This window comes from Paramormyrops kingsleyae, chromosome 1 (assembly GCF_048594095.1).
Source record: "Paramormyrops kingsleyae isolate MSU_618 chromosome 1, PKINGS_0.4, whole genome shotgun sequence".
Taxonomy (NCBI): domain Eukaryota; kingdom Metazoa; phylum Chordata; class Actinopteri; order Osteoglossiformes; family Mormyridae; genus Paramormyrops; species Paramormyrops kingsleyae.
In genome coordinates, this window is record NC_132797.1 from 42,472,886 (window position 1) to 42,544,974 (window position 72,089).

The following is a 72,089-nucleotide window of genomic DNA, read 5'->3' on the forward strand; positions in this document are numbered from 1 at the left end:
TTCCGTTTGGCCTGCCGGTACTCATCAGCTGCTTCCGGAGTCCCACAGGCCAAAAAGGCCCGATAGGACTCCTTCTTCAGCTTGACGGCATCCCTCACCAGCGGGTTCGGGGATTGTCGCCACAACAAGCACCGACCACCTTACGGCCATAGCTCCACAATGGAGGTGCTGAACATGGCTCATTCGGACTCATTGTCCCCCGCCTCCCACGGGACATGGGCGAAGTTCTGCCAGAGGTAGGAGTTGAAACTCCCTCTGACAGGGGATTCCGCCAGACGTTCCCAGCAGACCTGCACTATACGCTTGGGTCTGCCAAGTCTGATCAGCTTCCTCCTCCATCAGCAGAGCCAACCCACCACCAGGTAGTGGTCGGTTGACAGCTCCGCCCCTCTCCTCACCCGAGTGTCCAATACATGCGGCCGCAAGTACGATGACACGACCACAAAGTCGATCATCGAACTGTGACGTAGGGTGTCCTGGTGCCAAGTGCACATATGGACACCCTTATGCTTGAACATGGTGTTCATTATGGACAATCCGTGACAAGCACAGAAGTCCAACATTATTGGGTTCAGATCGGGGGGGGCGTTCCTCCCAAACACGCCTCTCCAGGTCTCACTGTCATTGCCCACGTGAGCATTGAAATCCCCCAGCAGAACAAGAGAATCCCCCAACACCCCTTCCAAGGACTCCAAAAAGGGTGGGTATTCTGAACTGCTGTTTGGCGCATAAGCACAAACAACCCATTCCCCCACTCGAAGGTGAAGGGAGGCTACCCTCTTGTCCACCGCGGTAAACCCCAATGTACAAGCGCCCAGCGAGGGGGCAATAAGTATGCCCAACCCAGCTCGGCGCCTCTCCCCGTGAGCAACTCACGGGGATGTGAGTGGAAGAGGGTCTAACCCCCTTCGAGGAGATTGGTTCCAGAGCCCAAGCCGTGCGTCGAGGTGAGCCCGACTATATCTAGTTGGATAGCAGCCTTGCGCACCACAGCCTTGCGCACCAGCTCAGGCTCCTTCCCCACCAGAGAGGTGACATTCCATGTCCCTAGAGCTAGCTTCTGCAGCCGAGGATCGAACCGCCAAGGTCCCCGTCTTCGGCCACTGCCCAACTCACACTGCACCCAACCCCTATGGCCCCTCCTACAGGTGGTGAGCCCATTGGAGGGGAGACCCACGTGCCTTGTTCGGATTGTGCCCAACCAGGCCCCATGGGTGCAGGCCTGGCCACCAGGCACTCGCCATCGAGCCCCACCCCCAGGCCTGGCGGGCGGTGACCCACGTCCAGGCAAGGGAAATCGTGGATCCAATATTTTGTTCATCATTTGGGGTCTTGTGAGCCGCACTTCGTCTAGTTCCTCACCCAGGACATGTTTGCCTTGGGTGACCCTACCAGGGGCATAAAGCCCCAGGCAACTTAGCTCCTGGGATCATTGGAACACGCAAACCACTGCACCATGATAAGGTGTCGGCTCCAGGAGAGGGTCCAAGGTGCAATATGAAAGAAATCAATCCTTAGGTTCCTCACTTTAATATATTAGAATTTACATGCAAAAATAAAAGGTGTCTTTCTGTATTATTGGAATGTGATTAGATGTACCTGCTGTCTGGATCAGGGTTTGCCAGTCATGGTGCTGGTGATGCAGGGTGTAAGCTGGCTTTTCTGCCAGCTAATTGTTAATTAATTATTCTTGATTGAAACTGTGTGTTTAACCCCCTGGGCCCTGAGGCCTTTTTTCCACTTTCGAGGTAGTCTGACATGCCTTCACATTTTAAAATATTTCACCTATCTAAAAAACATTTATCCCAAAGTGATACATTTGCTTTTATTCAGCACAAACTCAGCACCAATAATCTGAGACCTCTTAGAATGTTATTATTCTATTTTTTGTTAAAATCAACTTTAAACATATACTTTTCAAAAACCTATTTTCAGACATGCTGAGAAATTGTAAAAAATCACATTATAGACATTTCTAGGTAAGACTTTTGAGCTCTGAAGCTTATAGACACAGGGGTTGGCTACACATAGGTGAAAGTGACATTCAGAAATTTTATATGGTTTGATTACTAAAGTGTTAGAACTTTGGAGTGACACTCTTTTTCTCAAAGTCAGTGGTCTTCACAATGAATATTGATGAGATAGGTGTCCTCACACCTGTAGTAGTTTGCATACTGTCAATGGCCCATCAGTCTGGAATGTCACTGCACCCCACACCCATCACTTTGGAAAGGCAGTTTGAAACGCAAGAAAAGTAGCAACAATAAAATCCCTTTCACAGTTTATTGATAGATGGAATGAAAAATGAAAAACTGTGACTATATAAATATAGAAAGCGATAAATATGATGCAGTGACTATTATTGACGCTCTGGGGACGAGGGCATCATCGACTGCGTATCTTTCTCGTGTATTTCAGTTTATATCTCGCTGAAATCATTATGTAGAATCCTGAAAAAAACACTGACTAAATCCGTTATCTGTCTTCTTTTCAAAACTTCCATTGTCAGAAGTATTAAAGTTTTTAAAATTAGGTTAAATAGGCAAAAAAGCAAATCGTGTCACCTTTCTTGGTTTTACTTGCGTCGGGAGCGTTTAGGACCGCTCTCAGCGTAAGATCGCTATTCACGTTCTAAATACGCTGCGTTTGAATCGGCGACCACGTGATTGCAGGCACACAGGCTTAGCCCACTGAGCTATGAACACAGGTATGAGCTTCGCTGCTGAAAGTGGCAACACTGGCGCAAAGCTTCAGCGGCAGAGACGTATCCGTGTGCTATATTGTAGCCGATCAGTGTAAACACTACCCAGACATGTGCTCTTGTTTATTTCGGTCACAATGGGCGTATTCACATATTTCTTTACCCAATACTAACTGTCGGATTATCATGTTATTATCATGCGAATAGCGCGATTTGCAAGTGGGTGGGCGATCAGAGCCGCTTCGAGACGCAGACGCTTAAGTCAGTCACTCTTGTTCTTTCAATTCGTATCACGAAGCTGTAAAAATATATTTAGTTTCTACCTATATATATTTGAAAAGTAGACCGTCCAAGGTTTCTGAGAGTATTTTTAAAATGTGTATATGACAAAAACTCGCGGAGTTATTTAAACGGTTTTGCGAAATTTCTGTCAGATCCCGCCGGCGGGATCGCCGGTCCCAAGGGGTTAATAAATCGAGCAGTTCTCATGGGATTAAATGGAACTCAATGAAGGATATGGTATAATTTTCTATTTTTTCCAGTTCTGTTGATATTAATTTAACTTAAGACTTCATTAATTTAAGTTATATTAATTGATGGGGATCAATTTCCTGGTCCCCATAATTTTCTAAAAATCCATGAAAAAACTAAAAATGTAAAAACTCTTGTATTCTGCTTGGTTACTTATGGTTATGGTTAGGGTTGGGAAGGGGTTAATGTTGTCACAGTTAGCATTAACATTTTTCTGATAGAAATGAATGAGTGGTCCTTACAAAAATTTGATCTGTGTGGTCTGCTTGTGTGTGTGTGTGTGGTTTTTATCACCGAGGTATCTTCTTGCTCGCTCACCATTAACATCTGCCATTAAATGCCACAGTGTTTCAGATTATATTGGCTCGAAGACATATCTGCAATTCCCACAGGGAAATGTCATCCTAGATTATCTTGTCTCTGAAGCTGTGTAGTCATTTACAGTGGGAGAAAGAATCAAAGGACTACAAAACAGCTTTGTAAACATCAGGAATTATATAGTACATGACAGATTATCTGGAATATTAAGGATTTTAATTGTTCTTCGCAGTGTATTTTTATTATTTTTAATAGATTTTTTGGCATTTCAAATTGTGAACAATGAGTGACCTCCCTTCAAAACTGACAACAGTATTTTGATTATTATCATCCATCAAACATTATTATTATGTTATTACTATATATAATAATAATAATAATATGTATTTATTATTATTGTTGTTATTACTATTAGTATTGTCGTTATTATTATTATTTTATCATTGTTATATTTTTGTTATTGCTAGTTCAGGTTAATGCTGCTATAAATATTATAAAATTAGTTAAGAAAGGTCAAAAATAAAATTCAAAAAGAAGGTACATTTGCAGTACAAGCTAAAGAAAACTGAGCAAAGTCTGTTGTTTCTAAATGATAGGTTAGTTTGAAACTTTTTCCAGGAAGTGGAAACAACTGTCCAACACTGCACTGTTAATTATTTCCCTGTTAAATAACAGGAAATTACTGGCAGCAGGGTTACCATTATTTTCCTGTTATTTTAACAGTTAATTACTGTTAATGTTTTTTTACAGTGCACTCCCCGTAATTTTTTCAACAGGAATTTACTGTGAATCACAGAATAAAACAGGAAATAACTGGCAGCAGTGTTACCATTATTTTCCTGTTAAATCACCATTTATTTTGTTTCCATTAATTATGTTTAGCATAGTAACGTGTACCACTGATTGTTATAGACATATTCTAGCTTGAGTTAATACAAAAATAGGCATAATCCATCAGATAACACTTAAGTGAAAGAAAACAAATAGTTCCGTGTTGAAATTAACTTTTTTTTATTGTAATACAAACACTGAAAGGTAAATACATACAAATGTAGGCACACATGGATCAGACCAATCACAGATATCATGTTCATTGCTGACATCTGTGGTCGCTGGACGGAAAATAACAACTGTGTCTGTCTTAAACTAGCAAAGACACTTGCGTTTGGCTCTGCGCTGCGTCGGTGCAAGATAGGGCCCTAAACCTCAACATTTAATGTTCCCTGAACTGCTGCTAAAATTCAGCTAAAAAGACTCAAACCAAGGATATACACTGTGACTCCTGGTCACATAAAAATGTTACACATAGGCTCAGATTAATCACAAACAAATCTCATTTTCTTATGTTCATGGCTTAACAAGTAGCAAATACATTTTTAAACCCAAATACATTGTTCATTATAACAAAATACTGAACCTCAACACTTAGTGTTACCTAAACCACTAAAATTCAACATGTGTGAATACATTCAAACCAATATTTAACACTTAATGGAACTCTACATCAATAAAGAGCAATAAACAATAAAAACACTGTTACTGCTTAGAACACTAACCATTTTCTCAAAGCACACAATGAGGATCCTTTGCAAAGTCTTGGGGGTCTGTATACAGTATGAGAGAGAGAGCGAGAGAGAGATGAGTTCCATAATTTCAAATTTTTAATTCAAAATTATATCACATGACTTGACCTAACAAAAGCTAATTTTAGAAACAGAACACAAAACAGACAGAATAACATAAAATAATAGAAAGTGTGATGAGTACAATTCAAGAGAATAAAAGAACAAAAAAAGAATGGCAAAAGAGCATGAAAGAGGAGTTCAGCATTCTAACTTTGAAAGGCAGTTGAGAATGAACATTAGAATGAATTTCCCCAGCCTCCTGAGTCATTGCTGTTTGAAGATGTGTGTAATGTATACATCTTACTCACCATTTTCAAATGAAATCCCACTGAAAGTCCATGAGCTTGCGCAAGAGGCTGGCGACGTGTGAATTGACGGTTCTTCTTTTCTTCCCCTTTGCAGCCTTTGTTCCTTTTTCTGGGTTTATACCCACAAAGCATCTGAAAAATTATACACTGGTTAAAAATCTAGTAATTCACATAGACTAACAGCACAACAAAGACAACAAATGTACATGAACTATCCTCAACATGCACTATCTTCTTGCCTCTGTGAATATTGTAAGTTGCACTAAAACTTTCTAACTTTCTTTTTCGGGACGATTTCAACTTTCTAAATCAAAGTTAATTGCTGTGATGTATTTGGGAATGATGAGACAGTCGAGTTGCTTGGAATCGCCGTTTACTAGGGAACAGTAGCATCCATCAGGCAGACACGTTTCGCTTCAACTACACACCAGGGCATGCGCAGTGTACACCCACTTGAAATACGGCAAGCCCATTAGGACATCACATTACCTCCCTTTTTAGATTAAGAGTCACTAAGTACATTGTCCCCAAATAAGTACAGCAGTGCATCATTACTGAAAAATAACAACTATAAATATCATCTTAACATGATGAACTTAAACTTTGATGCCTTATTTCAATTGTAAACACCTTTCACCTGTAAACATTTGTTGAACTAAAGTTACCAATTAACCTCTTAGAGCAATAACTAATATGAGCAATTAGCCTTTATGAACTCCTTAATGTCACACTTAGTCTAGATAACGCTGCGGCGTTTTTTTGATCCGCAGTGAGCGTCTCAAAGGCACTGGGACCGGATCAGGTGGATCAGGTGGATTTGCCTGGTCTGGTGCCGTTGGCTCTGCCCTAGAAAAGTCCTCTACTTGTTCTGCTGGTGGAGTCGGTGGAGCCGCGTTATCAGGTGGTAGATCTAGAGGCTCTGGTGAGCTGCGTGGTCTGAGCTGGTCCCCGTGACGGCGGTATTCTTGGTCCGTTGCTTCATCTTGCACCCTGTATGACACAGGTCCCGTCTGCAGCTTGACCACTCCTGGAATCCATCTCGGCGTCCCCCCAGCAGTATTACGCAGATATACTTTGTCGGCCACGCCAAACTGTCACTCAGTGGCATGCCGGTCATGTTCTTCCTTTTGCCGGTACTGCTTTCTCCTCACTGTCTCTCCAATGCTTGGTTTTAAAAAGTCCAGTCTGGTTCTAACATGCCTCTTTAAGAACAAATCAGCAGGTGACTCACCAGTCGTGCTGTTAGGGGTCGTGCGATACCACAGCAAAAAGTGGGAAATCTTGTCTTCCATGCTGAGGTCCTCTCTCATGAGCTTCTTCATTCCGGTTTTAAAGGTGGAGACATACCTTTCTGCTAAGCCATTTGTGGCTGGGTGCCTCGGAGCACCTGTTGTGTGCAGGATTCCATTCCTCCTTACGAACTGCTGAAATTCATCCGACATAAAAGTTGTAGCATTGTCTGTGACAATTTGCTCTGGTACTCCATACGCTGCAAATAATCTCTTTAATCTTGTGATGGTGGCTGTGGAAGTCGCGTGTGCCATTCTGTACACCTCCAACCACTTTGAGAACGCATCAACCACCACCATAAACATGCCGCCCAAGAACGGTCCTGCAAAATCAATATGAAGCCTTTTCCAGACATCCCCTGGGAACTCCCAGGGGTGTAGCGGAGCTGAGCGTGGCATGTGTTGTTCAAGCTGGCACGTTTCACATTCTTTGCAGACTTTTTCAATGTGCGAATCAATGCTAGGCCACCAAACATATTGTCTAGCATTGGACTTCATTCTTACTATGCCGGGGTGCCCACCATGGATCTCTCTAAGTACTGCTGTTCTAAGTCGCATAGGTGTGACCACTCTAGTGCCCCATAGGACACAACCTTGCTCCACTGACAGTTCATCTCTCTTTCTGTGATACACTTTCATCTCATCAGGAATTTCCCTTGGCCATCCTTCCATGATGTACCTGTACAATCTTGAAAGTTCTTTGTCTTTTCTTGTTGCTCTAGCAATCTGTTTAGCGGTCAGTGGTACCCCCTCTAGATGTTCACAAATTAGCGCATCGATGTAAGCTGACATTGTCTCGGTTCCTGCATCTGTGGTCTCTGACAAAGGGACCCGTGACAACCCGTCGGCATTTCCATGTTTGCCTGACTGCTGGTAGACTATATGGTAGTCATATGCAGACAATATGATAGCCCATCTCTGTATCCGTGCTGCTGCCATTGTCGGAAGTCCCTTATTTTCCCCAAACAGTGTCAATAGGGGCCTATGGTCTGTGACCAAATTAAACTGCCGCCCCCACAGGTACTGGTGAAACTTTTTCACACCATACACTAGACTCAGTGCTTCCTTCTCTATTTGGGAGTATTTTTTTTCTGCGGGAGACAGTGTTCGAGAAGCATAAGCTATTGGGCGTTCTTCCCCATTAGGAGCTGTGTGTTGAATCACTGCTCCAATCCCGTAAGCAGACGCATCACATGCAAGGGTGAGTGGTAAGTTTGGGTCGTAGTGTACTAACACTTTATCACTAGTCAAAAGTTCTTTACATTTGTTGAATGAGTCCTGTTCAGGTTTACCCCATTTCCAGGTGGTTTGCTCTTTCAGGAGCCTGTAGAGAGGTGAGAGCACAGTGCTCTGCCGTGGCACAAAACGGCCGTAGTAGTTCACCAGCCCCAGGAAAGCACGTAATTCCTTGACATCAGTAGGTGCTGGTGCCTCATGTATGGCTCTCACTTTGTCCTTAGATGGGTACACTCCTTTTCCGTCCAGCACATGACCTAGATATTCAACCTGGGTCTTGCCAAACTCACATTTAGACTTTTTAACCCTCAGTCCATGTTTTTGTAATCGACGTAAGACGTTGTCCAGGTTCTTTAGATGCTGGGCCTCATCTTTCCCCATCACCAGGAGATCATCTAGGTAAACCACGACATTGAGGTTCTTCATCAAGTTTTCCATAATCCTCTGGAATATACTGACAGCAGAGTTGACCCCAAAACAAAGGCGATTGTAAACAAATAAACCTTTCTGGGTATTGATAGTTGTGTATTTCTTTGAATCTTCATCAAGTAGCACTTGCTGGTATGCTGAGGCTAAATCTATTTTTGAAAACAACTTTCCCCCACTGAGTGTTGCCAACACCTCTTCTATACGCGGTAGGGGATATACGTCAGCGTTAGTAGCCTGGTTCACAGTTACTTTGTAGTCGCCGCACAAACGGATTGTGCCATCTCGTTTAACCACAGGCACTACTGGAGCAGCCCACTCACTGTGCTTTATTGGGGAGATGATATTCTCCTTCTCCAGCCTTTCTAGCTCTCTTTCCACTCTTGCTTTCATCGCAAACGGCAGGGGGCGGGCCTTATGAAATTTTGGAATTGCATTGGGCTTCACCGAAATCACTGCCCTGATGTCCTTTAATGTTCCAAGTTCGTCCTGAAACACATGACTATATCGCTCCAGCACCTCAGAAAGTGCTTTAGGTGCCGGCATTTTTGCATTTTGACTGACCCTTTTGATTGTTTTCCAGTCCAATTTAATTTTTTTTAGCCAATTCCTGCCACAAAGTGAAGGTCCATTCCCTTGTACTACAACTAGGGGCAGGTCAGCAGATTGATCTCCATAAGTAACTCTGACAGTAAACTGCCCTTTTACTGGAATAGCTTGGCCCGTGTAAGTCTTCAGCGTGACATTACTGCCCTCTAGCGGTACATGTGCAAAAGTCTTTTTGTATACAGCCTCTGAGATTATGCTGATAGCCGCCCCCGTGTCTATTTCCATCGGAAGATATTCTTTATTTACTTCAAAATTTACTTTGAATGCCTGCCCATCCCTTTCATTTACGCTAAGCACTGCTCCGGCTTCCACTTCCTCTTCTGCATGCACATAGCTCGTGACTTGTCGTTTGCTTTGCCTCTGCGCCCCCTTTTTGTTATACACCGATTCACTGGCCCTACACGCCTTTCGGATATGTCCCAGCTTCCCACATGAATGGCAAGGACTGTTCTTAAAATAACAGTCCCTGGCATTATGGTTTTTGCCTTTACACCTGTGGCATTCCACGTGTGTTAAACGCTTAGCCCTTTGTTCTACCTTGTGAACAGAGACGGATGCATCATCGCTGTGTCTCAGCTGTTGCGCATCCCGCTGGGCTGTTTCCATGTTGAGCGCGACTTCAAGGGCCCTAGAAAAAGTGAGACCATCCATGGAGAGCAATTTCCGCTGGCACGCCTCGGCACGGACACCGCTGACAAACTCGTCGCGCAGAGCTTCATCCAGACGGTCTCCGAAATCACAACTCAGCAGAGAACTGACTGACCGTTTCCTTTGTCTTCTGAACACATTTCCGGAACCTGAAACGCTCAGCGACGACCAGCGGTTTGGGTTCATAATATCCTTGAAGGATTGCCACAACCTCCGGAAAAGTTTTATCCTTTGGCTTCAGGGTTGAACTAAATTCCGCAAAAGGCTGTATGTCGAAGCACCAATCGCGCTTAGCAAGGTCGGCACCTTCTTATCCTCTTCAATATCATGTGCGTCGAAAAAAAGTTCCACGCGCTCTGCATACGCTGACCATTGCTCAATTTCAGGTTTAAACTCGTCCGGTCTTGCGAAGCTCGCCATCTTTCTGTTGCTTACGCGCTCAAAATCCGCTTTACCTCGTCGCCAATTATGTGGTGTATTTGGGAATGATGAGACAGTTGAGTTGCTTGGAATCGCCGTTTACTAGGGAACAGTAGCATCCATCAGGCAGACACCTTTCGCTTCAACTACACACCAGGGCATGCGCAGTGTACACCCACTTGAAATACGGCAAGCCCATTAGGACATCACAATTGCTAAATCCCATCACCAGACCTGTTGAAACCATGCTTGAGCCACAGCTAGGCCAGAAAAAATGCAGGTGTTAACAGACAATATCTTACCTCTGGATGAATTCAAGCGTGCAGGCTGTCTCCTCCTGGTACTGTAGGTTAAAGATGTAAAAACAGGAAAAAAAAGACGCCAGCCCTGTCACAAAGGTGGACTGGATCCCTTCGCAAACGATTTGGCCCTCAAGGCTGAGCATCCAGCGCTGGAAGCGGCTTCCCGTTTCTCCTGAAACAGAAACGTTTTAACTGTCAAATTTCTGTTTTAGTTTTCACTTTGAATACAGTTTAGTTTGATACCATTGAATTCACTACATACAACACTAAAGCCAACTGTCTTATCTAAAACCAACTTACCAAGAAGTATCAGACGAGGAGTTGCAGGTATAAAGTGAACTCTCAAGGTCAGCTGCAGTGGCATACATCTAGGACATAGAACAAATTAAACACAATATTAATGACATAAGACTACCACTGAGTGAGATAGGTAGATATATAGATAGAATGAGAGATGGAGAGACAGGAAGAGATAGATTGTATTTATACAGTCTTAGACCAACTATCTAGCATCATAAACAGCTATCAGTAAATAGATTTATGTTAGCCGTTTGATTTTCAGGATGAATCTGCTTTAACCAGACGTGCACATGGCAAGAATGCCACACAAACTTGACAACGGGAATGCTACTTAAACGTTATAGGCCTAACGTTAGCCTATTGTTTATATATTTAGATCGTATACATAAATGGACATTAAAATAAGCGCATTGTTTCTAAAATTAATGGACAAACTATCGAAATGTTGCTAGCTTGAATCACCTTGGCTCATTAGCAGTTATTCATGTGGTGTAACGTTTAGTATAACGTTACATCAACATCACTGATAGATGTTAAAACTATGCATGACTTTCAAAAAACTCTTTAATCTCACCGGATTATTGTGATTTTGGTCGATGTAACCACCGCGATCTTCCGACATGGATCTCCGTGTTCGTTGCTTGCAGGTTCAAATGCCGCCTTCTACGCTCCTTCCCAGAATGCAAAAAAAATACTGTATGAACATGTTATTTCAGATAGTGGCGCCAAATAAAGTGCCGCCTACCAGCGTGCTGCGTGTCATACGGAAATTTACACGGTGTTCAGAAATAACAGGGGAGACACACAGACACAGAGACACACACACACACACACACACATTGGGAGCGCAGTTCCTCAACTAAATGTATAGGCCGTCTCGCGTAAAATCCAGAGTGTATGGTATGGTTGCATTAATAAAAGGGTATTACACCCACGATAACAAAACACATTTGCGTATGCGCAGAAAACACCGCAAACTTTCTTATTTCTGTCTTATTTCTGACTATGCAAGATTATTCTTGATAACATTTGCAGTAGAGAAATTAGGTGTTTAATTTGTCTAATCTTCATTCAGTAAATGCATACAATATTTAGTTTGTTAGTAATGGATTGCACCGTCGACTATTGATTGAATCAGTCGTTGTTTAGCAACCTAAAAAAAAAAACTAAATGAAATTCCTAACTTCTCCACTGATAAATAATAACTTTTTTATAATAAGCATAAAATTGCATATCAGCATTTATCTCCATAACGTTACATACCAGACCATCTAACTCTATCCGACATCTTGAATTTTCGATTTTGCGGTTAAATAACAAAAATGAGGTGTTATTTAACATATATTTACTAAAATTAACAGTAAGGCGCAGTTATTAAGAATAACAGGTTAATCATGTTGAAATTTGGGTGTAAATTAACAGAAACATTTAACAGTGTGCTGCTAACCCACTGCTGTTTTCTTATCCTGTTTGCGCCACAGAATGCAAAATGCTGTGTGTGTGTGTGTGTGGTCCATGTATATAATACATTGTGGGGACTAAACGGGAAATACAATTTCATAAAAATCTGTGACTGCAATCAAAAAATAAAAAAATATATATATTTGTCCCCACATATATGAGTACATGCATCGGGGGCGTGTAGTATCGCTGTCACCCGAAGATCGCTATTCACATTATAAATAGCCGCATTAGCGCGTATTGAAATCGCATTCGCATGGTAATTTGATGAACAGCTCAACCAGGGCCGGATTTAGCCAGCCCCAGTAGGGGGTGCATGTAGAATATTGGGGGGGGCGAGTGTGGGTGAGCTTCTCTAATCATCTATGCAAAGAAAACTATACTAACTATGCTGTCGTCATATCAGTCCCCCTATCCATATCTCTATCTTCTCATTTGATCCATTTGATTTGCCTTACAGGTTTTATGTTTGATGCTCTACCCTCTGCATTTACCCAGGCTTGGGACCGGCACAAATAGGACACTGGATTGCAAAAAAACAAACAAAAAAAAAAACATAAATGCAGCCTCAAAAGGGTGCAATCATTGCACCCGTTTGAGGCTGCATTTATGTTTTCTTTTTTTTTTTTTTTACTTTTTAAATGTGTCTGTCTGTCTGCTTTTGTCTGATTGTCTGTCTGTCTATCTATGTACCCTTTCATTTTTTTGTCTTTTATTTAATTTATATATTTTTTTATTTCTTTTTTTGTGTATTTTTTGTCGTTTTTATTTCTTAGTTCTGTACACAGCATGGCTTATAACAATCATTAAAGCATCAGTCGTCTGCTTTTCTGTGCAAAAAGACTAACAAATGCATCCATATCTAGGCCTATGGTTATGGCCTTCTCGTGAGCCAGAATAACTAAATTTCTTTTTCTTTCATGTAGCATAGTGCGGCGGAAGGGAGTAAGAACACGAGACAAAGTGGAGAAAGAGCTCTCGCATGATGCAGATGATATTCCAATCACAAGGGAGGTCACATACATGCGATGGAGCTGAGGAAAGGCATTCTTATAACCGTGTAGATATTTGCAAACGGTGGAGAGGTCTACAAACTCTACATTGCCATAATGATCAGTCTTTTAAAATTCTTTTTCCAACATTATTTTTGCTACAAGAATCTCATTGGAAAGTTTGTCACTGTCACTTCCCGCCATTTTTTGCAGAGGACTTAACATGGCAACATCCAGAAAAGAGGGAGATTGAGGTTGAAGGCAATTAACTGCTTTCATGAGATCAAGATTACTTTTGGAGAATCTTGTCTCCATCCATGTTGAGAAGAGCTCTCTTCAGAGCCTGGCAAGGAGTCATGGAGTCGTCTGCATGGCCTACAGTGGACATAGTGACACTATCTGTGAGCAGTGAGCTCATTGTTCTCTTTCTTTTAGCACCTGGTGCAGGCATGCTGGTTAATGCCTCGCTCTCCTCATCTCTCATCTGCTTCAAAGCCCGCAGAGATGCACTGACTACTTCTGAAGCACAGCACAGGTCAACAGAATGAGCCTGCAGCATAACATTTGCAGACGTCAACGAACCCAGAACTTTTAGGAGAAATTTTCCTATTTCAAAGAAATTATGCCTCCTTAACATTATCAATAACCCTGATGCCTCTGTACAGATATCAATAGCAGCGGCTCTGTCCTCTGCAACTTCTGACAGGATACTCATAATAGCATCCTGATTCTCCACAAGGCACTTGGTCACATCATGATGGCTTGTCCACCTGATCTCCAACAGTCGTTTAAGGGAGGGAACATTATAGTTCTGTGACACATAATGACGGTGAAAAAAAAAAGGGCCAGGCGCCCTTTTGCACATGGCTCTGCTTGCATTGCATGGACCACTGCCAAGTGCAGCTGGTGGTTATAGCAGTGGATATACTGTAAGGAATATCCTTTCCTACCTTCTTTTGCAATAAGGCCTGAACCCCACCCCTGACTCCACTCATGACAGCAGCTCCATCATGGCACTGACTGATAATTTCAGCTGCTCTATAGCCTGAGTCAGAAAGATGCTCAAGAATTTGGGTGGTAATAAATTCAGCATTTAACTGACTGAGGTCAAGCAGACCAATCAGGTGTTCCTCTGGAATGCCTTTAGAGACAAATCTAACCATGACGGACAGATTCTCCACATTGCATCTGTCCCTAGTTCCATCACTTTTAATGCAAAACCCAGCGTAATCTGCTTTGTCATAATTATCTTTGATCTTTTTTAATACCATTTTGGCCAGAGTATCAATAATTTCGTTTTGTATGTTGTGAGAGGTGTATTTTGCATTTAGTGGGATGTGTTTGTTTATTTCATTAAATTTGGGGTCCTTTGCTAGTGTGTAGTCAACCATTTTTAAGAACAGTCCTGCAGAGAAATCATCTTCATTTGAGCTCTCCATACTGCCACGAAGTGGAAGTTCATTTACTGCTAGGAACTGAACTACTTCTCCAATTGTTTTTATATAATATCTATTTTTTTCCATTTGTGCTGGCCCTAATAAATTACCAATAGTTTCCCCTGTGGCCTCTCTTTGGGACATTTCAGACCAGGCTTTTGCATTTTTTATGTGGCATTGACTTGATGCGTGCTTTGTGAGTCCCTTGTCCTTTTCCAATGCCGTTTTCCAATTATTAAATCCTTGTTTTGTAAAAACCAAATCCCTGTCATTGTTCCCGCCAAATTTACGACATGGGAAACAAAAGCACGCATCAAGCTTTGCTGAATATTCGAGCCATGGTCTCCCGCAATACCAGCCTGGGCAGAATGAGCGTGCGTTTTTACCAAAATTACACTTGGGGAAAACAAGAGCTATGGGTTGTGAGGGTGCTATGGTGTTCAAGCCTATGTCTACATCATCCGCAGCGGCCACTGGACTGCAAACGGTGGGGGCAGCGGGGGCTGTGGTGCTTGTGCAGCTAGAAAAACTTGTACTGGTACTGGACCGGGCACAATGGTTTGTGGCGAGTCCACAAGCAGTACCACCCGATGAGCCGGGACCGGGTAATGATTCTGTCTCCACTGCTGCTAAATCCGTAGCACTGCTGCTGGCAGCTCCGCTGCTACTGCTAGGTTTAGCTTTAGCAACCAGAAATCTGTGCATTGTCGACTCGTTACTTGATTCACTTCAACAAATTGTAAATGAGTGAGGAGAAAGAGAAAGAAGATAGAGAAGAAGAACAGAGTTATAGTAATTAAATAATTCCGGTGAGAGACCGCGAAAGAAAAGTTATTTAGAACGATGTCTTTTTTTTTTTTTGAGTTTTGAGCTCTGTCGTGCCGTGACTGTGAGCAAGTGAGACGAGCAAGCAAATGAAGTGAGTAGCCACACCCTCCCTACATCTACCAATCAGTAGCTAGTTTGAAAGCGAGCAGAGAGCGCTCTGACCATTTTACTTAAAGTTTTTATGAAATTCGGAATTTTGCATGCCTTCACGTTTGGGGGGGCAGTCACAGCATTTAGGGGGGCATTGACCCACCTTGCCCATGCCTATGTCCGGGCCCGCTGTCCATAAATATTATAAACAGGATCGATGACAAAGGGCAGTCCTGGCGGAGCCCAACCCGCACTGGGAACATGTCCCTGACCTCCATGCACTGTTGAGAAGGCGTGTCAGCCACGACAACCCCACAACATTCATAATCCCAGCCCGATTCTCCACCCAGCGGTGTTCGCGGGTGACATCACCGCCACTTCGTTTAAGCGGATGCCCGAAGACCGTTCGCCCACCGCTTCGCTGCCCAAGCCTGAGTCAGCCACATGCCCCTTCACCGGGACGCGCCTGGCCCTTAAAGGGGCCAGGGCCATTAAGGACGCTATCCCGCGGGTTCCGTGGTTTCGGAAGCGGGCAGCGCCCCCCGTGGCTCCTGAGACTGCAGCGCCCCCCGAGGTTCCTGTGCCGCCTGCTCCAGCTGCACTACCCCCTGCTGGCCTGGAGTGGGTGCCCCCTGCCCAGTCCCCTGTGCAGACTCCAGTGCTCCCCGTGACTCCCGCGCCTGCAGAGGCACCCGTGTCGTCTCCTGCTCCTGCGGCACCCCCAGAGGCGCCTGTGTGTGCTCCTGAGGCGCCTGCTGCGACCCCCAAGGTCCCCGTCGCCCCTGTGTTGCCTGCTCAGCTCCTCGAGGCCCCTGCTCTGTTCCCCAAGGTACCTGTGATGCCTGCAGCGCCCACTGAGGCTCCTGAGCCAGCGGCTGCTGCACCTCCCAAGGCCCCGGTCCAGGTGGCTCCTGAGCTCCCCGCAGCCCCTGAGCTCCCAGCTCAACCCCCTGTGGCGCCCCCTGCTGGCCATGTGTCGGTAGTGCCCGCTGTGGCGCCCCCAGTGACTCCCGTGCTCCCTGTGACTCCCGTGCTCCCCGTAACTCCGATGCCTGAGCTACCAGCTCAGTCCCCTGCTGCTGCTGCAGCTGCACCCCCAGTGACTCCCATGCCTGCAACTGCGCCCCCAGTGACTCCCTTGCCTGCAGCTGGCCGCACGCCGGAGGCCGCCGCTCTGCCCGCGGCCCCACCTGAGGCCGCCGCTCCGCGTGTCCAGCCCGGCTCGCCCGCGGCCTCACAGGCTGTGGCCCCTGAGCTCCCCGCGGCCCCTGAGCTCTCAGCTCAGCTCCCCACGCCTCCCGAGGCCCCTGTCCCCGAGGAGGTCCCGGACTGCTGCACTGATGCTCCTCCCTCCATAGTGGAGTCGGAGGGGGAGCTTGAGTGGGACCCCTTGGGGATTGCCTTGTTTCTCCCGTGGCTTCCCCTGTGACTGCCCCCGTGACTTCCCCTGTGACTCCACCCCCGTCACCCCAGTGTGACAGACCCCGGCCGGGTCCCCGCCTCTCAGTCTCCTGGAAAGGGCGGGGACACCTGCGTCGGGCCCGGGTCCCGCCCGCCCTGCCCCCTGGCTCGCCCGTTCGGCCCCTGGCTGTCGCTCGGTGGCTGCCTGCGGGTCCTCCGGCTCTGGGTCGGCGGTCTCCTCCGGGCTCCCCCCCCGGTGCCTCGGTGCCGGTCCTCGGCGTCGCCTCCGTGTCGGTCGCCTCCGGGCCCCCCTGCTTCGGCGGGGCGTCGGACGGCGCCTTCGCCGGCCCCGGCTGCGCCGTCGCCTGCCGCGGCTTCCCCCTCCTGCCTGCCTTCGCCGCTGTTCCCTCCTGCTCCCTCCGTGTCCCCTCCGTCTCTCCCTCGTCCCGTTCCCTCGACCCCTGTGTGGTTCCCTCCTGCTCCCTTCTCTCTCTCTCGCCTGCGGCCCCTCCGGCCGCTGCCCGTCGCCCGCCTGGGTTCTTTCGGGCTCCCTTGGTTCCTCCTCCCTTTCCTTCCGTCCCGCCTGTTTCTGCTCCTCGTCCCTCTGTGTCTCCTCCATTCCCTTCTGGTCCCTTTGTCCCTCCTGTCTTTGCTCCTCGTCCCTCGGTGTCTCCTGTGTTCACTCCTCGCCCTGTTGTTCCTCCGTTTTCTGTCCCCTCTGTGTCTCCCTTCTTGGTCTGCCTGTCTGCGTTCCCTGTTTTGTGTCAGGTCTTGTCGTTCTTCTTGTCTTTGTTCCTGTTCTGTGTCTCTGTCCTGTTTCCCTGGTCTCGTCGATGTTTTTGATTTTTGTCTTCCAGGTCCTGTTCCCCGGTTTCGTCTCGTCCGTCGCCTCCTCCCGGGCACGCCCGGTGTGCGTGCCTTTGGGGGGGAGTTCTGTCATGCCCCGCTCCGTCCGATCCTGATGTGTGCCACGCCCCCTCGTTAACCGCATGTGGATTCCCCGTGTTTACCAGCTGTTCCTGATTGTTGTCATTAGTCCATTGTATTTAGAATAGAATAGAATAGAATGCCTTTTATTGTCATTATACATTTTTTACATATACAATGAGATGAAAAGCATCTCCTTGGGTCAGTGCTCAACATATACATATAAAATATAAAAAGAGAAGTAGTTAACGCAGCAGTGTTACGGATTTAGCAGCAGTGGAGACAGAATCATTACCCGGTCCCGGCTCATCGGGTGGTACTGCTTGTGGACTCGCCACAAACCATTGTGCCCGGTCCAGTACCAGTACAAGTTTTTCTAGCTGCACAAGCACCACAGCCCCCGCTTCCCCCACCGTTTGCAGTCCAGTGGCCGCTGCGGATGATGTAGACATAGGCTTGAACACCATAGCACCGTCACAACCCATAGCTCTTGTTTTCCCCAAGCGTAATTTTGGTAAAAACGCACGCTCATTCTGCCCAGGCTGGTATCGCGGGAGACCATGGCTCGAATATTCAGCAAAGCTTGATGCGTTAAAACTAGGTTAAATTAGGTATAAAATATGTATAAAAATAAGCAATGTAAACAAATAGAAAGTATTAAAGTGACAGTGTAATATATCTTATTGCACTAGCATATGTATATAAAGTGAACGAATGCACAATTTCACATTGACCGGATTGTTACACAGTGATAATATATAATAAATAGATGTGGTTTTTTTTTTTTTTTTTTAGTGTGTAGTAGGGGGAGTGATTGTTTTCTGTGTGTATTCAGTGTGTGTACAGTGTGTGTTCAGTGTGTGTTCAGTGTGAGTATGGCTCTAGGGAAAAAACTGTTCCGGAGTCTGTCTGTCCTAGTCCTGATGCACCTGTAGCGTCTTCCTGAGGGCAACAGGTTGAACAGATCAGAGCCAGGGTGGGATGTGTCCTTGATAATGTTCCTTGCTCTGCTGAGGCAGCGGGAGGTGTATATATCCATAAGAGAGGGGAGAGGGCAGACGATGATCTTCTGGGCAGCTTTGACAACTTTATGAAGCCTCTCCTTATCTGCCATGGTGCAGCTGCCGTACCACACTGTGATGCAGTACGTCAGGAGGCTCTCAATGGACGAGCGATAGAAGGTCAGAAGCAGATCCTGGTTGAGATTCAGCTTCCTGAGAACTCTCAGGAAGTGGAGCCGCTGCTGTGCCTTCTTGACGACCTCTGTGATGTTCTCGGTCCATGAGATATTGTCCGAGATGAGGACCCCTAGGTACCGGAAAGTATGGACCCTCTCCACGTGTTCACCGTTGATGTATAGGGGGGTTAGGTCGATGCCGTGCCTCCTGAGGTCAACAACGATCTCTTTAGTTTTCTTGGTGTTCAAAGTCAGATTATTCTCTGAACACCAGGCCTCCAGCTTCAGGACCTCATCCCTATAGGCTGCCTCGTCTCCCTTAGAGATGAATCCGACCACCGTAGTGTCGTCGGCAAACTTGACGATGAGATTGTTGTTGTGGGTCGGACTACAGTCGTGGGTGTAGAGGCAGTATAGGAGGGGACTCAGCACACAGCCCTGTGGGGATCCGGTGCTCAGTGTTTGGGTGGAGGAGAGGTGAGGGCCGAGTCTCACAATCTGGGGCCGGTTTGTAAGGAAGTCCATAATCCAGGCGCATGTGGAGGGGGGGAGGCCAAGAGTGACCAATTTGGTAGTGAGAATATCCGGGATGATCGTGTTAAATGCAGAGCTATAGTCCACAAAAAGCATCCGAACGTAGCTATGCCTCTGTTCCAGGTGGGTCAATACAGAGTGAAGGGCTACAGCAATGGTGTCTTCTGTGGACCTGTTTGAGCGATATGCAAATTGGTAGGTGTCGAAGCCTGGGGGGACCAAGTCTCTGATGTGTTGAAGGACCAGTCTCTCGAAACACTTCATGATTACTGGCGTGAGAGCCACGGGACGGTAATCATTAAGGCTGATGATGGGGGACTTCTTCGGGACTGGTATGATGGTGGCTGATTTTAAGCATGATGGAACGACTGCCTGGGCCAGGGAGAGGTTGAAGATCCTGGTGCAGATGGGTGCAAGCTGATGGGCGCACGCACGGAGCACCTTCCCAGGGACACCATCCGGGCCAGCAGCCTTTTTGGGGTTTACTGCCAGAAGTACCCTACTGACATCATGCTCACTCAAGGTAAGCGATGTGGTGTAGGAGCTGGGTGAAAATGGGGGTGAAGATGGGGGTATGGCTGGAGCTGATGATTGTTGCTGTCTTGGTGTATCGAATCGAGCAAAGAAGCTATTTAGCTCCTCTGCTAGCAGCACATTCAGGTCTCCAGTAGTCACATGACATCCTCTGTAGTTGGTGATATCATGTATGCCCTGCCACACCTCCCGTGCATTGTTGCTGCATAGATGAGACTCTATGCTCCTCTTATGGTCCATCTTGGCTTCCCTGATACCTTTTTTCAGGTCAGCTCTAGCAGCACTGTACTGAGCACTGTCACCTGACCTGAAGGCAGCATCGCGGGCCTTGAGGAGCAAACGGACCTGTCTAGTCATCCAGGGCTTCTGGTTGGGGAAAACTCGGATGGTCTTAGTTACAGTCACATTTCCGATGCAGAACTTGATGTAGTCCAGCACCGTTCCTGTGAGTGTCTCCAGATCCTGAGGTTCGAAGATGTCCCAGTCTGTGCTGTCAAAGCAGTCTTGAAGTGTGGTGAAACACAAAGTTTACACAAAGTTTAGTCCGCGTTTCCGTTTGTTTCCCCAGTCCGGTCATTGATGTGACGTTGTAATGTTGGGTGCTTTGTGCTCTGTGTTTTGGATTAAACCCCTTATTCCCCGATCCCTGGCTTTTGTTCGCCTGCTTTCCCTATCCGTGCTGCACGTACCGTGACAGAAATAGCTCTCTCGTTCACCGGGATAAACTCCGTTGTTAAAGCACCGAGCTGTGGGGACACCAATAGCCCCACCCCAGCCCGGCGTTGCTCACCCGCCGCAACTCCAGAAGAAAAGAACGTCCAGCCCCTCTCCAGGAGATCGGTTCCAGAACCCACGCTATGTGTTGAGGTGAGCCCGACTATATCTAGTCGATATTTCTCAACCTCACGTACAAGCTCAGGTTCCTTCCCCACCAGAGAGGTGACATTCCATGTCCCGAGAGCCAGTTTTGTTAGCCGAGGATCGGACCGCCAGGGCCTCCCTTGGCCACCACCCGATCCACAATGCACTGAACCCCTGACATTCCCCTTGCGAGTGGTGGGCCCACCTGGGGAGAGTCCCGCGTGCCTCTTTCGGGCTATGCCCGACCGACCCCACGGGCTAAGGCCCGGCCACGAGGCGCTCGCCAACGGGCCCCTCCCCCAGGCCTGGCTCCAGGGTGGGGCCCCGGTGACCCTAGTCCGGGCGAGGGAAATGAAACTTTGTTATGATTCATTATCATGGGGTTCTTTTGGATTTCTCTTTGTCTGGCCCCTCCCCTGGGACCTTTTTGCCTTGGGAGACCCTACCAGGGGCAATTGCCCCCGACAACATAGCCCCCTCCACCACGATAAGGTGGCAATCCAAGGAGGAGCCTCTATTGAAATTTCCGACCTAATTTTAAAATCAAAGTCAACTACTTGTCAGCTTGACCCTCTCCCTACTACTTTGGTGAAAGCCTGCCAACCTTCTTTGTCTCCTTTAACCCTTTGGGGTCAAGGGGTAGGAAACACACTTTCACTGACTGGGGCATGATCACACATTTCTTCAAATATCATAAACTTAATTCATGGCAAATAAATTATTTCTTATATATTTGTTTTGCCATTACACTCATCTTTATTTTAATATACACTCACCTAAAGGATTATTAGGAACACCATACTAATACGGTGTTTGACCCCCTTTCGCCTTCAGAACTGCCTTAATTCTACGTGGCATTGATTCAACAAGGTGCTGAAAGCATTCTTTAGAAATGTTGGCCCATATTGATAGGATAGCATCTTGCAGTTGATGGAGATTTGTGGGATACACATCCAGGGCACGAAGCTCCCGTTCCACCACATCCCAAAGATGCTCTATTGGGTTGAGATCTGGTGACTGTGGGGGCCATTTTAGTACAGTGAACTCATTGTCATGTTCAAGAAACCAATTTGAAATGATTCGAGCTTTGTGACATGGTGCATTATCCTGCTGGAAGTAGCCATCAGAGGATGGGTACATGGTGGTCATAAAGGGATGGACATGGTCAGAAACAATGCTCAGGTAGGCCGTGGCATTTAAACGATGCCCAATTGGCACTAAGGGGCCTAAAGTGTGCCAAGAAAACATCCCCCACACCATTACACCACCACCGCCAGCCTGCACAGTGGTAACAAGGCATGATGGATCCATGTTCTCATTCTGTTTACGCCAAATTCTGACTCTACCATTTGAATGTCTCAACAGAAATCGAGACTCATCAGACCAGGCAACATTTTTCCAGTCTTCTACTGTCCAATTTTGGTGAGCTCGTGCAAATTGTAGCCTCTTTTTCCTATTTGTAGTGGAGATGAGTGGTACCCGGTGGGGTCTTCTGCTGTTGTAGCCCATCCGCCTCAAGGTTGTGCATGTTGTGGCTTCACAAATGCTTTGCTGCATACCTCGGTTGTAACGAGTGGTTATTTTAGTCAAAGTTGCTCTTCTATCAGCTTGAATCAGTCGGCCCATTCTCCTCTGACCTCTAGCATCAACAAGGCATTTTCGCCCACAGGACTGCCGCATACTGGATGTTTTTCCCTTTGCACACCATTCTTTGTAAACCCTAGAAATGGTTGTGCGTGAAAATCCCAGTAACTGAGCAGATTGTGAAATACTCAGACCGGCCCGTCTGGCACCAACAACCATGCCACGCTCAGAATTGCTTAAATCACCTTTCTTTCCCATTCTGACATTCAGTTTGGAGTTCAGGAGATTGTCTTGACCAGGACCACACCCCTAAATGCATTGAAACAACTGCCATGTGATTGGTTGATTAGATAATTGCATTAATGAGAAATTGAACAGGTGTTCCTAATAATTCTTTAGGTGAGTGTATATTGTAAATATGTCAGATTTTTGTTAAGTTTGAAATTTGACATCAAAGTATAGACATTGCAAAATGCAGTTTGGAACACTTGCAGAAACATTATAAAAGTACATAGTAAGCAATGCTGGCAGTTGGTTTTGATCCCAGATATGTGATCACCAAAGTCTTGGCTACATGAAGATGACTAAATGGTGTAGATGCAACATTCATTTGGATAAATAAATAAGAAAAACCTAACTCATGTCACTATTTCTGGCTCCTTTCATTGAATATGTAGCAACTTTCATGTGTATGAATGAGCCATTGTCACCTGGCCACGTCCCCAACCCCCTTTTATGGCGCTGAAGGGGATGTATCTGGATCGCGTTTCACCGTTGCGCTGTTAATCAAATTACCATGCGAATGCGATTTGAATACGCGCTAATGCGGCTATTTAGAATGTGAATAGCGATCTTCGGGTGAGAGCGGCACTACACGCCCCCGATGCAGGTAAAACAAAGTAAGATGACATGTTTTAATTTTCTGCCGATTTAACCTAATTAAAAAAACTTTAATACTTCCAACAATGGACGTTTTGAAAAGAAGACAGATTACGGATTTAGCCAGCGTTTTTTTCATGATTCTACATTAAGATTTCAGCGAGATATAAACTGAAATAGACGCGAAAAGTATGCGATGTCGCCGACGACATACTCGACCCCAGAGAGTTAATTACTTCCATTATTCAGTCTTCTCTTACTACTGGTATTGTTCCTTCATTGCTTAAATCAGCTCCTTTACTCAAGAAACCCGGTTCAGATCCCACTGAATTTCATAAACTTTGTCCAATTTCTAATTTGGCTTTTCTTACAAAAATTAACTAAAAATAATCTTTATGAGCAATTTCAATCAGGTTTCCGTTCTCTGCATAGTACCGAAACCGCTCTAGTTAAAAATAACTAACGATCTTCTTATGGCAGCTGATTCTGGACTATTAACTATTCTTACTCTACTCAGCACCATTTCTCATGATTTTTTATTTCAAAGATTAGCTTATATTAGTGTTACTGGTACACCACTCAATCTTATCTCTCTGATTGTACTAAGTACATTCAGATGGGTTCTTTTAAATCTAGGTCATGTTCAGTTACTACAGGGGTTCCTCAGAGTTCTGTCCTGGGGCCCCTTCTGTTCATTATATATTTGCTTCCTCTTGGTTATATTTTTCGCAAATTCAATATTAATTTTCACTGCTATGCTGATGACACCAAACTTTACCTTTCTTTTAAACCTACCTCTACTCTTCCCCCTAGCACCTTCTCTAATTGCTTATGTGAGATTAAATCTTGGTTCACTTCAAATTTTCTTAAATTAAATGGTGATAAAACTGAGGTTCTCCTCTTTGGTAGAAAATCTTCCTTACTCAAAGTAGACAGTTGTTGTTTAATATTGATAATTCCATCGTTTCTCCTTCCCCTTTGGTTAAAAGTTTGGGTGTCACCTTGGATGGCACGTTGTCTTACACAGCTCATATAAATAATGTTACTCGGTCTGCCTATTTTCATCTTCGAAATATAAATCATCTTCGTCCGTCTCTTTCACCAAACTCAACTGTCATACTTGTTCATACTTTGTTCACAACACAATTATGTGATTGTAATTCTCTTCTGTTTGGTCTGCCTTTAAAATCTTTACACAAACTTCAATTGGTTCTGAATTCAGCTGCTCGTATCATTACTAGAACACCTTCTACTAATCATACTACTCCTGTTCTTCAGGAACTTCACTGGCTTCCCATTATGTATCGCATTCGTTTTAAAATTCTGCTTTTGACTTTTAAGGCTATCCATGACCTCGCTCCATCATATTTGTTGGATCTTATTCAAATTAATATACCTTCTCGTTCCCTCAGATCTTCAACATCTATCCATCTCGTAGTTCCATACACTCGTCTGACTACAATGGGAGGTAGAGCTTTTAGTTATTCTACAGCCTATCTGTGGAACTCTAGCCCATTGGACATCCACATGATTGACTCCATTAGCACGTTTAAAAACTCATTTTGTAATGGTCTTGTCATGGTGCCCGATACCAAACTCAACCATCAGCCAAACTCCTTTCACAAGAGTCAGGATTACTCACTTCTTCCTTTATTTCCATGTGAAATGGAGTGAAACTGACAAAACAGAAACAACTCAGAATTAGCCGAAAGGCTAACAGAAAAGTGTCTCAGTTGCCCTCAGCTGCATACATTAATAGTACAGCAACAATATTATTACATACGGATAAACAATTTGAATACTGAACCGTTCTGTTGTTTAACATAAGATATAGCTTAACAGCGTGCTAATTAGCTTATCGCATAGCAAACAATGAGAATCCTCGCAGCACTCAGACATTTCCATAACTAATTCAAGTAAACATAAGTCAACAAGCACAAAGTTATTTCCTTTCACATAAGTGAGCATAAATGTGGATTATAACGTATAAACTGCTACTTACAGGCATTGCTTCGAAGAAACTTAAACTAAAATGCAGCACTCATGAAAGACACGTCTGTTTGGCTGCTCTGCCACTAGCAAAACCAATATAGCGCTTACAGAATCCAAAGCAACTGCAGTTCACAAAACGCCAATAGGTGGCAGCAAAGTTCCACATAAAAAGGATATTCACAGTTCCTACTGCCTGAAGGGCAGTACACATTTGTTCAGGTTGGCATATGCAGTTTAATTAATTTTTGTGCATTTTAATTGTGTAATTTGTAGTTTTGTGTATGTTAAATCTTATTATGTTTTATTATGTATTTTGTATACTGCTGTGTAAAGTGACCTGTTTTGAAAGGCGCTGGAAATAAAATGTATTATTATTATTATTATAAAATAACAGACTTATCAAGACTATATCAATGAGTTCTCATGTTTGGCATTGGTCAGAGTAATTTTGTTTGGGAAAGAATCCATAGGAATGTAAGAACAAAAAAATGATATACAAGAAAACTGCATTATTAATTTTATGTTTGTTATAATATTTTTATTAAAAAATAAATAAATGGATGTTTACTCCACAGAGCTTCCCTGTCATTGTAGTTAAGAACCAAGCTATTCTCACAGTGAATAGCATGACTGTCACCATGGATACAGCATATTCCAAATGAGCCTTGTAAATTACATATAATTTTTCTTTGCTTTTATCCAAATTCTAATATAATGGATTGGCTGAACATGAATAAGTGATTTTTCCTCTTCAGTAATCAAGCAATAACAGCTTAAAGATAGATAGATAGATTGGTTGATTGATTGATTTAAGGAGATTTTAGTGCAACCTATAAAGATCAGTCAAAGCATTCCTTAATTTTGATTCCATGGAATTCACCAGAAAGACTTTAAAACATCTGCAATGGCCAGCAGAAATGCAGTTCCACAGTCTGCATTCATAATTGTGCTCTGTGCAGTATAGTGTGGATGAGAATTCTAAGTGTCATAATAATGACCTTGGCCTTTTGTTATGCTGAAGGGGCTCAAGACTATTTGCAGATGCTAACAAACTAGGTGGCACTAGTTCAAAAGTAGAGGTAAACCAGGGGGGTATTCCAGAAAGCAGGTTATGTGACATACCCGGGTAAGTTTAAGGGTAAGTTAGTGGATAACCTCATCTTTCGGTTCCAAAAACGGAGGTTAACTTTCTGGGTATGTACGTAACCATAGCAGCTTACTCTCTGAAGATAACCTGCTACTGAGCAAGTTATGTTCCAGGGTCAGTTTGTTGCAGAAGGTTACTGAGCATGGCGTGCCCTTTTGATGACGATCCTGTGGACATGGAGGCACAAATTATACAAGGTTTTTTTCGCCGGGAGAGAGTTATAAGACCATGTATTGATATCTTTTCATTTCCTAATGATTATTTGAAAAAACGTTATCAGTTTTCAAAAGAATCGTTCATTTACTTAACATCTCTTGAAACCGCATATTGCAAATGTCACAAACCCAAACCGCGGGTCTGCGCTTAGCACAGAAAACATTCTGTACATAGCACTTCGGTTTTTTGCGTCAGGGCATTTTTTGTACAATATGGGCGACGCAGAGCATGTGGGAAAGGCAACTGTGTGTAGAGCCGTTCGCACAGTATGTCTGGTACTTAACGCTTCTTACACACGTTTGTACAGTTCCCTGTCCATAAAGCTCTGCGTGTTATTAAAGAGGAATTCCACAGAGTGGTAGGTTTGTCCTTTGTAGTAAAATCTATGATGCATATTTAATATGTAGTCATACTATTTATATCTATACATGTATTTATCCTGCACACACACACACTTGATACTTCCATATATGACTTTCTATTTCAGGGTTTCCAAATGTAATTTGGAATACATGTAATACATGTATAGTGACAATAAAAGGCATTCATTCATTCATTCATTCATAATTGGGTGCATTGATGGCACCTACATTCCTATTAAAGCTCCTTCAATAAATGAGGGAGACTATGTTAATAGGAAATATATTCATATTATCAATGTGCAGGTAACTTGATTTTGTATCCTTAATTTTTTGCCTTGTTAAAATCATCAAACTCATTACTTTTTTCCACTAACTATAGGTAATCATTACAGGACAGTACAATGTTGGTTACCACTGGTTGCCCTCAGATGGGGTGAGGGGAGGTGGTGGTGGGCCCCCGCCAGTTAGACGGTCTTCAGCCTTTTTTCTATTAGCTACATGACAGAAAGAATATACTAAATCGTGTTTAATAAATAGTTCAGTGATCGTGTAATCAAATATTACCTTTTTGCGGAATGTTTTTGTGTTTCATTTTGACTTGGCTCAAAGTTCTTCTGGCTCCAGAAGGATTACACCTTATTAAATAAGAAACCATATATTCCTAGTCGATACACATTGTTATTTTAACCTAAAGAAATGAATGGCAGGAAAAGTAAATGCTTTCATAGTGATTTAACAGTCAAAAGGATGCGGAAGGGGTACGTGTTTAATTATTTTGCATTATAATAAAAGGGGAGGCGATGTCAAATTTGCAATTTAATACACACGCATTTACTCTGTCCCTTATTTTTTGCCAAGCCAACTCTCTTTCTTTAGCCGATGCAGCCGTATTGCTTTTATTCATTATTATTGGCTTGAATTCCTCATATGCGTGCATTAAAACGTCCAACTCCACCTCTGTGAAGTATGCCGCTCTCTTTTTTTCACTTTGATTTTCCATTTTGACTCGTGAAATCGGCGTTCAATTGAAAACGTCTTTATGTATGCACGGTGCACGCGCATTAACTCTGGGTAACCAATAGGAACAGTGTTGCCAACTTAGCGACTTTGTCGCTAGATTTAGCGACTTTTCAGACCCCCTTGACGACTTTTTTTCAAAAAAGCGCCTAGCGACAAATCTAGCGACTTTTGGACAAACCTTAGCAACTTTCCAAATGTCGCCAGTACTGTCCTGTAAGCGCGAGGTCTTGCTTTCCCGGTTCAGCTACTCATCTCCCTGTGTCTGCTCTGATCAGTGAGCGCTAGCTCCGGCTGAAAGGAGCAGCATATTCCCGTGACCACACGGCACCTGACATAGATGTGAATGAGCTGTGCATGTGCAAGCGGTGTTGCCACGGGCCAATCACTTACCTGCTTCTCCTTTGCTTGAAATAAAACTATTTAATTTGACCGTTTCTTCTTATTTTTTCTTATTTATTTATTTTTTCTTCTGATGCACTTATATTACTCACTGTTACAGAGCTTAAGTTCATTCCAGTTTCTGAACTCGTCTGAGATCGTTTACTGATACACAACGATAAACTTCATTAAACTTATTAAACTCATATACACATAAAAAACATATATACGTATAATATAAATGTTGTCTGACAGAAAATATGTAACGTAATTGATAATTATATTGGTCACGTGAGGAAGGATTAGGGAAAACACGCAGAATGCAAATACGACGTAATTACGTAATTAATATGTAAATATACGCATGACGTCATCTAGCGACATTTGGCGACTTTTCGAGCAGACTTTAGCTACTTTCCATTGAAAATAGTTGGCAACACTGAATAGGAGGTTGATTGAACTTACTCTTCTCAGGTGTTTTGGAACCGGCATACTCATGGTATGCGGGTTTGGGGTATATCAACCCAGAGGTTAAGATTTACCAAATGGTAAGTTAACCAAGCTTTCTGGAATACCCCCCAGCTCAGTAAGGTTAGTTGCAGATCTCTCTTATTCCATTTTAGAATTAAAGTATTCCTGTGACATTAAATGGCAAACTGTTAATGAATAGCCCATAACATAATACAAGTACATATACGTCGGTATACGTATGTGCATCAGTGATTGCTGTTGTCTTAATTTTTTTGTGCTTATAAAAATGCTTTAAATGGTTTGATGGTTATATGTCTCACATTCCAACACATAACTCAGGTAGGACAAAGTGTAAGGGCAAACAATAAGAAGTCTATTGAAGGAAACTGAACAAGGTAGAGGCTGCTGGGATTGCTGTAGAGGCTGCTGGGATTGCTGTACTGTTCGGGAGTGGTGTAGTCGCTGTGTGCACTTGTGTTGTGTTGTGTGCCTGTTGAAGCGGTTGATTTGATTTGAATTATCTGTAAAGTATATTTGAGCGTTTGTGTGCCAGCACGGTTACGTGGGTGGTTGTTGTTGTTTTCAGATCAACTAAAAGTTTAAATATTCTCTATTAATATACTGGGCTGGGAGTAAAGGATGGGGACATAGTGAGTTAGGTAATTATGGGGCCAGCTCAGTGTTGTGTTTGCAAGATGTTTGCCCTTCTGGATGCTTGCGTCCAGTCGGACTTCGTCTGCGAGCGATGTGGGTTAGTTGACTCACTCATGGTCCAGGTTCGTGACCTAGAGGAGCGACTGGCTCTCATCCAGCATAGCAATGAGTTAAAGGAGAGAGTTAATACGCCTTCTAGGGAGACTATGTGTACGTCACAAGCGGGGAGGGGGGAGAATGATGAACAGGTAGGTCGAGAGAGCTGGGTGAACGTAGGTCGTAGACGTAGAAAAGGGCGTACACAGTTCACAGAGGCGGCATCACCTGAAGTAACGGTTTCTAACCGCTTTCAGGTGCTTCCAGCTTTAGAGCCGGAAGAGACTGGGGAGGCAGGTGGGCCCTTGGGCACCAAGGAGCCACCTAACCCCAGTAGGAGGGAGGTTGTGGTAGTAGGGGATTCAATTATAAGAGGTGTAGATAGTTATGTGTGCACCCGTGATAGAGGATCCCGTACGGTGTCTTGCCTGCCTGGTGCCCAGGTAGGGGACCTTCCTGATCGAGTGGACAGGCTTTTGGCCCCAGCCGGGGTGGATCCAGTGGTCGTGGTGCATGTTGGCACCAATGACATAGGAAAGGGCAGAAGGGCTGTTCTGCAAGATAAATTTATAGAAGTCGCGGATAAGCTTAGAAGCAGAACATCCACGGTGGTATTCTCTGGAATACTTCCCGTGCCACGTGCAAGTCAGGCAAAATTAGCTGAGATAAGGGGATTAAATGCGTGGCTAAAATGGTGGTGTAGGAAAGAGGGGTTCAGGTTTATGGGGCACTGGAAGACCTTCTGGAACAGGTGGGACCTGTTCAAGCCGGACGGGTTGCATCTGAACCATAGGGGAACCAGTGTATTGGGGAGGCGTATGTGCAGAATAGTTGAGGAATGTTTAAACTAGGGACTGGGGGGGCAGGGAGGTCAGTTAAGAATTTATGTGGGGAGAGATGGAAAGCCCAAATAAATATTAAAAGTAGACACGGTAAAAGGCCTACCATTAGTGGTCTGTATTTGAATGCTAGGAGTATTAGAAACAAAATTAATGACTTAGAGGCTTTAATTTCTTCAGACAATTACGACATTATAGGAATAACTGAAACATGGATGAGTGACAATGATGGTGATGAATATAATATGGATGGTTATACGTTGTTCGTTGTACGTTGAGACCGGATAGGCAAGAAGGGAGGTGGTGTTGCAGTATACGTAAAAGAAAACTTGCAGGCAAGGGATCTCACTGATAAAAATAAAAATTCAGAAGCTGTATGGATCAAACTTGATGCTAAAGATTCAAATGGCCTAATTGTCGGGGTTTGTTATAGGGCACCTAATGTAGCTGTAGAGGAAAGCAGAATATTATATGATGATATCAGGATTATGAGTAATAAAAATGATGTGGTGGTTATGGGTGATTTTAATTTACCTGGGATACAGTGGGACACAGTCTCTGGCTCTTCTGTAAATGAACTTGAGATGGTGGAATTAGTACAGGATTGTTTTTTTACTCAGTTTGTTAATACTCCTGCCAGGGGAGAAGCCCTTCTTGATCTCGTTTTTTGTAATAACCAGGATAGGATTGGAAAATTAGAGGTTTTAGACCCATTGTACGGTAGTGATCATAACATGGTTAAATTCGAGGTTAATTTTAGTGTCCGAAGAGCAAAGTCTAAATTAAAAGTATACAATGTTAGGAAGGCTAACTTTAATGGTATGAGATGGAAATTAGAAACTGTAAACTGGACAGAGTTAAATAGCAAAACAGTTGAAGAGGCATGGGAATTTTTCAAAAGCACATTGTTGCAAATGCAAGAGGACTTCATACCTGTTTCCAGCAAAACTAAATCTAGGAAACGACAACCAAGGTGGTTTACTAAGGAAATTAAGAATAAAGTCAGGAGGAAAAGGGCTCTGTTCCACAACTGGAAAATAACTAATGATTTCAAAATCAAGCAGGAGTATCTAAATCTACAGGCAGAGTTAAAAAATGACATTAGGCTATCAAAGAGGGATGTAGAAAGAAAAATTGCATTGGAGGCTAAGCATGACAGTAAAGGTTTCTTCCAATATTTTAACTCCAAGAGAGCACTAAAAGCTGAAATCACTAATTTGCAGGATAGTAAGGGCCTTATAATTGATAACGAAATTGATATGGTAAACGAGTTTAATGATTATTTTTCAAGGGTGTTCACAATAGAGAACACAAGTAACTTACCACCAATTAATACGAATACAGCATCGTCTATGACCAATATATGTATAACTGAGGTTGATGTGATACTAAGCCTAGCTAAACTCAAAATAAATAAATCGCAGGGGCCTGATGGCATCTTACCTTTAGTCTTGAAAGAGATGAGGGATATTATTAGCCAACCTTTGACTTTAATATTCCAGAAATCGTTATCTGCGGGTGTGGTACCATCATATTGGAAGCATGCTAATATAACACCCATATTCAAAAAAGGGGATAGAAGTAATCCAGCAAACTATAGGCCAATCAGTTTAACTAGCATTACTGGAAAAATAATGGAAGCTATAATTCAAGTGAAAATGGTAGATTACCTAGATGCAAATAACATTATAAAGGATAGCCAACATGGATTTAGGAGAGGTAGATCCTGCTTAACGAATCTGCTTGAGTTCTTTGAGGAAGCTACAAGTGAAATTGATCACAAAAAGGCCTATGATGTGATTTACTTAGATTTCCAGAAAGCCTTTGATGTTGTCCCCACAAACGGCTCTTGTTAAAGCTTAAAGCTGCAGGAATTTTAGGAACTGTGGCAGCTTGGATCAAAAACTGGCTAACTGATAGGAAGCAGCGAGTAGTTATTAGAGGCACTATGTCACAGTGGGCCTCCGTTTATAGTGGGGTACCGCAGGGTTCAATTTTAGGACCACTATTGTTCCTAATTTACATTAATGATATTGACACGAATACATACAGTAAACTGGTTAAATTTGCAGACGACACTAAGGTGGGCGGGGTAGCAGATACTAATCTAGCAGCAGAGAGGCTTCAACGGGATCTGGATTTAATTAGCGAATGGGCTGATACTTGGCAGATGAAATTTAACACAGATAAATGTAAGGTAATCCATGCAGGGAGCAGAAATATACAGTACAGATATTATGATATTAATATTATGGGTTCCACTGAAATAAAGGTAGCTGATTACGAGAAAGATCTCGGTATGTATGTTGATGCTTCCATGTCCCACTCTCGCCAATGTGGGGAAGCAATAAAAAAGGCGAACAGAATGTTGGGTTATATCTCTAGATGTGTGGAGTTTAAGTCAAGGGAGGTGATGTTACACTTATATAATTCCTTGGTAAGACCCCACCTAGAATACTGTGTGCAGGTTTGGTCACCATACCTCAAGAAGGACATTGCTGCCTTAGAAAAGGTGCAACGAAGAGCTACGAGAATGATTCCTGGTCTTAGAGGAATGTCTTACGAGGAGAGGTTAGCGGAACTGAATCTGTTCAGCCTTGAGCAAAGGAGACTAAGGGGGGATATGATTCAGGTCTATAAGATTCTAACGGGTCTGGATGCTGTTCAGCCAAATGACTATTTCAATATTAGTCTAAATACTAGAACTCGTGGCCATAAGTGGAAATTAGCGGGAGAACATTTTAAAACAAATTTGAGGAAGCATTTCTTTACACAGCGTGTAGTCAGAGTATGGAATAGTCTTCCTGCTATTGTAGTGGAAGCTAAAACCATGGGTTCCTTTAAATCAGAGCTAGATAAGATTTTAACAACTCTGAGCTATTAGCTAAGTTCTCCCCAAACGAGCTTGATGGGCCGAATGGCCTCCTCTCGTTTGTAAATTTCTTATGTTCTTATGTTCTTAAAGCAAACAAAGGCAGCACTAACAACAGTGGAAAATTAGGGACTACACACTGGTGCGACATCAATGACCAGACTAGGGAGCACAGGACTGGGAGGCACTCTCACACATCACTAATGAGGGAGCAGACGAGGGTCAGCTGGAGTGAGGCATGTGAGGGCTGAAACGAGATGCAAGATAAATTAGCAACAGGTGTGCCTTGTTAGAGCCACACTGGGAAAAGAACAGGAGGAGCAGGGATGCAGGGTATGACAATATGTTGACTTAAGCAGCCAAATATGTTGAAAGAAACCAAAACAATGTTGATAGAAATTATACAGAAAATATACCGTTGGGACTCAGTAGCTCCCCAAATTTTTTTCTTTGTAAAAAATTATCCATCCATCCATTTTCCAAACCGCTTATCCTTCTGGGTCACTGGGGGTCCGGAGCCTATCCCGGAAGCTACGGGCACGAGGCGGGAAACAACCAAGGATGGGGGACCAGCCCATCATAGGGCACATTCACACAGCATTCACACCTATGAGCAATTTAATAACTCCAATTAGCCTCAGCATGTCTTTGGACTGTGGGGGGAAACCGGAGTACCTGGAGAAAACCCCATGACGACATGGGGAGAACATGCAAACTCCACACACATGTAACCCAGGCAGAGACTCAAACCCAGGTCCCAGAGGTGTGAGGCAACAGTGCTAACCACTGCACCATGTAAAAAAATTATACTAATAATAATTAGGGAGGTGCCATAATTACACATTTTACGAAGAAAGAAAATAAATAAAAATAAATTGCCGTTGCAATTATTTTTTTTTTCCATCACCATTTAAACACATATTATATATTATTCTACTTTTTGGTATTGTCATTCCATCTGTGTTATTCAATTGTTTTTACCCAAAAACAAAATGAACAAACAAAAATGCAATAACTGAAACAGTGAGTTCTCTTTTTAATAATTTTAGATTTGTGGTTTTAAAGCTCCACCTGTTGGACACATCTGAGAACTGCAGATAAAATTATATTAAGATAACAATCGTTTTGCAGGTCAATGAGTCCAGGTATGAAAACGACATTTCCACATTGTTGAAATGATTTGCATTACATGATTTGGCTTTTAAACAAAGTAATTTGGCAGTTTTATTTATTTTGTATAATCCTGTAAGTTTTCATTGTGTTGGGTAATAAATCCATACATGCATCAACCATTTTCATTTAATTTCATGTTCATTTTAAACAGCATGTGTAATTAAGCAACATATGATTAGCTATAGAATTAGTGTACAGTTTAACAACATAACAAACATTGATTATATTATGTTGATTATGATTGTGGGGCACCGTGTGGCTCAGTAAACTAAGATTCAAGATTCAAGATTGGTTTATTATCAATGCAACAATATACACAGTATACAGTGTATTGAAAAGTCATTCCACACAGGTCCCTATGGTGCATTATAAAGATTAAAAAAATACCAAAAAATATAAAACAGAAATTTCACATAAATAATAAATCTATTTTTTATGAATAGAATACAAATTGGTCATGTGCAATTAGAGTTCAAGTGAAAAAGACAAAGACGTGCCAGTTATAACAAGTGCAAATTTGGCCTGAGGTAGACATGTTTGAGCAAATATTCAATTGAGGTGTGCAAATAAGTGTAACCCACTAGAATATTATTCTAGAAAGTTGTGGGTTATATTGTTCATTTGTCAATTTGTGTTTTCATTTAGAGTTGAAGTATTGATGTAAGTGAATGTTTGTTTCCAAGTCGCAGTATATGGTGCTTGTGCTTTTAAGAATGCCGTTTGGTAGCAAGGTGGGTGGGGGTGTACAGGGGAAAAACGTGGTTTTGCAATACAAGTTAGGTTGTCTTCATTTTCATTGGTTTGTATGTGTTAAGACCCACCCTCCCAGGATAATAGAAAATTGCGAGTGGTTAAAAAGGAGGGAGAGTGAGACCTGGGGGGGTTGCAGCGGAGACTAGAGAGAGTTAGTTAGAGCGGGATAGAGACAGACTGGGGTAATTGAGGGAGTTAACCGATAAACCATCGGATTAATATTTTGCAGAGGTGATAGTGAGTGTGTATTCTCAGGCTAGGTTTGTTTGTTATTGTGTTGTTTTACCCGAGTTATCCAGGTATGGGTTTCGTTATCACTGTTATTTCCCTCGCTGGTAAATAGTGTGTGGGCTGACTGAGTTTTAAGTTATCCGAACGATAAACTGAGGGAAAAAACCAGGACTGAACGCGACAAGAGTTCATTGCGCGTTTGGATCAAGGGAAACTAAGTAGGGCCACGGATCGCCGTGTGATCGGGGGTTTCTCCTGGCGGCGCTGGAGGGTGACCCACGCCGGCGGCCCAGGACAGCGCTGGAAGTGGATCTGCGGGGCCCTAACAAAGGATTCCCCATAACAGTTTGCTGTGTGCCCGAGATTGAGGTATGGATATTGATTTATTTTGTGCTCAGGAGAGTGAAGAGGCCAATTTTCAGTTTCTCTGGTCACCACGAACACGAGCTGCATTCCAGGCCTGCAACGGGGTGGGTTATGAATAAATGGTTAGGGTGTGCATGGGCCCACGAGTGTTTAACAAGTTATACAGTGTCATTCAGCACGTTTAGTCACTGTGAGTATTTAATGTGATACGTCCCAGTCATAGTGAGTTTGTTCAAGGTATATGTGATACTTTATTTTGGTTAATTTAGTAACCCAGCGGCTGGGAAATTTTCCTTTTCCCCTTTGGGGCTAATTGTTTTCTAACTAGTAATTCTTTTGATGGTGTGATTCATTATCACGTGAAACGTGTTTCTGTGGTCCATTTATTCTTTCTGACTTTAATTAAATTCTGTGTTTTACTTATTCAAGTGTTTTATTAATTGCAGAGAGTTTCGGTTGACAAAGGGTAGTTGGGTTTGTTTAGATTTGATTCAACAGATTGGTTAAGGACCGAGGTATACCAGTTAGTGACACCAGAGGGGCCTGAATACAACATCGCTAAGGCACTAGATTATTGAACCTGGTGCTGCCCCCGTGCTAGTTTGGGTAAAATAAGGCAGGGGGTGCTACATAAAGTGGGGGCTCGTCCGGGATCTCCCTCTGGTACGTCACTGATGAGTTCTTGAAAGAAAGGAGGCAGATCAGATCAGTTAAGCCTAAGCCCATCTAGCCATCTTGTTGAAGCAACTGAAGTGGTTAAACCGCCATCATGGCTTTGAGAAATGACCCTAGTCTACAAGCAGAGCTAATCAACTGGTGCAAAGAGGCTGGCATTGATGAGTCATGCATTATTGTTGGTAAATGTGCCTATCCATACCGATGTTGCAGCCATTGAAGAGATAATGGAACTGTGAAAGTCTTAGAGAGAGTTCGTGTCCGGGACACCCGAGAAGGACCCACCTCACGTTTTCTGCTGGTGTTGTGTGAATGCAAACAAGCAATCAACCTCACGCGCCTACCTCCAGAAGTGTCACCTGGAGAAAGGAAAGAGCCATGGGCTGTCATAGGGGTCCAATCAAGAGAACCTGTACCTGACCCTACCTCTGGAGGATTTACAGAACGCTTGGATAGGTTCCTGAGGGAATAAGGTAAGTCACTTGGTGACATACTAGCCCTGCTCACTCCCCCCAGAAAAGCTGGCAGTTCCCCTGAGTCCATCATACGTGCTGTGGGTGAAATTCTGGACAAGACTGTAAAGCACCCTAGTGACACTAATGCATACCGACGTTTGCGCATGTTTTCAGCTGTAGTTCCAACCCCCCCAGGAGAGGAGATTATGGAAACCTGGATGGAACAAGCGAGGCTCATGATAACTGAGAGTGAATGCTCTGAGAAAGAAAAACGAAGGCGAATTATGGAAAGTCTCAAAGGCCCTGCCTGGGAGATTATTAGAGCTGTGAGGTTTTCTGATCCTGAGGCGAGTGCATTTCAGTACTTGGAAGCCTTAGACAGCACTTTTGGATCGTCAGAGTCTGGTGAGGACCTGTATTTCAAGTTTCATCTTTTGCGCCAAAGCACTGGAGAGACCCTCTCTGGATTCTTGAGAAGGATAGAGAGGATGCTCAGCAGAGTAGTAGAACATAATGGATTGTCCCCAGGACTCGTTGATAAGGTACGAGTTGAACAGCTAATTCGAGGGGCAGTGAACTCAGACCTGATGTTGCTCCAGCTTCGGCTAAGAGAAAGGAAACACCACCCACCTTCTTTTCTGAACCTGCTGAAGGAGATACGTGAGGCAGAGGAGAGTGAAGCATCTCGCCACAGAATGTCTGCTAAAGCCAAGGCCATACAATACCATGAAGATGAAAGAGCCAACACGTCTGTCATCCAGGAACTAAAGGCCGAGATTCAAGACATAAGAACCCAGATATGTGGAGGTGAGTCCAAAACAGTGTCTACATCATCTCTGGTAATTAAACCTAAAGAAAAGCAGATAAAACAGCCTGACAATTCTGAAGTCCAAGAGTTAAGGAAACAGGTTCGACACCTGCAACAGCAGTTGGCAATTATGAGTGTCAGCTCTACTCACCACTCATCTCAGATTCCAGAGCCACGACCAAAACCCTCCATTTCTGCCACGTCCCTGAAGGGCAAGTCTGCAAGAATGAGAGATGATTATTTCTGCTACAGATGTGGTCAGGATGGGCATATTGCGACAAAGTGTCAGGCTTCACCAAACCCTGATCAAGTGATTCAAAAGCTGATTCGTTCTCTCCAGCAAGCAAAAAGTGAGAAGTATGAGACTGACGACAACCCCAGAAAAGCTCAGAACCAAGCATGTTTCTCCAAAAAGAGTCAGACGGATGTCAGCGAATCCAGCAGTCTTCCTAAAGGCCTAGTTGGACCAGCATTAACTGTGGAGGTGAAGCTTAATGGTCATGGGTGTCAAGCCCTGCTAGACACCGGATCACAGGTGACGATTGTGTTCGATAGCTGGTTTTCCCGAAATCTCCCAGATGTGCCCATTCACCCGCTGACTGGATTGTCCATATGGGGGCTCAGTTCATCCAGTTACCCATATAAGGGATATATAGTGGTCGATGTTACCTTCCCTGCATCTGTAACTGGCGTGGAGGAGTCTTTGTCCATTCTGGCCCTCTTTTGCCCTGATCCTCAAGGTCCCCCTCAGGTGCCAGTTATAATTGGTACTAACGCCAGTTTCTTCAAACGACTTGCTGCACTCACTCAAGGTAATGAGGGAGCCGATGTTGCACGTACGTTAAAAATCCAGACCCGACACTCTGCCATCCATTTGCCCCAGCGGCAGGAAAGTAAAAGACTCCCTGACAAGCCTGAAGGGAAAGTCCGGTGGATAGGGCCTGGTGATTGTGTTGTCCCACCCAGAGGGGAAGTACCGGTCATCTGTCAAATGGAGATTGACAAGCCTCGGAGAACCGAGATCTTTGTGGTAGACACTGAGGAGGCAGACAGCCTTCCAGCTGGGATGTTTATAACCCCTGTAGTACTTCCGTCTTCAGCTGTAGATGAAAAAAACATTCAAGTCGTAGTGCATAATGAAACATCTAAGGACATTTCTATCCCAGCAGGGACTGTACTTGCCCACATGTATCCCACTGACACGCTTGCCGTACCCTCAGGGGGTTCCAACAGCTCCAAAGAGATAGACCCAATGTTGTTTGATTTCAGTGAGTTATCCATTCCTAAGGCTTGGGAACTAAGGTTGCGACAGAAGTTGTCAGCCCGAGGTGATGCCTTTTCTACTGGTGAGTGGGACGTGGGACTAGCTCGTGGAGTTGAACATCACATCAGACTGACGGACCCCAAACCATTCAGAGAGCGCTCCAGACGCATTGCTCCTGCAGACATAGATGATGTACGGCGCCATATCAAAGAACTGTTGGCGGCTGGAATCATTAAAAAGTCAAGGAGTCCGTATGCCTCTACCACAGTAATCGCACGGAAAAAGAGTGGGGCAATCAGAATGTGCGTAGATTACCGAACTTTAAATGCTCGTACCATTCCTGATCAGTACACCACCCCCAGGATGATGACGCCCTGGACTGTCTGGCTGGTAGTAAGTGGTTCTCCGTACTGGACCTCCGTAGTGGGTATTATCAAATAGCCATGGGGGAGGAAGATAAAGAGAAGACAGCGTTTATCAATTTTGCCAATTTTGTCAGTCCCAAGTCCGCTATGTGGGACACATTGTGTCAGCTGCTGGAGTATCCCCGGATCCAGTCAAGATTGAAGCTGTAACTCGCTGGAAGGTGCCCACTGATCTAAAGTCATTGAGATCGTTTCTTGGGTTTTGTGGATTTTACAGACGATTTATCAAGGATTACTCAGCCATCGTAAGGCCCTTAACGGAGCTAACCAAAGGGTACCCACCAACGTCTGGACAGAACCGAAAGGCAGGAGATGCCAAGAAATATTACAAAGAGACCGCTGTACTGCAGCTTTCCGTAACATCATTTACAGTCTGACCCATGCTCCAGTTCTTACTTTCGCCGATCCAAGCAGACCTTATGTGCTGCATGTGGACGCTAGTCTGAGAGGCCTTGGTGCTGTAGGAATTATTAGCTCAAATAAATGTTAATATTCTCCACCAATATGTTTGAAATTAATTAAAGTTTAATTAAGTATTATTTAATGCTGATCATTAACCAATTGTTATGCCGAATGGTCGGCTCCTCCAAACTTAATTGATGTATCCCCGTAAGTCTGTTAATGTGAGACTTAAACGGGATTGACTAATTACCAATATCACTTATAACCTAGGTTAGAAGGCTCGTCCAGCGAGCTGCATCATCAGGTAATGTAAACGATTGGTAGCGAAGCTCCCCTCACGGCCGATGAGAGAGAGTCTCGCGATGTTTCAGGCGAGTTTGAGGTTCAGAGCGTGTAGCAAGATCGCACAGAGGCAGGAACTTATTGTGGAACACTCAATGACGGAGGCTAAAGTTGTGTAAAAGACATGCATTTATTCCTAGCTAACACTACAACTAACATAAGACAGACATTACACCTAACACAACAACAAACACGAAATAACAGAATAAAACAAATAATGTAATTATGAAAATGCAATGACCGCATTTAAAGGAGTAACCTTAAATGGGAAATACTGTTCTGCAAAGCAAGCACAGTTTGTGGAAACACAACCCTAAAGTCTTATAGCAGGTTAACAGAGCAGCTTAAGTTGTTAGAATGAAAGGAAGTTGGTTTACTTGGTTGAAGAGTGGGGGGGGGTGGGTCTTGGCAGTTGATGGCAGAGCTGCTGAGCTGATGGCACTCAGGAAGGCGCGGCGTTTGGAGCAGTGGAGTGGAGTCCCTTTGGATTCTCTCTCCTGGTGAAGCTTTGTCTTGGGTGCTGTTCTCTGTTCAGCTGGGCCTTCACCGGAGGGCTTCTTGTGGGCTTCTCTCCTCCCAGGCTGATGTTCTCCTTCGGGCTGGCGGTTATTCTCTGCGCTGGCTGGCGGTTGTTCTGCTCGCCTTTGTTCTGAGGTGCCAGGATTTTATGCTGTAAAGTTCATGAATAGGGATGACCAGGAATTCGACTCCTGGCCCAATGGCTGGCCATCCATTTGGCGGGCTTTCGGAAGGGGGTCTGTATCAGTCCTTTTGAGATTTATGACCCGACTGATTCTCCCTTTACTGATGATTTTCATTAAGCTGTTATAACTTTTGATACATCCACTTTTATGGTAATCACTGACCAGATTTGGAATCAGGGGTGATTAACAATCAGTTTGATACCAAACATGCCATACCAACTTCACAGGTACATACCTCATACCATCTGCATTAATTGATTAAACAATTAATTATTGTATCTATGTGACTGATTCACATCAGTATAGGATACAGGGGTTTTGGGTTGCACCTCAACAGATGTTACACTTTGTGCGGATATTACATCGAATATTCCTATTACAAACAGCACATCTTATCCATAGATAGGCGTGGCCGTTAGTTTGTGGTAATATCAATATAAGTTGCACATCTGGAAACAACATATTTTGTTTGGTGTGGCTTGTGCCGATTCATCTTCTCCAGAATGGATAAGATACACCTTAATTCAGTTCTTTTAACATAGCATGGTAGAAGCAAAGAAACTTGGTGACTGTCCACCAAGATCAGATAAGGACCACAAAGGAATGTTGGAAGAGAAGGGGGGGGTTTTAACAAAGCAGACTCTCTAAAAGTTAGGACACATTGATTACACTCACTTTCCAGATTCTTCTGGTATACCATGAGAACATACATACAATGATAGCTATACCTATCTATTTATTTAAATTTATATGTGTTCAAGTGCAAAGGGGTGAAATAGGTGATACTCCGTGAACATGGTTATAAGGGTGGCACACAAAACACTAATATTGTCTAAGGACACATACAAACATAACGTATCTGTATATTGAGACTAGTAGTCGTGAGTAAATCAATATACAGGGTATACAAAAGCCAAACGAATGAAATTTCCTTTAGGGTGTTCGTCTGTTGGGTGAGTGAGATGTAAGGCAGAGTGTATGTGGAGGGGGTTGTGTGCCAAGTCAAGGGACCCCTGTCCGTGAAGTCCACACTGCTTGTCTGTAGGTCCCTATATCTTTGGGCAATAAAAGTTGGAGTGCTAGCCTCCCTGGTTATCTGTGTGTGTGTGTTTGTGTGTGTAACCCCCCTTTGGTGCCTCTCGTACCAGGCTCGGCCTTGTCTCAGGCCACCTGGAATTTAGGCCCTGTGATATGTGCATGTGTGATCCTACAGTGCTGTGTTAAATCAGGAGCATCCTGGCGGGCTCAGGCCTGTGGCCTATGCCAGTCGAAAACTGAGTGCCTCCGAGCAACGTTACCCCATTCATCAGCTGGAGTTCCTGGCGCTTAAATGGGCCGTTGTGGACAAGTTTCACGACTACCTGTATGGTGCCCAGTTCGTAGTTAAAACGGACAACAATCCACTTACCTATGTGTTGTCATGTGCAAAGCTGAGTGCGACGGGTCATCGTTGGTTAGCTGCTTTAGCTACCTATAACTTTAGTTTGCAGTACAAGCCGGGAAGTCACAACATCGATGCGGACGTGCTGTCCCGATATCCCTGTGGATCAACTGGCTGCTCTGAATGGCTCAAGAGGAGGATCCTGTGGTGGGCGTAGTGAGGAGAGAAGTGGAGTCTGGGAAAATACTTACCGGAGCGAAAAATTCCAATGCTACCGTGGCTCTGCTGCAACGTCAAGGTTCCAAGTTGGTCATCCAGAACCAACTTCTGTACCGAGTCTCAAAAGGTTACTGTGGAGGAGAAAAGAAACAACTCATCTTACCTGAGAAGTACTGGTCCCGGGTAGTGTGTTCCTTGCATGAGGACTCCGGTCATTTGGGAATAGAGAGAACCACGGAACTCCTGAGAGATCGCTTCTATTGGCCCCGAATATCCACCTACATAGAACAATATGTCAAGAACTGCGGTCGTTATGTAACCAGAAAGACGATACCCAAGAGAGTTGCACCACTGAACCAACTGACCAGTTGTGGGCCATTCGATTTAGTGTGTATTGACTTCTTGTCCATAGAGCCGGACTCTAAAGGTTTCAGTAACGTCCTTATAGTAACAGATCATTTCACCCGTTACACCCAAGCGTTTATAGCCAAAGACCAAAAAGCTCTGACTGTGGCAAAAATACTGTGTGACAAATTCTTTGTTCACTACGGCTTACCCTCCCGAATTCACTCCGATTAAGGCAGAGATTTTGAGAGTGGTCTCATAAAAGAACTACTGCATATGCTGGGGATCCGGATATCCAGAACGTCTCCCTATCATCCACAAGGGGACCCCCAGCCTGAAAGGTTTAATCGAACCCTACTGTCCATGCTTGGTACTCTGAATCCAGTGGCGAAAAGCAGATGGAGTCAACATATTACCCGACTAGTTCACGCTTATAACTGTACTAAAAACGAAGCAACCGGGTACTCACCGTATTATCTTCTGTTCGGAAGGGAGGCTCGTTTACCGGTGGATGTGTGCTTTGGGACTTCACCTGATGGAAAAGGAGCTGGTAGCTATCGACAGTACGTGGAGAGGATGAAATCAGAATTGCAAAGAGCGTATCAGTTAGCAGCCGAAACCGCTCAGAAAAGTCAACAGAGGAACAAACTCTTGTATGACCGGCATGTAAAACATCAGACCTTGACTGTAGGAGATCGGGTGCTGATAAGAAATCTGGCATTGACAGGAAAACAGAAACTCGCAGAAAAATGGAATGCTGTACCTTACCTGGTTGTGGAGAAGCTGAAGAACTTACCGGTATACCGTTTGAAGCCGGTATCCGGGATGGGAAATGTGAGAACTTTACACCGAGATCATCTCTTACCAGTGGGGGAGAATGTGAGGTTGTCAGTTTTGGAAGAACCGAGGACGGGGTCAGGGGGGCCAGTGACCAGGACAGGACAGGTGGAAAGGGAAAAGAGAAGATTAAGAGAAAGAAAAGTGAATGCGGTAGAAAGTGACTTAAGAAATGACTCTGAAAGCGAAGAGGATGACCTGGGGTATTATCACCCGGATAGGGTGGAGGGACAGCCCAGGACAGAGGCTGATGCACAGGATGGATCTGTGGTGGAGGAGGACTCAGTTTGCCGTGGGGGTGAATTGGATAGACCTTGTGAAGAGGAGGAAGAGCCGACATTACTGAAGAAGATCAGGGAGACCTATTAAATCAGAATTCAGCGGAAACCAGAGATCCTGGTTTAGGAGGGGGACATCCCGGCACTAGTAATTCTACCAGAGAGGTAGTCGAAGTTAGCCTTTCCCAGAAGGAACAGAAAACCTGTAGTTAGATTGAGCTATGATAGCTTGGGCCGATCCACTAACAGACCTGTAACCCTAGTTCATAAAGGGATGGTTGTAAAGGTAGATGGTGGGGCAGGTTTAGCCAGGAAATCTTGTAATACCGTCTGGTGCCACCATATGGCTCAGTGTGCACAGGTAAATGCTTCCGTAGAGCCCAGGGTTACGGTTAAATTGTAGAAAACTAATCTCATGGGGACATGAGATATTTAGAAGGGGGAGCATGTAACCCACTAGAATATTATTCTAGAAAGTTGTGGGTTATATTGTTCATTTGTCAATTTGTGTTTTCATTTAGAGTTGAAGTATTGATGTAAGTGAATGTTTGTTTCCAAGTCACAGTATATGGTGCTTGTGCCTTTAAGAACGCCATTTGGTAGCAAGGTGGGTGGGGGTGTACAGGGGAAAAACGTGGTTTTGCAATACATGTTGGGTTGTCTTCATTTTCATTGGTTTGTATGTGTTAAGACCCACCCGCCCAGGATAATAGAAAATTGCGAGTGGTTAAAGAGGAGGGAGAGTGAGAGTGAGGGGGGGGGGGGTGCAGCAGAGACTAAAGAGAGTTAGTTAGAGCGGGATAGAGACAGACTGGGGTAATTGAGGGAGTTAACCGATAAACCATCGGATTAATATTTTGCAGAGGTGATAGTGAGTGTATTCTCAGGCTAGGTTTGTTTGTTATTGTGTTGTTTTACCCGAGTTATCCGGGTATGGGTTTCGCTATCACTGTTATTTCCCTTGCTGGTAAATATTGTGTGGGCGGACTGAGTTTTAAGTTATCCGAAAGATAAACTGAGGGAAAAAACCAGGACTGAACGCAACAAGAGTTCATCGTGCGTTTGGATCAAGGGAAACTAAGTAGCGCCACGGATCGCCGTGTGATCGGGGGTTTCTCCTGGCGGCGCTGGAGGGTGACCCACGCTGGCGGCCCAACACAAGCAGATGGAGACACGCTGTGATGGTCTGAATGCCAAAACTTGTGAAGTGTGTGTTGATCCTCTCTGCATACACCTGCTTTGCCTCTTTGATGGCCCGAGACAGGCTGGCTCTGGCTGTAGTGTAAGCCTCCGTGTCTTTGACTTTCACCAGGATGCGTAGCTTTTCACCAGGATGCGTAGCTTTGCAGAGAACCAGGGTTTATGGTGTGCACGGATGAAGACAGTCTTGGAGACAGTTACATCCTCAATGCACTTGCTGATGTAGCTGGTAACTGAGGTTGAGTACTCTTCCAAGTCCAGTGTGTGTTCATAGATGGCAGCTTCTCTGAACATGTCCCAGTCTATGCAGTCAAAACAGTCCTGAAGGGCAGATATGGCCCCCTGTGGCCACGTTCCCACCTCTCTCACTGCTGGTTTGATCTGCTTATTGATGAGTCTGTAGACTGGGGTGAGAAGTTTGGAGATGTGGTCCGATTGTCCATGGTGGGGGAGGGGTGCAGCCTTGTATGCATGCTGAATGTTTGTGTAAAAAAGGTCTAACATGTTATCCTCTCTCGTTGCAAAGTCAATGTTCTGATAAAATTTGGGTAGGACAGACTTGAGTGAAACATTGTTGAAATCTCCAGCGACAATGAAGAAGTTGTCTAGGTGGACTGTTTGCAGTTCGCTGATGATTGAGTAGAGTTCACTGAGTGCTCCACTAGCTTTAGCATTTGAGTTAGCACTAGGTGGGATGTAGACAGCAACGATGATCACAGCAGTAAACTCTCTCGGGATGTAAAATGGTCTGCATCTGACTGATAAAACCTCCACGAGTTCTGAACAGTGCACAGAGACGATCGCTGCATTCCTACACCAGATGTAAACACACAGTCCGCTGCCCCGCGTCTTACCCGATGAGGAGGCATCTCTGTCGGCGTGGTAGCTGGCTAGCCCATTTAGGTGGATCACGGAGTCGGCAATGCCTTTGTATAGCCACAACAGTGTCTTATCTCTTTCCGGGAGGTCAGAAGTAGTCTCAAACAGTCCAGTTTATTGTCTATGGACCACACATTGGAGAGGAGAAGGGAAGGGAGCGCCATTCTGCTAAAGTTAGTTTTTAGCCTAGCATGGATCCCGGCTCGCGTCCCGCGCTTCCACCTCAACTCACACCGTTTTCGACAAACTTTCGGGTGGACGCAAGATCTCGGTGGTGCCACGATCCGTTTGCTTGGAGCTCACAGAATGCTGCAGCAGCGAAGTTTCTCCAGCGTGTCTCCATCTGGTTGTGTTAAATAGCGTTTTCCGAATGCTATTTGCGTTTGCAGAAGATATTGCCAGTTGTAGACGTGTTTGTTTGCAGTTCCGACGGACATTTTAACTTAAACTAAACACCAAAGTATAAATACAGCAGGAATATCGCACTATGATTCGGACCCGGTGTGGCCGCTGCGACCTAGCGTGCCGCCATCTTGCCATCAACAAAAGCTCTGTGCCTGTGATTGGCAGTCTGGAGCCTGGCCTCAGCAGAACAGTCACATCTGTGGGCCTAGAATAAAGCCTTTGAGCAAGGCTCACCCCCCACTCCACGAGCACTGCCCCACTGCCAAGTTTGCTCTCACCTACATATTTTGTCTGTGTGTCATGAAGTTGGGGTTGGGGTAGGCAAAAAGAGAAGTCCCCCACAGGGATCAATTAAGTTTCACCATCATTTTCAATTGATTGATTGATTAATTAATACTATGTGCAACACTAATAGCAGTGTTATTTTGCAGAACAGACCCATCTTAGTGGGACTGATGATTTTTGCAAATATCTGAAATTTACTGTAACTAAAAATAATTGCCATGTTTGAATTCCATATTTTGTCAAAGCCTGTATTTTTACTTAACTGATGGAAGAGCATGTGGAAGGATAAATGGTCCACCATTTTCAAGACAAGTACAACTTTTTTTCCATCTCAGCCATGTACAATACACGCTGAAATAAAATTGGACTATGTTAATGAAGTATCACCGCTATTTTGCAGCTGCAGAAGACATTTGGGCTTGTGAACACAATAACTCTAAAAGTATTTTGTGGATCTTTTTCAAACTTTCCACGCATTCTATGGGTGACCTACTGGAAATTAAAACAATTTTGAGACTGATCTCCAGAAAATTGAAGTTGCATTGCATATTGATAGCAAAACAAAGCAGTTTAAGTTTCGGACATTTGATCTTGTCAGCATGATGACTCCAAAAGAATCTGACAGATCATTTTCAATCTTTGCAGAGCAGTTTAAAGGGTGGTGATCTGGACAAATTTTTAGAGGTGCACCAACCCGATATTCAGATTGGTATCATACCTATTCGATGGATCAGGTTTTGGCCATATATGACCACATGGAAGCTGAAGCAGAGAACGAGGTCCATCGGGTGATCAGTGTAGGCAACCAGAGGGCACAGGCAAAAGTTACTGTCAATGGTACAGGCGAGGGTCGGGTGACTGGCGTCAGTCATGAGTGGGGCAGGCAGGGCTCTAGGAGGCAAAACAGGGATTGGAATAGCGGAAAACCACAGGAAGAACTCTGGACACACCATGAAGGTCTCACATCGGATCCGTGAGTCAAGATCCCTGAAATAGAAGCCTGAGAGACGCATGACTCTCAATAGGAGCCACTGATGTAATTAGAGGTATGGAATGGTAGGGTTTCCCCGAGGAGGTGTGTCCTGTCAGCCAGAATCCCCGCAGGGTCATGGTTGATGAGTGAGCTTCTCTGGAGTGGTTCCTAACAGTACCCTCCCCGCAATGTCCGATTCCAGATGAGATTTGCGATCAGGTTCTGATTGACGATGAAATGGGCTGATACCCAGAAATTCTCCTCCGGAGTGTACACCTCCCAATCCACGACAAGATACTGGAAACCACGTCCCCAGCGGTGGACATCCAACAACCACTGAACCGAAAACGCCTCGCAACCATCCACCAGCCAGGGGGGGTGGTGGAGGTAGCATTGGAGAGGCCAGAGGGCTAGTCGCATGAGGCTTGAGCAGGGACACGTGAAAAGCCGGATGTACCCGTTGCATGGACCTTGGCAACTGTAGGCGCACCACTGAAGCATTAATAACTTTGGACACAGGGAAAGGACCCACAAAACAATGGGCAACTTGTGAGAAGGGACAAGTAGATACTGGGTGCCACACCATTTGACCCACCCTGTAGACAGGAGCATGGGAGAGAGACTTGTTGGCATACTGTTCCATCCAGGCCCTGGTTTGCAACAGAGGAACAAGCAGTGTTCCAGGTGTGGCGACAGCGTTGCAGGAATTCATGTGCTGAGGGAACCATGACCTCCTCCTCCAGGGTTGGGAATAGTGGAGGCTGATAACCTAAGCAACACTGAAACGGTGACAAACCCTTTGTAGACACTGGTAATGAATTATCGGTGTATTCTGCCCAGGACAGATAAGTAGATCATCAATTGGGAGAGAGGGAGGCTAAGCAGTGTAACATCCGCTCCAAGTCTTGACTGGTGCGTTCCTTTTTACCATTAGACCTTTGTGAAAACCTGAGGATAAACTTGCAGTGGCACGGATCAGCTTACAGAATGCCTGCCAAAACCAGGAAATAAACTGACGGCCCCTGTTGGAGACTATGTGTGTAAATACATGATCAAACAAATAACACTAGGTTTCCTTAGCTGATTGAAGCTTCGGTAATGGAATAAAATGGAGAAACTTGGTCCACTCCCTTAAGGACCCCTGTATGCTCATTGGATAGTGGGAGACCTGTCACTAAATCCAAAGCAATATGCTACCAGGGATGACGGGGAATGGGCAAAGGGTGCGACAGACCCACCAAGGCTCAGGACAGGGCTTTGTTTTGAGCGCAGACTAGACATGCCAAGATAAAGCCTCGAAAGTCTCGCAGCCTCGATGGCCACCAGAACCATTGTTCCAGAAGGGCTTGGGTCCTCTGAACCCCTGGGTGACAAAGCTAGGAGAGATGAGTGCTCCAATTGGATACAGGGGTCCTTACGGGAGTGGACCAATTTTTCAAGTTTCTCCATTGGATCACCCAGGAACGCAGTAACTTAGGTACATAAAGTTGATTGGGAGCCACAGGAGGGTGAAGAAAATGCTGCACAGCCAGGACCTTGAAACCCCAGGACATGGCATCAACAAAACAGCTTAGCGGTAGTATAGAACTGGGATCGCCAAACTGACAAGTGACATTTGACATTTGGTTTGAGATTCTTCTTTACTGGCCTGAAAGAAAACAGAAAGTTAAAACAGGCAAAGAACAGGGACCACCTGGCATGGCGAGCATTCAGACGTTTGGCAGATCGAAAGTATTCCAGACTCTTGTGGTCAATCAGGACCAGAAACGGCTCTGCCGTACCTTCCAACCAGTGCTGCCACTCCTCCAAAGCCAGCTTGACCGCCAGTAGCTCAGCATTACTGATGTTATAATTCTTCTCTGCGGGCATAAGCTTGTGGGAGAAGTAAGCACAGGGATGAATCTTGTCATCCCCTATACTGGAGGTGTCGAACTCAACAATAAGCTGTCTCGATGGGTTGGGGAGTTGCAACATAGACGCTGAAGTGAACCACCCCCATGGTTTAGTGAAGATGGCTTGGGCATCAGGGGACAAAGAAAAGGCACCTTGGAGGACTTAAGAGGGCTTATTTTTAGCAATTGTCATTCTTTTCACGAGACATACAGCCTACTCCTTAGAATCTCTTTCTGTTTCAGTATTTACTTGAAATGTCCAAATAGAGAACAGTGTAAAGGGCAAGGCACAGTGTGTGACAGTTTTACAAGTATACTGAGTCTAATTAAGAGGCCAAATGTACAATCTTTGAAGGGGCAACATAGTTCAATAAATAAAGGCTAAATATTGTTCATAATTAAAATAGTTAAATATATTGAAAATTTATAAATACTGTACTGTTACCCTACTAATTTATTAAGCTGTTGTTATATGTGCATATAACACCAAATGTTTAATGTGCTCCCCATATAATATATAATTAAAACTGAGGGGGGTGGTTATGGCGCTGAACTGAACATATGTCTTTTTATGAGCTCCTGGTGTAAAATCCTGATAATTCTACTTTAACTCCACGAACAGTGAAATTTTACACCTGTGGCGATTTATTATTGTAACCTGCAAGAATATGCCGGCGAAAAAGGCACAAAACAAAGTTAAAACTAACTTTTCTCCAAATGAGGAAGACGACGTCTCGTATGCTAGCAGCCAAGCTAACTCAGCAGTTGGTGCTAGTCCCGAGTCACACGTGGACGAGAATACTGGAACTGCCCATAACATAGATGTTATTCAGATATTCGACGAGATCAGAAATGACTTTTCCACGAAAATTGATGTGGTCCTGAAAGTGATTCATGACGTTAAGAGGGACGTGCAGGACTTCTCGGCGCACATGGATGAAGCAGAACTGCGAATTAGCAACGTAGAAGACACAGTTAACTCAGAGAAAGACAAGTCTGATGCGCTAGTTAAACAAGTAACTCTCCTCTCAAATAAACTCGACGAGCTCGAAAACCGTTCTTGCCGATCCAACTTGCGACTAGTTAACGTGTTGGAGAAAATGGAAGGAAATGATGCGGTGGCTTTCCTAAAGAAGTGGCTCCCTGAGGTGCTGGGACCTGAAACAATTCCGACACCACTCTACATTGAAAGAGCACACAGGTTGCCCAGCCGGACACATTCTAATCGACCCAGCACTCCGAGAGTCCTCATCGCAAACTTTTGTTTTTTACCGGATATATCGGCGGAGCTTCACCGGAGAAGGAGGTGTTTCGACAGGGTAAAACAACAGCTGAGATCGATCAACATACACTATAGAATAATTTATCCAGCTACGCTCCGAGTGTCGTCTGATGGACAAATGCGTGAGTTTGAAACCTCAGCAGAGGCTGAGAAGTTTGTTCAAGGATTAAAGAGCGTAGCAGTATCACAAGGTGAACTGATGCCTTCTTGAATATCCGTCAGTATCGGCCAGAATTTGTTATCATGGGGATTATGAGCCAATAACATATTTGCGGAGTGGTTATGATTTCACCTTTTGGTTGACTTATGACTTTTCTGTGTGATTATTTATTTATTTATTTTTTTATTTAACCTTTATAAGGTCTTCGTGTCTGTGGCCCCTGTTTTCAGTTTTTAGCTTAAGAAAAATTATAGAAATAATTATTTTTTCAAGCTGAGATTCATTGGCCTTGGCTCATTTTCTGTGAGGAACATAAATCAGAAAACATTCACATTGACCTCCCCCCATGCCCCCCCCCCCTTCACATTTGTATTACATACAGGGTCTTCGGGTCCACTGAACCCGGGGCTAGTGAAAGTATGGAAATCATAGGTCCTGTGTACCCTCATTTTCCCTTCATCCTCTCTGGGTGTGTGTGTGTGTGTGTGTGTGAGTGAGAGAGAGAGAGAGGGGGAGAGAGAGAGAGAGGGGGAGAGAGAGGGAGAGGGGGAGAGAGGGGGAGGGGGAGAGGGAGAAAGTAAAGCAGGTGAATGGACCCAGGCGTGAGCCACCAGTGCTGTTCCCGCACAAGGTTGCAACATTGGCCTCTGGTGATATTTTTTGACGTGTTGGATATCTCCGCGTCATTTGGATGTCACTGAGCCCAGAGTGGAATAGGGGAAAGCTGCAGAAGAGGGGTCTCTTTCTTGAGGAACTGGGGAAAACACTGGTGAGATCTCAAATTGGAAGAAGGCGACATCTTCCAAGAACCCCAGTCTCTGCAGCTATTATGAGGAGGATTCAGGAGGAAGATTATGGTGCCACATCCTGCCAAATGACAGAACCATCATCTTCAGACCCTGGGGTAAAGCTGGGTGATATGGCCTAAAAATAAAATCTCCGATTTTTTCACAAAAAATCCGATTTCCGATTTTAATCGATTTTCCCCTCCCCTACTCAAAATCAAACTACAGATGACAAAAATGGTTCAAAACAATTTTTAACTTTAGGGTTAAAGTGCAATCTGACGAGCCATAAAAGATGCTTGTAAGTGAGATGACAGACCACGCCATTGTAAACACTTTTAGAAACTTGTAAAAACTTTTAGAAACCTTTCTCTATAGCTTATTTTCAAACTGGCAACAACACAATACGCCCTCAAACTTATAAATAAAAGTAATAAGTAATATTGTAATAATAATAGAAAAAAAAACACACAATTTTATCATGTCAGCTTGGTATTAAGTAAATACTTTATGTCATTGGGCTTGACATAGTGCAAAAGAAAGCTTTTGAAAAATTGCCAGTGTTAAGAAAAATGAGGCACGTACTTCGGGTCTAAAACTTTTAGCATGTTAATGAATCCCAGCTTTTCCACAGTATGTATGGGCACCATGTCTTTTGCACTATACATCGCGAAAGCGTTTGCTATCGCCTTCCATCGTGCCCGATTCTTATCATATGGCACATACCGTATTTTTCGGACCATAAGACACACCGGACCATAAGACGCACCTAGTTGTAGGGGAGGGAAATGAAGAAAAAAAAAGATTCTGAACCAAATAGTGTCCTACAATATTTTACGTCAACCATGTACAGTGAACAGTAGTCAACAGCAGCATTAAGAACCATTATCACTGTTATTAACAAATAAAGTCAGTAAAAAACAATAAAAGTACAAAGAAACAAGGAGACACTTCAGTAACAAAAAACTTTCATGTGTATGAATGATCCATTGACACCTGGCCACATCCCTCCCCCCTTTTATGGCGCTGATGGGGATGTATTTGGATCGTGTTTCACCGTTGCGTTGTTCACCAAATTACCATGCGAATACGATTTGAATACGCGCTAATGCGGCTATTTAGAATGTGAATAGCGATCTTCGGGTGACAGCGGTACTACACGCCCCCGATGCAGGTAAAACAAAGTAAGGGGACATAGTTTAATTTTTTGCCGATTTAACCTAATTTTAAAAACTGTAATACTTCCGACAATGGACGTTTTGAAAAGAAGACAGATTACGGATTTAGCCAGCGTTTTTTCATGATTCTACATTTCATGATTCTACAACAAATAAATACTGTCATTAAAAATAGTTACCATCAGCTAAGAGTGATCACTCGGCTCAAATCCGTACTGTCTTTTCAAGATCTGGAAACAGTTATCCATGCCTTTATAACATCTCGGCTGGATTACTGTAACGCCCTTTACTTTGGCCTTCCCCAGACTCAGCTAGCTCGCCTGCAGTTGGTGCAGAATGCTGCTGCCAGACTTTTAACAGGCACTAAGAGGCAGGAACACATCACTCCTGTCCTATCCTTTCTGCACTGGCTCCCCATCTGTTTTCGAATACAATTTAAAATACTCCTCTTGGTTTTTAAGTCACTTCATGGCCAGGCCCCTTTGTACATTTCCAAATTGCTTCAGCATTATTCTGCACCCAGGTCCCTCAGATCTGTTGATAAAGGTTTCCTTCATGTTGCTCGGTCCCGCCACAAAAACAAAGGGGACCGTGCTTTTGCCGTGGCAGCTCCACATCTTTGGAATGGTTTGCCTCCAGATATTAGATCTGCACCCACGATCACAATTTTTAAATCCAGACTAAAGACTCATTTGTACACTTTGGCCTTTGCTTCTTAGTTTTTTTTTTCTTTTTAATTTTATTTTTCACCTTGCTTTTGCTCTTTATGTATGTAATATTCTATTTTTTATTGTGTCATGCTATCATGTTGCACTGTGTCCATGTCTTTCTATGCAGGTAGTTCTTGTTTGTGTTTACTGTAATGTTTTTAGCATTTTTTGCTTGCTGTCTTTATTTAAATTTAGTTGCAGTTGTAGTTTGACATTGTACAGCACTTTGGTCAGTTTTCACTGTTTAAATGTGCTATATAAATTAAACTTACTTACTTACTTACATTAAGATTTCAGCGAGAGATAAACGGAAATAGACCCGAGAAGTACGCTGCGTCGCCAACTATGCATTCGACCCCAGAGGGTTAAAGCATGTGAGCAGAGCAATATTCGGACCATAAGACGCAGTGACTTTTTCTCCCCTCTTTTGGGGGAGGAAAAGGTGCGTCTTATGGTCCGAAAAATACGGTAGTTCCAAAATGTGTCAGGGACGGTTGCTTGCTTAACTTTGTTTGTTGTGCTGGTGCTGCGGCTATTTTCATTTCGCTGGGAGCGGCACTTCTCCCACTCCGCTGCGTGCCTCTGCTTTACATGCTGGAATAAATTACTCGCGCTGCTTCCTTTGGTTGCAACAGTTTTTAAAGTCTTTGCAACGAGGACTTGTTTGGTCTGTGTCCGACCTCGCAAAACCGAACCAATTCCATATTACAGATGTAGCAACACTTTGCTTGGGCACAAGCACCAGCTTTTCCCCTGTCATTGCCATGTTGTTAGTGAATCTGCTACAGTGTTTGGGTGTGCCGCGCTAATTTACCCGTGAAGAATGGTGTGTCGCATTAGTTCCGTTTTTGGCGCTCGTGTGTAAAAAAAGTAATAAAATCGATTTTCATGAAAAGACATCGTCCTGAACTGTAAATTCGAATTAATTGATTAAATCGATTTATCGCACAGCTCTACCCTGGGGTAAGTGTTTGATGCTGGTGCAGTATAATAATTTATGTTTCTGAGAAAGAGGAGTAACGTGTTAGTAAAGATCCTTATCTTTTCACATAGTTTGTGGCTGGCAACAAAAAGAAGCGCCGTGATGTGTGTGGAACCAAGATGAACAGAAAAACATAATTGTAGGATCACACATGCACATATCACAGGGCCTAAATTCCAGGTGGCCTGAGACAAGGCCGAGCCTGGTACGAGAGGCACCAAAGGGGGGTTACACAGATAACAAGGGAGGCCAGCACTCCAACTTTTATTGCCCTTGACTTGGCACACAACCCCCCTCCACATACACTCTGCCTTACATCTCACTCACCCAACAGACGAACACCCTAAAGGAAATTTCATTTAAGAAAAGACGTGTTGGTTATATTTTGTTCTTTCACGACTGCGTGGTTTGGTCTAACTGCTCCCTTGTTTACATTGGATCGGTGCGTGCGTGTAACTCCACCCCAAAGTCAGGGGGAGGCACGGCGGGCTGTCTTGTTCGGGTTGACAGCTAAGGGGATTTGTTTATGGCAGATTTTGAATTTTTTGTTTGTTTTTCGATACTCCTTAAAACATGGTGTTTTTTACTGGTGCTTCCCCAATGTAACACACATAGAAAATCAACAGCATCTCTCTCAACTAAGAAAAATTATACAAAGTGACACAATTTTGAGTATTATTAGGACCAGATGACTCCAAATAAGAAGTTTAAATGTGTGTCTTGGAATGTAAGGGGGATGGTAAAATTTACTAAACTAAAGCAGGTTATTACCAGGCTTAAGCATCTGAAGTCATCAATAGTGTTTATCCAGGAGACCCATTTACTCAGATATGACTTGGTGAAAGTACACAGGAGATGGCCAGGCAAGGTGCTAGCGTCCTGTTTCCCCTCTAATTCTAGAGGAGTTATGGTGTTAATTCATAACTCAGTGCCTTTCCAGGTAAACAATACTATTTATGACAGAGCGGGTAGATTTTTGGTGGTCCAGGGTACCTTCTTGAAAGAAAATTTAAATTTGGTTAATGCATATGGCCCCAATGATGACAACCCATCGTTCTTTGAGAATTTGTTTTTGTTATTAGCCACCCTTTGTGGAAGTAAAATTGGACATTAGTAGGCCCGGGAGGGGAGGCATATTGGGTCTGTTATGTCTTAGGCCTTAGGCCAGAAGAGATTGTTTTGAATACTGTGTGACCTCGCTTTGTGATAGCTGCCTGCAGTTGGCTCCGCAGAAGCTCGGACCTTGGAGGGGCAGACAGTGGAGCAAAGGGGGGGAGAAACCACTTGCAGGAAGAGACTCGAAGCCACCCCAACTGGTGCACAAAGAGTTATAGCTTAATAGAATAGTAGTCAATATATAATATATTATATGCAATTGATCGCATCATGTTAATCATACTAATCATATATGTTAACCATGTATTTTCAGTGATTCAGGGACAATACGTCAATGTGTTAATCATTAATCAATGGACCACCCAAACATTAACAGTGATTCAATGTCATATAATTAATATCTATATACATATCTCATTTAGAGTCTAGAAGCCGAGGCTGTCTCCAGTAAGTTGCGTACAATGGGTGGACTTTACCTTGCTACCAAGGTGAACCAATGGAGCAGGAGAATTGTGTTTGTTATACGTTTCAGCTTAGTTTGTTGATGTTTCATGACCAATCAGGACTTAAACCATAACTCCCAGGACTTCTATCTACTGGTTGCTCTGTGTGCCGGGTGTGACTTGGTACCAAGGGCCAGAGTGTGATGGGAGCACTTTGCTGAACTTGCTGGAATAAAAGAGATTTTCTTTACTCACCAAACTAAGAGGTCCAGACTTTTATTCTAAGTCCTTGATTTATAATTTTTCTACCACAGTTTGGCGCCCAACATGGGGCAGCTGAGTTCTCTGCTTGTTCCAGACGGAGGGATCCTGCAAGAGAAGCGGGTACGGCCATAGCTTAGAGCCGGACGGGACCAGATCCTGAAGAGATTGAGGATTGGCCCAGTCCCTCGTCAAGGAATAACGGAGACCACGCTGTCCCAGACCTGAACATTCCTGAGACTGATTTGGCCGGACCTGTTTTGGTGAGATAAAGGCTTCTCTGTTTATTCATTCTTGCTGTTGCTTTGCTTGTTTTTGAAGGTTATGTGTTTGGTAGTGTTTGAGTGTGTTATGTGAAAGTCCGCCGTGACTGAGGGGATCCAAGCATGGGGAAGCGCTGACCACGGTTAGGAAGGCCAGTGGGAGAGCGCTCATCCACCTGTAGTAGGGAAAGGGTGCTGTCCAAGTGGAGACCTGAGTGACCTATTACGTGGAAGAGGTGGATGCACGAGATCTTGGGAAAGTCCGTGATTTTGGTGGCGCCACTGTATATTGTATGACGGGGCACAAGGAAGGCGGCAGGGAAGCCGTCACCCGCAGGGGGTCCAGACACGACGGTGATAAGGCTTGGTGCAGCAGGGGCAGAGGGCAGGGTGGTGTGTGCTCTGCGTGGTGCGGCATTGTGTGGTGAAGGCTGGACAGTGAATGTATTGCATGCGGTAGCACAGCACTGCGTAACAGGCCAAGGACAGGTAAGATTCCTGTGTGAGGACAGGAACAACCTAAGACAGGCGCTGTCGTAGACCCCTGGCACTGGGCTGAGGCACTGTTCGGGGTTTGGCCCACTCTCGGTCCCACGGGAGTATGAAGGTGTATGTTGATAGGGTGTGTGGGTTTTGGAGAATGCGTACATGGTAAAGGGTGTGGGGTCTCCCAGGTGCAGTATCCTCAGTGGGATAAACAATACATGGAGTTGATTTTGCTCCACACTGTCTCATGCAGGTGCTAACATTAAATGGAGTAGTGGAATAGCCCTGTGGACTAATATAGCAAAAAGTGTCTGGGGAATCATGTGTTGGACCTGAGATATACTGGGATAGGCTTGTTAATTTGCTTTTGGGACACTAAATGTTTGGAATAACACTTATTTCTGTTATGATTCTTTCGTCACCCAGTAACAAGGTGTCTTGTTTAGTTTAGTGACCACCCAGCAGCTGCGTGCTTAGTACAGACAGCAGCTGCCTTGAGAAGGGGAGTTTGTAGGATATCAGGGTCAGAACAGATATTTCATAGGTCTTGTGTTCAACGCCATTTGATAAACGGTAGATATGGGGAGTGGGTCAAGTAAACATTCACACCCTCCTGAAAGGGACTCAGAGATTGAGGGAGAGATAATGAGGAAATGTAATAAAGGGGTTAAGGGGAAACAGTCCCCAAGGCAGATAATGGAACGGGTTACTGGCCTGAGACTAAAGGCGGCTTGTAGAAATTGGAACCGTCAGACTGGGGGTAGATGGCCAAAGGAGGGCACTCTAAACATACTGGAAATAGAATGTTGTGAAACATTGCTGGAAAGGAGAGGTACGGTGGCCGATAAGGGCAAATCAAATTAACTTTTCAGAAAACAAAATTACAAAAGTCAAGACAAATTAACAAAGGCAAGCAAAAACGAACACACTTACAAGTGCCCAAACAAATTTACAAGCGCGGAAACAAATGTACAAGTTCCAAAATAAATATACATGCGACGAAACAAATTTACGAGATGAGAAACACTTTTACCAGTCCTCAAAACAAGTTTACAAGTGGAGAATCATACGGAAAGGGTAGGTACGCGCTGCACAGGAAGTGCCTAATTATTGCTTGCCTTTTGTGTCAATCAAGCGGTTTCGTGAGGCAGTAAGGGTTCAGTCCCAAAAAGGCAGCTGGCAGGAGGAAGTGACGTCACAGGCACCCGTCAAGGCAGTTAGCGGCAGCTGCCACTCCGTCACAGGCACCCGTCAAGGCAGGTAGCGGCAGCTGCCACTAAGGAGCTTGGCAGCTGCCAGTTCTTAGTGGCAGCTGCCACTTCTGTCCGTCGCTAGTGGCGCTTAACAGTGGCAGGTCCCGTTCGAATACAGTGCCTGCCGGGGTACAGAGACAGCCACCACCGCTCGTGGAAGTAAACCCGAGATGCTGTGCACGGCTACGATAAACTGGAATATGGAAATAAATTGAGGACTTGTTTAATCTTTGTATCACTACGAATTATATTATTGTTGCTGACTGTACATCTCTTTAAGATAATATTTGAGAAAGCAATGATTGTACTGTCGCTAGTGGCGCTAAACAGTGACAGGAGCCGTTCGGGAACAGTGCCTGCCGGTAGTGGATCATTTAGCCGATGTACAGAATCTCTGGTTTAGGCTACTTCCAGGAGTGGTGGGTAGGTGCCTCTCTGCTGTATCTGAACGGCACCTGCCACTAGACCTGCCACTACCGGCAGGCACTGTTCCCGAACGGCTCCTGTCACTGTTTAGCGCCACTAGCGACAGTACAATCATTGCTTGTACATTACAATGGAAGTCTGTGGCCTTGTTGAGAGCTAGGAAACCTAGGGAACAGCTAAGTGATAAGGAAAGCCGTGTAATGGTTAGCAGAGAGGAAAGGGGGGCCGATCCGACTGCTGCTGTTTCTCCGCCTGTGGCTGCTGCTGATGCTGAGAGGAGGAGAAAGCCTAACTCTGTATCCGGTCCTGCCTGAAGTGTCCCCTCTTCCACCGCCGCCTCCTGCACCTCACCCTCCTGCCCAGGTCCCACCTCCTCCAGGAAGAGCAGAGCCCTCTGCACCTGCTGCAGAAGGGGGTCCGAGGCCCTCTGTAAAGCAGGAAGAGTCTTCCTATGACGAGGAAGATGACCAAGGGGACGAGGAGGAAGTATCCAAAGGCCGGGATAGTAAAGGTCGTTCACGCCATCTGCAGCATAAAGGGAAGAAAGAAGGAAAGCACCAATTTCCTCTGGTGGAGGTCTCGAACCCCCGACTCGAAGGTGGGCCTATCATGGTGGTGCAATGGAACTGGGAGCCTGGTGAAATCAAGGAAGTGGCAGAGGCCCTGCCCAACCCACGGAAGAGTGGGGGGATTCAGTTCTACGCAACCGTGAAGGACATGGATGGAGTGTACCAGCCCAGCGCTTGGGAGCTGAGCCAGGTGTTAAAAAGAGGTTGGGGCTGGCATGGGCTGCTCTGGGAGTATCCTGGGACACTGGGATCCAAAGATTGGACAATGCTAGGTGGGCCCAGCAGATGAACTCTCTGGAGAATGCTCTTAAGTCCCGTTTTCCCACAACGGTTGACTGGTCCCGTTTGCATGCAGCTCGGCAAGGCGACAAAGAAGATGTGTATGACTGGGAGCTCCGGTTGCAGAGCCTGATGGAACAGTACTCAGGCGCAAGAGTAGAACAGCAGGGACAAATGATGGCTGCCTTCTATGTGGAAGGACTGCAGCCCGAGATCCGAGAGCTCCTGAAGCAAGTTTGCCCCGACTGGATGGAGAGAAACATGGCTGGTGTGCGAGCTTTTGCCCAGAACATCGAGCGGAATCTGAAAGACACAGAGAAAAGGAAAAGCATCCAGGAAGAGAAGAAAAAAGGAAAAAGGGAGAAGGAACATGAAATGCTCATTCAGGTGGTGGCTAACTTAGCTACAGGGAAACCCCAAGGCAGAGGGTGAGGGAGAGGCCAGGAAATGCAGGAACTGCGGGAGTCCCACTCACTTCTACAGGAACTGCCCTGCCCTGTGTTATGATCCCCGGTCTAGGGTCAGGGACCGCCAGAAAGGTAAAGGATAGGGAAAGGGGAAGACAAGACAACCAGGGAATAAGGGAACGGGAACAAGGGACACAAGAGGTTCTTTTTTTATGGTTTTTTTTATTTTTCACAAACACGTTCACAAACACGAGGTGCAACGAACTTCGGGAGTGATCTATGCCAAAACAACAAACAAAAACAGCTAAACGAACACGTCCCAACTAAGCTAATACCTAAGTGAAAACAAGTAAACAAATGACAAATACTACGCCTGACTCCCTAACCAAAAACACACAATAACCACGATCCGCAAAACCAAAAGGCAATCACTCCTTACGCACCAAAATGAGACAAACAAACAGCCAATACACAAGGACAAGAAATCACGGTATCCGAGGGGGCGAGCAAAGGAGAATAGTCGAGAGCCGGGCGAGAGATCAAAACCAGTAAATCAATAAACCAAAGCGACAGTACCGAGAAGGGGAAAAAGCGAAAGCCGTAGTCAAGAAAGAAAGCAGTCATACACAGTAATCCAAATATCAACAAACAATCCAATAATCAAGCAATGAGCAGAGCTCCTGGGATTCGTCGCCGGCCGGCTCTTCAGTATCCGGACCGGAAGTGATGCCTGACACATCGCAGGAGACGTAGGCGGAGTCGAGACGAGGGGGGCGGGGCCAAGTCGCAGTCGACGAATGGTGACAAAGGCGGAAGGTCCGGAGAGTCGGCAGGGCTCCTCCTAGAACTTACGGCACGTAACACCCCCCCACACAAGAGCGAACCCGGCAGGTGTTCGCAATCACAAATCACAAAAAAATCAAGACAACCCACATACGACAATCAAAGGTAAAAGTCAAGCACGGGAGAGAGCGTCAGCCACAAGATTAGCAACCCCTTTTTTGTGCTTAATTGCCAGATTGAAGGACTGAACAATCAGAGCCCAGCGCATAAGACGCTGGTTTGCATTGCACATACGCTCTAAAAACACCAGAGGATTATGGTCAGTGTACACGACCACGGGTTGAACACTATCGCCGAGGTACACTTCGAAATGCTGGAGAGCCAACAAGAGGGCTAGGGCCTCTTTCTCGATGGCACTGTAAGCTAATTGGTGTTTTACGAACTTCTTAGAATAATAGCATACGGGGTGATCGAGACCGTGGCGATCTTCCTGCAGGAGGACTGCACCGGCACCCACGCCGCTAGCGTCCACCTCCAGCTTAAAGGGTTTGGCAAAATCTGGCGCAGCCAACACCGGGGAATGGCTGAGTAATGTTTTCACAGCATCGAATGCGGCCTGGCATGCAGGGGACCAAACGAACTTCGTGCCTTTGCGAAGCAAATGGGTAAGAGGCGCGACCACATCAGAAAAGTTCCGGCAGAAGCAGCGGTAGTAACCAGTCATCCCCAAAAACCGCTTCAATTCCCGCGGTGTCTGTGGGACGGGAAATGAGCCGATGGCCTGGACTTTCACGTCCAGGGGCTTGACCTTGCCATGGCCGACCTGTTTGCCAAGGTAACTAACTGTACCCTTACCAAATTCACATTTTTCTAAGTTTAGCACTAGCGAAGCATTCTGTAGCCGAACAAACACTTGCTCAAGTGATCTCACATGCGGCTCCCACGAGTCCGAATAAATAACAACATCAGCTAGATAAGCCTCGCAGTGAGGGATGTCACCAAGCACTTTATTCATCAACCGCTGAAATGTAGCCGGGGCATTACGTAGACCGAAAGCCATCACGGTGTACTGGAGGAAGGTGTCAGGGGTAACAAATGCAGAGATCTCTGAAGCACGGGGCGTTAGGGGAACCTGCCAATAGCCTTTTAGCAAGTCCAACTTAGTTACATATTTTGCAGACCCAATGCGATCAACACAGTCCTCCATACGAGGAAGAGGGTATGCATCTGGTCGAGTCACGGCATTAACTCTCCGGTAATCCGTGCAGAAACGGAAGGTGCCATCAGGCTTGGGAACAAGCAGGCACGGGGAACACCAGGGACTATTACTAGGGATAGCGAGACCGGTCTCAACCAGGTAAGTGGTCTCTTGAGACAACAGCGCCCTTTTCTGAGGGTTGACCCGATAGGGATGCTGCTTAATGGGAGCGTGATCACCAACATCAATGTCATGTTCGATAACAGGGGTACGCGAGGGGACATCAGCGAACAGGGACTGGAAATGTTCTACTAAAGACGCAACATCAGTTTGGGCGGACCGAGGCAAATGGCTGAGATGGGACGGGAGGTTTTTCAGAGCCTCTGAATTAGGGATGCGAGCACAGGGAAGACAGTTCCTACCGAGGTGTAAATCGTCACTCTCCGGGGAGTACTGGCTAAGGGCCACGACGCCTACAGGAGTGGAAACCGGAGCAGAGACGGGCAAGGGGGCAGAGACCGAGCGCTCAAGGTAAGGTTTTAACATGTTTATATGGCATACACGAGTTTTCCTCCTGCGGTTAGGAGTCTCCAACACATAATTAGTGGGGCTAAGTTTTTCCCGTATCACATATGGACCCGAAAAACGGGCGCGCAGGGAGGATCCGGGCAGCGGCAGAAGGACTAAAACACGATCCCCTGGTTGAAAGCACCGTGTCCTTGCGGACTTATCGAACCTGGCTTTCATCTTTTCCTGCGCGGCTCCAAGAGACCGACGGGCTAGTTCCTTAACAGTAGACATTCTGTCACGAAGGGAGGTAACGAATTTGGACACGTTTTCCGATGGGGGTGACGCACCTGGGGATAACCACTTCTCCTGTAAGATTTTCAGGGGACCTCGAGCAGCGTGACCAAACACCAGCTCTGCAGGACTGAATCCGGTGGATTCCTGTACTGCATCACGTATGGCGAAAAGGAGAAGGGGCACTCCCTCATCCCACTCCCTACCTGCGTCCAGGCAGTAAGTGCACAGCATATTTTTAAACGATTGGTGAAATCGCTCCAACGCCCCTTGGCTCTCAGGGTGATAGGCGCTGGAAACTATATGATGCATCCCCAATTCTTGAACGACATGAGCAAATAACTTCGACGTGAAGTTGGTACCCTGGTCTGACTGCACGTGTTTAGGTAGCCCGAAAGTAGTGAAAAACTTAATCAAATGTTTTACTATAACAGGGGTCCGGAGGCTACGGACAGGGATGGCTTCCGGAAACCGAGTAGCGGCACACATGAGGGTGAACAAGTACATGTTCCCCGAACGAGTTTTTTGTAATGGGCCCACGCAATCGATAAGCACGTGCTCAAAGGGCTCACCGATCGCTGGTATCGGACGTAGTGGAGCCGGGGCGATGGTCTGGTTAGGCTTACCCACTACCTGGCAAACATGACAAGATTTACAGTGACGCTTTACATCAGAATTGACACCGGGCCAAAAGAAATGAGTCAGGAGACGGGTTAGCGTTTTCCTGATCCCAAGGTGACCCGAACACGGGTGATCGTGAGCGAGGGACAACACATAGTCACGGTACAACTGTGGGACTACCACCTGGAATAACGTAGCCCACTCGAAAGGTGAGTCCGGAGGGGTCCACTTCCGCATCAGCACTCCGTTGCGATGAAAATATGCGGTGAGGTGGTCCTTTAACTCGCCTTTATCTACCGCAGAAACACGACAAGCCTCCAAGGAGGGATCGTCCGCTTGAGCCGCGACCAAAGCTTCAGCAGTGGAGGGAACCTCAGGGGAGACAGCAAGTTTCACAGGAGTCGGAACACAAGGATCAGTATCTGACGAGGGAGTTGGCAAAGCGGGGTCAGACATGAACGTGTCTGCTAAATCGATGTCTGCAAGCCGGCGCCGCTGAGCTCGAGTAAGTACACAGGCAGGGAACACCGTCGGAAGCTCTACCGCAACATCATTTTCACATACGGCGGGGTCTGGGTTGACCTCAGGAAGAGGCACAAGCCTCCCACCTGCAATGTCGTTCCCTAATACAAGCGTGACACCGGACACAGGTAACTGTTTCTGAACCGCGACACGCACATATCCTGAGAAGTCAGGGGTTCTCAGGTACACAGTGTGCAGGGGAACCGTGGTCACACAGAGGGCAATACCTTGCACTAATACATCAGTACCACAATATGTCGAATCATCTAAAGGAACAATGCCTTCAACTAGGAAAGACTGCGCAGCACCCGTATCCCGTAGGATAGTTACAGGATGCTGTACATGGGTTTCTCCGAGTGAGACCGTGCCAGGGAACATAAAGGGCTGAAAGGTGGAGTCAACCGTAAGAGCTGGCGAAACAGCCTGGTCGACACAAGCAGCGAGTTGTACCTTTCGGGTAGCAACCCGAGCGTTCTTCCGCTTCAGAGCGGGACAGACCGAGATGATATGACCCACCTCATGACAATAGTAACATTCTCGTTTCTCCACAGAAGGTGGAGTGGCAGCTGAAGACGAAGGAGGCGTCAGAGGACGGAGACCAAGTCTGCGAGGCATAGGGGTTGGGGTGAACACAGTCTTATGGGTCAGAATAAACTCATCCGCAAGGGTGGCAGCTTCAGACAACGAAACGGCTTTTTGCTCATTCAAATACACCACCACACGATCAGGGATACAGTTCTTAAATTCTTCTAACAATAACAACTCCTTAAGTTGGTCGAAATCAGACACACCACATGCAGCACACCACTTATCGAACAACAGTTTTCTCACGGGCAAACTCAACGTAGGTTTGGCTGGCGGATTTACTCAGAGCCCTAAAGTTCTGCCGGTATGCCTCAGGAACTAGCTCATAAGCCTTCAATATGGTGGCCTTCACGATCTCATAATCGAGACTCTGATCTAACGCTAGAGCCGAACACACTTCCTGTGCTTTTCCCACTAACTTGCATTGCAAAAGCAACGACCAAAGATGCTTGGGCCAGTTCAAAGTCATAGCAATACGCTCAAAAATAGAGAAATAGGCGTCTACCTCATTCTCTCGGAAAATAGGAACAAGCCCAATATGGCGACTAACATCAAATCCAGGTTGTCGAATTTCAACGCTGCGGGGAGCTGGCGAACTCACAGGAGAACACGGACGAGGGCGAGGAGCGTCTTGGGCATCAACAGAGTCTCGGGGTGGTAGGCCAGCCTGAGGGGTCATACCTGGTGAGCAAACCTTCCGCGGAAGGGGCACAGGCTTTTGGTCAGCCAAGCTCATCCGGAGTAACGCCACCTCCTTCTCCGCTTCCACCTCCACAGCCCGGACATGGAGTAGCTGTGCCTGGTACTCCTGCCGCTTGATCTCCAGTTCCAGCTCCCGTAACTTAATAGTGAGCAGCAGCTCATCCCGAGCCGAGTGAGGTTCGCCGGGATCCATGCGGATCCCCAGCCCTAGGGTGTCGTCGCGGGCCTCCGCTGCAGCCGACATCCGCACGGGAGTGGATGCAACACCCGGCGAACCACCCAACTCAGGTAGGATACCCTGCGTAATCAGCTCGCCCTGCAGAGCCTGCTTTATCACCCGTTTGGACGCTTCAACGGGGACACGGACTTCAAAGAATTCCGCTATTTTTAGCAAGTCGTCCTTGCGGCACTTATCAAATTGCTCAAGCGTAGGCTGGAGGGCGAAAGCTATGAGATCAAACTGCGCCATATTCACTTCACTACCACTAATACAACCACAACCGCCCCCCCACAAAAAAAATCCGCCAGACAAACACCAGAAGGAAGCAAAGAAAAGAAAGGACGAGCCCCCAATTTCTGTTACGATCCCCGGTCTAGGGTCAGGGACCGCCAGAAAGGTAAGGGATAGGGAAAGGGGAAGACAAGACAACCAGGGAATAAGGGAACGGGAACAAGGGACACAAGAGGTTCTTTTTTATGGTTTTTTTTATTTTTCACAAACACGTTCACAAACACGAGGTGCAACGAACTTCGGGAGTGATCTATGCCAAAACAACAAACAAAAACAGCTAAACGAACACGTCCCAACTAAGCTAATACCTAAGTGAAAACAAGTAAACAAATGACAAATACTACGCCTGACTCCCTAACCAAAAACACACAATAACCACGATCCGCAAAACCAAAAGGCAATCACTCCTTACGCACCAAAATGAGACAAACAAACAGCCAATACACAAGGACAAGAAATCACGGTATCCGAGGGGGCGAGCAAAGGAGAATAGTCGAGAGCCGGGCGAGAGATCAAAACCAGTAAATCAATAAACCAAAGCGACAGTACCGAGAAGGGGAAAAAGCGAAAGCCGTAGTCAAGAAAGAAAGCAGTCATACACAGTAATCCAAATATCCAACAAACAATCCAATAATCAAGCAATGAGCAGAGCTCCTGGGATTCGTCGCCGGCCGGCTCTTCAGTATCCGGACCGGAAGTGATGCCTGACGCATCGCAGGAGACGTAGGCGGAGTCGAGACGAGGGGGGCGGGGCCAAGTCGCAGTCGACGAATGGTGACAAAGGCGGAAGGTCCGGAGAGTCTGCAGGGCTCCTCCTAGAACTTACGGCACGTAACACCTGCCTCAGGTTGCACAGGGGAATCAAGCAGGAGGAGGGGGAGAAGTGAGACCAGGGCCTGTGATGTGTTATGTTTGCAAACAGCAAGGACATCTCGCCAGCCAGTGCCCCACTCTGGGTACACAAGGCCCCGCATGGCCTACTCCTCCTGCCCTATAGGAGATTGCGGGGACGGGTGGTGAAGAGGGTCAGTTCATCGCCTTAACCTGACACCTAACAGATGACCCATTGCTTAAATTGAGGGTGGAGGGAAGGGAAATCCCTTTCCTCGTGGATACGGGAGCTACAAGGTCAACAATCAGAGAGGTGAAAGTGTCGGGAGTCCCCACCACTGGCAGAACTGTAAAAATAATCGGTGCCTCGGGAATCCCCGGATTCCTAGAAGAAACAGAACCTTTATTAGTGGAACGGAGCCCAGGGTCCATTGTGTGTCAACACCAGTTCCTAGTTTCCCCCCATTGTCCTGTCAACCTGCTGGGGAGGGACTTAACCGGGGATGCAGTGGGACATTGTTGCTGGCTCTTCTGAAAATGAACTTGAGATGGTGGAATTAGTACAGGATTGTTTTTTTACTCAGTTTGTTAACACCCCTACCAGGGGAGATGCCATTCTTGATCTTGTTTTCTCTAATAACCAGGACAGGATTGGTAAATTAGACGTTTTAGAACCACTTGACAGTAGCGATCATAACATGGTTAAATTTGAGGTTAAGTTTAGTGCCCGAAGAGCAAAGTCCAAATCAAAAATATATAATGTTAGGAAGGCTAACTTCAATTGTATGAGATTAAAACTAGAAACTGTGAACTGGATGGAGTTAAATAACAAAACTGTTGAAGAGGCATGGGAATTTTTTAAAAGCACATTATTGCAAGTGCAAGAGGACTTCATACCTGTTTCCAGCAAGAATAAATCTAGGAAATTGCAACCTAGGTGGTTTAATAGGGAAATAAAGTATAAAGTAAGGAGGAAAAGGGCTTTGTTCCAGAGATGGAAAATAACTGATGATGACATAATAAAGCAAGAGTATCTAAATCTACAGGCTGAATTAAAAAATGACATTAGACGAGCTAAAAGGAATGTCGAAAGGAAGATCGCATTGGAAGCTAAGGATGACGTTAAAAGTTTCTTCCAGTATTTTAACTCTAAAAGAGCTCTAAAAGCTGAAATTACTAATCTGCAGGATAGTAAGGGTCTTATAATTGAAAACGACATTGACATAGTAAATGAGTTCAATGATAGTTTTGCACGGGTATTCACTGTTGAGGACACTAGTAACTTACCAGTTCTTATTACTAATCCAACATCGTCTATAACTAATATATATATAACTGAAGCTGATGTTTTGCAAAGCCTAGCTAAGCTCAAAATAAATAAATCACAGGGCCCTGATGGCATCTTACCTATAGTGTTAAAAGAGATGAGGGATATTATTTGCCGACCCTTAACATTACTGTTTCAAAAATCCTTATCTGAAGGTGTGGTACCTTCTGATTGGAAGTGTTGTGTTCTCCAATAAACAGTCCTTTAATTTCAGTTTTATGCTTGCTTTATTAACACACGTTCACTTTCAAGTTCTGGCTGCTATGTCTGTCTAATTCTCGTTGTTCTCGCGATAACTCAGTAACATCCACTATACTACATTTTCCTCCTTTGTTTAAAACAAAAGTCTATAACATAAAAGTTACCTTCTTAATAAATCCCAACAAATTACATTACTTTTAAACTTATCAATAATTCAAATATTCATTTCCTTTTTTTTTTTTTTTTTTTTTTTTTTTTTAAGTAACAAACCAAGGGTAGATTCTTTTTTTTTTTCTTTTCAAGTCTCTCTGTATCTGATGGGCTTTCTAATGACACGGCCCTTCCTGGTAGTGATGACCTCAGATACAGGTGGGTCAGGTTCAAGTGGGATCTCGACTGCTGGAGCGGTGTCAGCAATCGACGCATCTGCTGTGTCATTGTTGATCTCAGCGTTATGGACCAATGGAGGCAGAGAAACCTCAAAGTCCATTACCACAGGCACGCGGCGAAGATGTTTGACATTTCTTATCACCCTTGATCCATCCTCTGTGTTGACCAGTTCAAAGGAGTTGTCGGCGGTGTTTCTCAGTAGTACATAGCGAATGTCTCTGAATGTGGGATCCAGCTTTCCATTCTCCACACCGGCAATGTAGACTACGTCACCAACCTTAAAGTTGTGCTCCTTTGCTCTGCTGGTCTGGTCAGCATACTGTTTCATTTTATTTTTGTATTCCTCGTGATGGTTTCTGACATCTGTTGCTTTCACCTCTCTTTTTGGAGTTCCACCTGCTTCCTCCAGATGTGGACACTTAGTGCGGATGTCTCGTCCAAACATGAGCTTGGCTGGTGTCTCTCCTGACGCCCTGTGTGGTGTCGAGCGGTATGCCATTAATATCTTTGGAAGCTCCTCTTTCCACGCCTTTCCTTCACACTGGGCTGCTCTGAAGGCTTTCTTTAGGTATCTGTGAAACCTCTCAATTTTTCCGTTGCTCTTTGGATAATACGGTGATGCCCTGATGTGCTTAATTCCACATGACTTAAGGAATAACTCAAAAAGCTGCCCTACAAACTGCCTAGCATTATCAGTAACAGCTTCTAGGGGATAGCCAAATCTAGCAAATATCTTAGTCAGTTCTGCAACTACAGTGGCTGAGGAAATGTCCGAAATAACGACAGCCTCTGGAAAAGAAGTATAGTAGTCTATCACAGTTAGTACATACTGGTTTTGGATAGGACCTACCAGATCAATACCTATCTTAGTCCATGGTCTTGGTGGTAATTCGAGTGGTTGGAGGGGTTGATCATTATGTAATGGCAGGTTGAGCACACAGGCGGAGCAGTTTCTGATCAGTCTCTCTACATCTAGGTCCATGTTGGGCCAGTAGAACTTGCTCCTCAGATATTGTTTCGTACGGACCACCCCTTGGTGAGTCTCGTGTCCGATCCTCAGTGCTTGTTTCACCATTGCTCTTGGTAGCACTATCCTGTGTCCTCTCAGCACAAGTCCATCATATGTGCACAACTCTCCAGCGCATCTGTTGTAAGGCTGCAATTCCTCTGGGACTGGGTTCGGCCATTTTCCTGTCTCCACAATTGTTTTTAGTTGCTTCAGTGTGTCATCTTCGGTCATTTTCTGTTGTATGTCCTCAAGGTTCATGGCTTGTACATCATGCATTGTCACTGATAGCACTCTGTCCACATACGTTTCCACATATTCATTATACTCTGTCTCAGGTAAAGGAAGTCGTGAAAGTGAATCCGCTACATTGGACTTTCCGACTATATGTTCTATCCTGTAGTCATATGGTTGTAATCTTAAGCCAAGTCTCTGTATTCGTGGTGGTGACAGCGTTGCTTTCTCTGGGTTGAACATGTAAATGAGGGGTTTGTGGTCTGTTTGCAGAGTAAACTTCGCCCCCCACAAGTACCTTCTAAAATGTTCCACAGCCCATACACATCCTAAAGCTTCCCGTTCTATCTGAGAGTAGCGACGTTCTGTTGGGGTCAATGAACGGCTTGCATAGGCTACCGGCTTGTTCTGTCCATCTGATTGGGTCTGTAGCAAAACTGCACCTAGTCCTACTGGACTTGCATCGCTAATGACTATTGTTGGTGCATCTAGTTTAAAGTAGGCCAAGCATGGCTCATTCACCAGTGCTTCTTTCATTGCTTGGAATGATCTTTCTGTTTCACTTGTCCATTCCCATGCCTGTCCTTTCCTAGTCAGCTTCCGTAGTGGTTCTGATAAATTTGCATAGTTAGGTATGAATTTCATCAGAAATCCACAGGTGCCTAGGAATGAGCGGAGTAGCTGGACGTTCTCAGGTCTGGGTGCTTTGCAGACGGCTTTGACCTTTCTCGGGTCTGGTTTGATTCCTTTAGCGGTGATCAAATGTCCGAGTATCTCAATTTGTTGTAATCCAAAGATGCACTTGTCTCTGTTGAGAGTTAAACCTCTGTTCTCAAATCTCTGAAAGACTTGTCTAAGTCTCTGTTCAAGTTGCTCTTCGTTTTCTCCGAAGACTACTACATCATCCATGTAGCAGACGGTGCCAGGCATTCCACATAACATAGAGTCCATAGCCTTCTGATACGCTTCCGGTGCACTCGATAATCCAAAGGGGACATTTCTAAAACGGTAGCATCCTCTATGCGTGATGAATGTCGTCAGGGGTCTGGATTCAGGGGCTAAGTCACACTGCCAAAACCCTTTCCGTGCATCCAGCTTAGCAAAGAATTTTGCTCCTTGCACTGCCTGTAAGATGCTATCTACTGTTGGCACTGGGTGTCTTTCCCTGATCACTGCTCTATTCACTTCCCTGAGGTCTACGCATAGCCTCACTTCTTTTGTGTCTTTCTTGGGTACTATCAGAATATTAGAAACCCATTCTGATCCTTCGTTCACTTCCTCTATTATATCTTGTTCAAGCATCTTGTCTAACTCCTGGTTTACAGCTTCTAACATAGGATAAGGCACTCTCCTTAAACCCTGTGCTACAGGCGGGACTTTTTCATCGACTGTAACCTTATGACTGTAACCTTTGATCTGACCTAGTCCTTTGAAAACTAATGGGTACTCTTTAACAAGCTCATTAAATCTCTCTGTCTGTCTTCACTTTTTCTCCCATGTTAAGTATCTTTAATTCAAAGCTTGTTTTTCTACCTAGCAGTGCTTCTACATTTCCTTCTATGACATATATGTTATCTTTAACTATGCTGTCTTTCCATCTCATTTCTGCTTCAAAGTAACCTACACATTTAAGTGGAGTAGTTTGAGCATAGGCATAGAATCTCTTCTTGGTTGGTTTCAGTTGTGTTCCAGCGGACATTGTTCTTTTATACAGGTCCTCTCCTATAAAGTTTCTACCACTTCCTGTATCTATGACCATTTTCAGCCATTGTCCATTTACCTTGACTGTCTCCGTACCTTCAGGATTTACAGCATGGACAAACTCATCTGAATTTGAATCAGAAGTATCCTGTACTACTGCTCTCACTGGTTTACCTGACTTCGTCTTTTCTTTCTCCTTATTTCTGTCTTTACTTTTGTCACTGTTCTTGTCTGCTTGTGCTTTCTTTTTCTTCCTGAAACACATGCGTGCATAATGTCCCTTTTTCTGACAGAATAGGCACGTCGCTGTCTTGGCTCTG

At 45.0% G+C, this 72,089-nt stretch overlaps 2 long non-coding RNA genes across 3 annotated transcripts; both read right to left on the minus strand.

The window, feature by feature from the left end:
• Positions 1–4,544: 4,544 nt before the first annotated feature.
• On the minus strand, positions 4,545–25,482 carry LOC140578726 (uncharacterized). Of its 2 annotated transcripts, XR_011983000.1 has the most exons (6): positions 25,420–25,482; positions 11,288–11,384; positions 10,714–10,781; positions 10,414–10,585; positions 5,484–5,615; positions 4,545–5,154 (listed from the first exon to the last, which is right to left on the minus strand). It is a non-coding gene; the product is annotated as an uncharacterized lncRNA (long non-coding RNA). The 2 variants fall into 2 exon arrangements; XR_011982998.1 differs by lacking the exon at positions 25,420–25,482 and having other exon boundaries at positions 11,288–11,472.
• Positions 25,483–42,485: 17,003 nt separating this feature from the next.
• Positions 42,486–43,720, minus strand: LOC140578727 (uncharacterized). The gene is made up of 3 exons (XR_011983001.1): positions 43,477–43,720; positions 42,826–42,940; positions 42,486–42,645 (listed from the first exon to the last, which is right to left on the minus strand). It is a non-coding gene; the product is annotated as an uncharacterized lncRNA (long non-coding RNA).
• Positions 43,721–72,089: the final 28,369 nt, after the last annotated feature.